General features: G+C 34.4%; 2 protein-coding genes, 2 long non-coding RNA genes and 1 pseudogene across 4 annotated transcripts; all 5 read left to right on the top strand.

Moving 5' to 3' along the window:
* Nucleotides 1-17,192: 17,192 nt before the first annotated feature.
* Nucleotides 17,193-19,274, top strand: LOC114390376 (LRR receptor-like serine/threonine-protein kinase FLS2). Its single transcript, XM_028351100.1, has one exon. The coding sequence runs from the start codon at nucleotides 17,239-17,241 to the stop codon at nucleotides 19,159-19,161; it is 1,923 nt and encodes a 640-aa protein (XP_028206901.1). The 5' UTR covers nucleotides 17,193-17,238; the 3' UTR covers nucleotides 19,162-19,274.
* A 134-nt stretch (nucleotides 19,275-19,408) lies between these two features.
* On the top strand, nucleotides 19,409-26,081 carry LOC114389151. The gene is made up of 6 exons (XR_003661707.1): nucleotides 19,409-20,097; nucleotides 21,440-21,557; nucleotides 22,181-22,465; nucleotides 22,651-22,855; nucleotides 23,087-23,286; nucleotides 25,866-26,081. It is a non-coding gene; the product is annotated as an uncharacterized LOC114389151 (long non-coding RNA).
* Nucleotides 26,082-30,631: 4,550 nt separating this feature from the next.
* Nucleotides 30,632-32,309, top strand: LOC114389218 (annotated as a pseudogene).
* Nucleotides 32,310-35,084: 2,775 nt separating this feature from the next.
* LOC114389500 lies at nucleotides 35,085-35,711 on the top strand. Its single transcript, XR_003661784.1, has 4 exons — nucleotides 35,085-35,153; nucleotides 35,248-35,404; nucleotides 35,485-35,554; nucleotides 35,634-35,711. It is a non-coding gene; the product is annotated as an uncharacterized LOC114389500 (long non-coding RNA).
* A 190-nt stretch (nucleotides 35,712-35,901) lies between these two features.
* Nucleotides 35,902-36,723, top strand: LOC114389935 (pumilio homolog 24-like). Its single transcript, XM_028350635.1, has 5 exons — nucleotides 35,902-35,929; nucleotides 36,022-36,149; nucleotides 36,311-36,364; nucleotides 36,474-36,535; nucleotides 36,657-36,723. The coding sequence occupies exons 1-5, from the start codon at nucleotides 35,902-35,904 to the stop codon at nucleotides 36,721-36,723; spliced, it is 339 nt and encodes a 112-aa protein (XP_028206436.1).
* Nucleotides 36,724-59,493: the final 22,770 nt, after the last annotated feature.

Genomic DNA, 59,493 nt, shown 5'->3' with positions numbered 1-59,493 from the left:
AGGAAAAGAAACTTTGTTCTGAATAATGAGATTGATAAGCTCCAAAAAGCAAAAAGTGAAGCCCTCGATGAAATAGAGTATGCTGATTTAGAAATTGGGAAGTCGAAGTCCAAGTTGATCAATGAAAAGACTGAGTCGATTGTTCAATATGTTGTAGGTTTCAATGCGGCGATTGAACAAGCGAAAATTGTGAGTTTGAGTGATGACTTTAGCTTCATAAGTCCTTTCAAGGAAGTTGTTAATAGCAAAATTGTGGACGTCGAGGATTAATCCTACTTTTGTTGTTTGTTTGTTTTAATCTATTTGGTATATAGTTTTAATAATTTCAAAGTTTCGTTCTATTGTTTGAATTATTTAAGTGTCTGTTGGCTTTTAAATTATATTATCTTGATTTAGTAATTTTTGTAATGTAGATGAAGTATTCTCGTTATAAAACCTTGATAATTCTGTAATTTTTGCAACAAAGTAGTAACTCTAGTCATAAAATGGAGGTAATAACTTAGTAATCTTTTCAATGAAAAGGAATAATTCTCGTCATAGAACCGAGATAATAACTTTGTAATTTTTACAACGTAAAGTCATAATTCTGGTCATAGAATTGAGGTAATAACTTAGTAAGTTTTGCAATGCAAAATAATAATTCTCATTCTCGTCATAGAACCGAGATAATAACTTAGTAATTTTTGCAACGTAAAGTAATAATTCTCATCAAAGAAATGAAGTAATAACTTAGTAATTTTTGCAATGCAAAGGAATAATTCTCATCATAGAACCGAGTTAATAACTTAGTAATATTTGCAACGCAAAGTAATAATTCTTGTCACATAATGATGTAAATAAACAATTATCATCATTTTCTGAGTTGATACCAACCAAGTTAATGTTGGCTTAATAGGAGTTGATTAAAACCAATTTAATGATGACTTAAATGCAAGTCAATACCAAGCAAGTTAATGGTGGTTTAAATTCGAGTTGATATCAACCAAGTTATTGGTGGCTTATATCCGAGTTGATGCCAACTAAGTTAATGGTTGCTTAAATCCGAGTCGATACCAAGCAAGTTAATGGTGCCTTAAATCTGAGTCAATGCCAACCAAGTTAATGGTGGCTTAAACCCAAGTCAATGCCAACCAGATTAATGGTTGCTTAAATCCGAGTGGATACCAAATAATAATTCTACATACCTCATTTTTTTAAATTGTCGATAATGGAAAATGCTATAAAGTAAGTAAGCATAAAGGGCATATTGTATGGTTGGTGATAGACATCCTAACAACGTTGGCACGTGCCAACCCCAACATAAAGTTGACATCCCAACAACGTTGGCACCCCATTTTTGCTGACTGCCTTATTAACATAATGAAATAAGCTTAAAAAACATGAGGTTATGCACTTATACTGATTTGTTCAGTTGTAATTTCAGTTGTAATAAAATGGAAGATTCGCTATATTCCATGTGTGAGGCATGGCCTTCCCATCAATAGTTCTTAATCGGTATGCACCTCTTTTGATGACTTGGCTGATACGATAGTCCAACCCATTTGGGAGAAAGCTTATTGAGGAACTAATTTGGTTGAGCCTTTTTTAAACTAAGTCTCCTTCCACAAATTCATTAGGAATGACTCAGGAATTGTACTGTCTTTTTGCTCAGAGTTTCATTGTTGTCTTACGTACATGAGCTAGATGTCAAATTTCTTCTATCACATCCAAATCTACACATCGGTTTTGACTTCGGCCACTTCAGCATGGATGGCATCCACTTGGAAAGTAGGATGAGCCAGTTCAACAAGAATCATTGAATATGCTCTATAAACCAAAGTCAAAGGAGGTTCATGTGTCAACAAGTGAAGTGTGGGGTGATATGACCACAAAATCCAAGGGAGTTTGTCACGCATGAATTTTGAGTCAATTCTACTCATTTCTTTATTCCCGCTAAAATCACTTTGTTAGTGGCCTTAACTTGTTCGTTTAACATGGGGATGTTCAATGGATGTAAATATCATGCAAATGCCATGGGATTGGAAAAATTCCTCTACACTAGTATTTTCAAATTGAGTTCTGTTGTCGGTGATAAGAATGTGGGGAATATCAAAACAACAAATGACTGACTTCCATAGAAACTTCTAAACTCAATTCGACGAGATGGTGACTACTAGCTCGGCCTCAACCCAATTTGTGAAATAGTCTACTGCTAAAACGAAGAATTTCATCTATATCGCACACCGAGCGGAAATGGGTTGAGAATATCAATGCTCCACTGGTTGAATGGCCATGGTGAAGAGAGTGAATGCAATCACTCACTTGGTGCCCTATATAAGTTTGCATGTTTCATGCAATCAACTTGCATGGTCAGCCAATAATATCCTACCATGATAACTTTATTCCCAAATGATCATCTACCGATTTGACTCCTGCAAACTTCCTCGTGGACTTCTTTCTTTTCTTCTTTGGCCTGTTGGGGGATGAGACATCTAAGGAAAGGTCTCTCTTGTACAACTTGTTAGTGATGACTGTATACCTAACAACAAACTTAATGCATTTTGTTGCCTTCGTCTTGTCAATAAGCAGATCCCCATTCTCCATATAGCAGATGATGGGTCCTATCCAAGACTCCATCTCGGCTTCTATAAACATGACTTTATTGTACATGTAAAGAAATGCTTGGTCAGTCGAGTGTCTCTTGTATGAACATTCGGTTTCCTAGCTTGGATGAGCTCCCTGATCTTGATAAAATGTCTCCCTTGTCTTTTTCTTCTTTAGGGACATGGTCAGGTTCAATCCAAGTGAAGCTTTGAGCAATCTATTTGATACATCACCACTTATGAATCTCCTCGAACAATGAGTTTGTTTATCCCCATTTCTTTCACTAGACGCATGCCGACTAATAGTGCCTCATACTTCGCTTGGTTATGGTTGGGATTGAAGTTGAATTTCAAAGATTGTTCTACTATGGCACCATTGGGACCTTCCAGGCATGTCCCCGCACCACTGCCTGCTTGGTTAATTGGTCCATCAAATGATAGAATTCATGATGAAAAGATAAGGATCTTGATCGGTAGTGGTGGGCGCTCTACGGTGAAGTCCGCTAAGACTCGGGCATTGATGGATCCTCATTTCTCAAATGATATTCCAAATTATATTCAAATAGTTCGACTAACCATTTCATCATCTAAACCGCAATATCTGGTTTCCATAGAATTTGTTTAACAGGTTGATTGTTTTAGATTATGATAGCAGAATGCAAGGAACAACAAGCCAAGAGCCAAGTGCAGAAAGGAATGTAGGGATGCAGTTAGAAGGAAAAGGGTAAGAGAACAATCACAAAATTAGCTTACCCGAGGGACTACGTATGAGGGGCAATAGTGGATGAGCTGGCAGAGTAGGGAATCTTGCTGAGTAGTGTTGGTCTGTTGCTAGGGGACAAACATAATTGAATTTTTTTATTTTTGTAATATCCCCTAGCACATTTTCAATTCTGTTAGTAAGAATTACAATATAAATAGCCATGTAATAATCAGCAAGAAGGGGAATGAATAATACACTTATCTTCCTTCTATCTTTCTCGAGGTTCTGGCCCTCAAAGCCAACTTTTTCGTAGCTTTTCTCTATCATTTTGGTGCTTTCGTTGTCATGGCTGACTCCTCTAGGGCCAAAGGTACCTCAGATAAGCTAGAGGATGTTATCCTTAAGCTCACAAATCATCAAATTTCGCTTGGAGAGTCCATGCAGTTGTTAACCCTCAAATTTGAGGAGCTGCTTCAAGGCATACCACCCGTACCCACTGCCTCCCTTTCGTTACCACCCCTTGCACCTGCTTTGTCTCCAACACCTGCATCCAATCACAGAATAAAATTAGATGTACCAAGATTCGATGGTACTGATCCTCTTGGTTGGATCTTTAAGATCAACCAATTTTTCAGGTATCATGGTACTCCTGAGCATGATCATCTCACAATTGCTTCGTTTTATATGGAGGGCAGAGCCCTTGCCTGGTTTCAGTGGATGAACAAAAATGGTCAATTCACCTCATGGTCGGTGTTTCTCCAGGCTCTCCAGACCAGATTTTTGCCCTCTCAATATGAGGATCCCACTAGGGCTCTTTTCAAACTTACTTAGAAAGGGTTAGTGGCACAATACCTGTCTGATTTTTAGGATTTGGCGAATCGGATCATAGGACTTCCTCCACCATTCCTCTTGAGTTGCTTCATTTCTAGACTCACCCCAGAAATCCGACGAGAGGTCCAGGCACTACAGCTTATGACCCTGGTGCAGGCGGTTGGCCTTGCGCGACTTCAAGAGGAAAAACTCCTGGATGCGCGGCTGATGCCTCGAGGATGGCTTCCACACACCACCCTGGTGCCCCCCTTACATTCAGTTCCATCTCCCGTCGTGCTTCTTCCGCTGCCACCACAACCGCCACCCCCAGCTCTCAAGCCTCTGTCATTGGAGGAGATCGCTTCGTGCCGTGAACGTGGTCTGTGCTTCAGTTGCAACGAGAAATACCATAGAGGCCACCGTTGTGCCCCTAGGGTTTTCCTTTTAGTCCCGGACGAAGAGGACCCTCCACTCATTAATATAGAAGTCCTTGACCCGGGTCCCGAACCCCCTAACTCTACTGACCTGCTCCAGGCCCAAATTATTTTCAACTCTCTGGCAGGTCATTTGGCCCTGAAAATGCTCCAATTGCTAGGCTCCCTTTCTGGCCACCAAGTCGTGGTCCTCGTGGATGGCGGAAGCACCCACAATTTCATTCAGGAGGAGTTAATGACCAAGCTCGGGTTCTCTTCGCGAGAAACAACCCCATTGCGGGTTATGGTTGGTAATGGGCAACAACTAGAATGCACACGATGGTGCGAAGCAATCACCATTGAGATTCAGATGACCAAATTCATCATTGACCTCTACGTGTTACCTATTTCAAGAGCGAATATTGTTTTGGGAGTTCAATGGCTTAAATCTCTCGAGCCTATTCTCACTGATTATAACACCCTGTGTATGAAATTCTTCCATAATGGCTGCTTGGTGGAACTTAAAGGAGATCACGAGTCAACCCTGAGCTCATTGACACCACCGTAGTTTCACAGATTACTCAGGAAATAGAGCACATGTTTTTACTATCACATCGTGGTCCTTGCCAAGGACGCACCACATATCCTAATGGGGAGTCTCCTCCTGACGTCCAAACATTAATTACTAAATTCAGCTCCTTGTTTCAGTCACCATCAACACTTTTGTCAGAAAGAGAAACAAATCATCACATTCACTTACTTCCCCAGGCTACCCCGGTTAATGTGCATCCATATCGGTACCCCCACTACCAGAAGTGTGAAATTGAGCTTCAAGTCGAGAACATGTTGTAGAAGGGGCTCATTCAGTCTAGCACTAGTCCCTTCTCTTCCCCTGTGTTGCTGGTTAAGAAGCATGATGGATCTTGGCGGTTCTACGTTGATTATAAGGCCTAAAATGCGATCATTGTTCGCAATAGGTTTCCAATTTCCACCATCGATGAGCTCTTAGATGAACTGGGTGGAGCTAGGTGGTTCTCGAAATTGGACCTTTTGCAGGGGTATCATCAAATTAGGATGCATTCAGGGGACATAGCTAAGACGGCTTTTCGTACACACCATGGACATTATGAATTCAAGGTTTGGTTTGTGTAATGCTCTGTCATCGTTCCAGGTCACGATGAACATGATTTTCCGTCCATACCTCTGGCGCTTCATTATTGTTTTCTTCGACAACATACTCATCTACAATGACTCCTTCGATGATCACTTGATTCATTTAGAGAAGACATTTCAGATACTCTCCGAAAATCAATTTGTTCTTAAGTTGTCCAAGGCAAAATGGAACTAGTTGCAGCCAAGGTGAGTACCATTCATCAATGGCCCATTCCTCGGTCTAAAAAAAAAACCTACACAATTTTTTGGGCCTCGTAGGTTTTTATAGACGCTTTATCAGGGGATATGCTACGATCGCGACTCCTCTTGTCAATGCAACTACGACAGAGCCATTCCAGTGGACGGACCAAACACAGGTCACTTTGGAGCAACTTAAGCAAGCTCTCTCTGATGCTCTTGTCTTGGGCTTACCGGACTTCCAGTTACCTTTCATGATGGAGACTGATGCCTCCAGTGTGGGAATGGGTGCGGTTCTGTCGCAGCACGGCCACCCCATTGCCTTCTTTAGCAAACCTTTTAGCCCAAAGCTTTTGCACACGTCGACGTATGTCAGGGAGCTATTTCTAATAACGGCAACGGTGAAGAAGTGGCGCCAATATTTGCTTGGACATCGTTTTACCATCCTTACTGATCATAGAAGCCTTAAGGAATTGCTGACATAGGTTATCCAAACCCCAAAACAACACATGTGCCTAGCGCGTTTAATGGGATATGATTATCAAATCTGGTATCGGTCTGGCCCGAACAATCAAGCAGTTGATGCGTTATCTAGACTACCTGAGCATAATGCTTCCGGGCTTTTGATCCTGACAGTACCCTATTTAACCTTCATGGGATTTGTTAAAATATGAGGCTTGGAAAGAAACTCTTTTAGTTGTGCAAAGGTTGTTTCACATTCTTCCAACTAGATGAATTTATGATTTTTCCTTAAATAATGAAACAAAGGGAGGGATTTATCTGCCAACTTTGATAAAAATCTAGAAAGAGAAGTAATCTAACATGAAAATTATTGCATTTGTTTTATTCTACTCGGACTCCACATGTCAATGACAGTCGAGCATTTTTTGGGATTTTCTTTCAATGCCTTGGTTTGTGAGCATGAATCCTAGGAACTTCCCTACCTAGACATCAAACAAACATTTCTCCAAATTCAACTGAACTTGCCTAATGTATCGAAAACTTCTCAGATATTGGTTGTGTGATGAGAAACCTTCTTGATTTTACAATCATGTCATCGATGTAGGATTTTACATTGCACCTTATCAGATTGACAAGGGTTTTATCCATCAATCTCTGGTAACTAGCATTAACATTTTTCATGCCAAACGACATAACCTTATAGCAATAATTAGATTGTCCAGTGATTAAAGCCATTTTTTCCTTGTCAATGGGTAGCATTTTGATTTAGTTATAACAGGAGTAGGCATCCATGAAGCTGAGTAGTTGATAACTCGAGGCATCATCAACCAAGCATATTAATTAGATGTTAAGGGTATCTCATAACAGTTTTTTCTTTATGATCATTATGACCTCATGAGGGGTTACAATTGTGGTATAATGGTCACAATCATAAGCATGTTTAGATATTGACTTAAAATAGATATATGGAGTAAAACGTAGATCGGTCGATGAATGACCATTACTGATTTTGAGGCAATACGACCGACAAATGACTAAAAATGGTATAGTTTCAAACTTAAAAAATATGATCTGGAGTAAATGATTACTAATGTCTAACCATGTAATGGAATTTGTTTGACAACATAACTATGTCAGTGTTAGTTAGTTTAGATTTCACTAAGCATGGACGGCTTTAGGGGGCCAAGGACCTCAAAACTCTTTACGCATATGTATTAGAAAAATGAAAAGGAAATTTCTTAAAAATATTTATAGAAAAAATGAATAACAAAATAAAGTATTGAGGTAATATTTACTTAATTTCTTTCTAGTAATGAATTCTATTTCTAGTTTTACACAAAATTAATAATAAATATTTTTATAAAACTTATTATTTACTAAAAATAGATATTTAAATTATTGTAAAAAATAAAAATTTCAACTCCCTTTTAATACATTTTTGGATCTATCCCTATTTCTAAGTGAAGGTTAGAGGAACCTAAAGTAATGTATAAGATTTTTTTTTCCATTTTGGGTTTATTTTTTCCAAACAATTTTCCCATATTGGTTATTTAGGAGGCGCTAGTCAAAGTGACACCTCGCGTTCAACTTTTTTCATTTTGTAGAAGGAGCCACCTTGGAGTTTGCCTACAAGAGGTGCGAGACAGAGGGTCCCTACACGTTGTCGTTTTGCATGAGGCACCACCCTGATGTTTGACACCACTTTAGTGAAAAAGATCATGAATATATACAAAAAAGGACATGCCTTGTAAGATGAAAGCAAAGCAACAGTCTCACCGCTCCACACCACACCACTAGCAACAACCTCAACAACACAAAAAATGCACCTCAACAACACCCTCACAACAACAACAACAACCTCTCAGCAACAACTATGACAACCACCTCCTTGTTCCCCTGCATTTTATAGGAAAAACACAACATTAACCAACACCTCGATTTAAACAGGAGGAAGTTTGTAGGCTGGTGCAAGCAGTAGGCTACCCCTAACCTGGCGCCTCCTTCACACATGGTTGCCTTGGGAAGATGCAGTCAAACTGCACCCCTGGAGACATTTCTCATCACCTTGGAAAAGGCCTTTGAAAGCCTGGGAAACAACAATGCATTAGAGGAATTGTTCTGACCAACGCCTCCTATACGCAAATTCCAGGGTAGCGCCTCCTTCACTAATACAACACTTGAAGTGGTTAAAACAAAAGAAGACAAGAGGAAAGATATTCAGGGCACTTGGTAATAAAATGTTGTGTCTGTATTGATTTCAGCAATACAATTTATATACACATCTTACCCTAAAGGGATAAGGCCAATAAATCACAACTCATCCTATTCTAGAACCTACTCTAAGATATATTTACAAGAATAAAAGCCTATTGTGCTATACGGGTTTTGGGCCATTGTTCTGTTAGCCTCCCTCAAGCTAGAGGTGTATAAAGATCAATCAACTCCAACTTGGATACATTTGACTTGAAGAGATGTGGTGATAATGCCTTAGTGAACATGTCAGCAAGCTGATGAAAGGATGGAACTGGCAGCAACCGCATTAGACCTGCTTGAACCTTTTCTCGAACAAGATGACAGTCAATTTCCAAGTGTTTTGTTCTTTCCTGAAACACTGGATTTGAGGCAATGTAAAGAGCACTTTGGTTGTCGCAATATAATGCTGCAGGCATGGAACAACATATTCTTAAATCATTGAGAAGATATGTGAGCCACTGCAATTCACATGTACTTGTAGCAAGAGCAGGATACTCTGCTTCCGAAGATGAACGAGACACTGTATTCTGCTTTTTTGTTTTCCAAGACACTAGAGAGTTCCCAATGAAGAAACAATAACCTGTGATTGATCTGCGGGTGTCAACACAAGTCGCCCAATCAGCATCGCTGAAGCCAATTAAATGTATAGGAGTATCCCTCTTGAATTGAAGACCTTTGCTTGGAGAACCCTTCAGGTATCTTAAGACTCTCCTTGCAGCACCTAGATGAGACTTTGTGGGATGAGCAATGAATTGGCTGAGTTGTTGGGTTGCAAAAGCAATGTCAGGGCGAGTTGTGGTGAGATAAATTAGACGACCAACAAGACGCCTATAGGATAAAGGATCATCAAGAAGATCACTAGAATCATCTTGATGCAGCCGCAATGAACTGTCCATAGGTGTTGAACAAGGTTTGCAACCCATCATTCCAGAATCAGCAAGCAACTCAAGACAGTATTTACATTGTGATACATATATACCATCAGCAGAATGATTTATTTCTAAACCCAGAAAGTATTTCAATGCTCCTAAATCCTTAACTCGAAAATTCGAATGAAGAATATTTTTGATTTGGGCCATTTCAGCAGCAGAATTCCCAGTTAAGACAATATCATCCACATAGATCAACAAAGCTGTAAATTTATCTCCATTGTGTTTGATAAATAAACTATGATATGCATGTGACTGTTGGTAACCAGATGAAATGAGAAGATCAAAAAGCATTTCATACCATTTACGGCTTGCTTGCTTGAGGCCATATAAAGATTCTTTGAGTTTGCAACTTTGAGAAGACCCATGGCCTTGCAATCCTTGAGGAATTGTCATATAAACCTCTTCAGACAAGTCACCGTGGAGGAAAGCATTACTCACATCGAGTTGTTGAAGCTGCCATATATTTGCAGATGCAAGAGTGAGGATGACACGAATAGTGGTCATTTTTACCACGGGAGAGAATGTTTCAAAGAAATCAATTCCTTCCACTTGAGAGAAACCCTTCGCAACCAATCGTGCTTTGTACGGTTGTACCGTTCCACGCTTCCATCTGATTTTCTCTTAATTTTGTAGACCCATTTGCATCCTATGGGTTTAGCACCAACTGGAGTATCAACAATTTCCCAAGTGTTGTTGAGTTTTAAAGCCTCAATTTCATCTTTCATGGCTTCAACCCAACAAGGACTCAAAATCGCTTCCTGATAACTTTGAGGTTCAACCCCAAAAGATAAATTCATGATGCAGTGATGCTCAGACTCAGAGATGTTAGAATAAGACAAAACAGATTGGAGGGGATACAAGCATGTTGATGATGATTGATTTGGATGTGTCTCAAAGCTACAGATATAGTCTGCAAGGCAAACATTGGGTTTGATAGGTCGAGAAGAACGTCTTGGGACAAAGGGAGTAGGTGTAGGAGTGGGGTTATGGTCCAAAGGAGTGTCAATGGTGAAAGAAGGGGATCTAGGCGTCCTAGATTGATGAGAGCTTGATTATGGAGATGTTGGGGGAAGTTGTGATTGCGATGGAATAAAGTTGGGCTGTTGGGTGGTGCAAGTAGGAGGTAAATCTTGAGTGGACATTTGTATTGGGTTTTCCTCATGAAGGAATTGGGCATTAGTTGGCATAGGTAGAGGATCATGTTGGGCCTCATTGGGAAACTGATTATTTTGAACAAAAGGAAATATTGTTTCATAAAACATAACATTTCTTGAGACAAAAATTTCTCTTGATTGGAAATCTAAAATGACATATCCTTTTGTTCCAGTTTGAAATCCAAGAAAAACACCTTGCCTAGATCTAGGATCAAATTTTTGATGTGGTCCATTGGTTGAAGAATAACATAAAGACCGAAAAACTTTAAGCATTGAAAAATCTGGTTTATGATTATGCAAAAGTTCATAAAGTGTTTGTTTATTAGTGACCGGGGAAGGTGTTCTGTTAATAAGAAAGACTAAATGTTTTATGGCATAAGACCACAAATATTTAGGTAATTGAGATTGGAACAGAATGGCACGTGCAATGTTAAGAATGTGTTGATGTTTTCTTTCTACACGCCCATTTTGTTGGGGGGTGTAAACACAACTAGTGTGATGAATGATACCCTTTATGGCAAATAAATCTTTAAGGAAAAATTCATGTCCATTATCTGAACGAATACACTTTATTTTGGAATCAAATTGATTTTCTATTAAAGCAATAAAATTTTGGACATGCATTTTAACTTCAGATTTTGACTTTAATAACACTACCCAAGTATATCTACTAAAATCATCTAAAATGGTCAAAAAATACTTTTCTCCGTGAATTGAAGCTTTGGAAAAAGGACCCCAAATATCCATATGGACTAAGTCAAAAATCTTTAAAGCTCTACTAGTACTAAGATTGTAAGATAATTTTCTTTGTTTAGCAAAATGACAAATATCACAATTCTCATTGACATGACTTGGAATAAAAGGAAATTGTTCATGTAACATATTTAAACGGTTTCCCGAAAGGTGCCCTAGTCTAAAATGCCATAGGTTAGAAGAAGAGATGGTGTGGACAGTATTATTGTTTGATGGAGATTGTTTTGGTTGAGGGATTTTGGCTTCTTTGTTGATATTTAAATGGTAAAGACCTTGCTCTAGATTAGCCAAACCAATCATCTGCAACGAATGCTTGTCCTGTATAGTGCAATATAAATCATCAAATATAAGAGTAAATTTACGAGTCTTAAGCAACTTAGATATAGACAAGAGATTGAAATGAAATTCAGGAACAAAAAGGACATTGTGAAGAATGAAATTTGGAGAAAATATAATTGTTCCAGAAATATAAGCAGTGACAATGGATTTATTTGGCAAATTAATTTGAATAGGATTTATTTTAGAATAACTTGAAAAACACTTTAAAGAAGATGCAATGTGATTTGTGGCTCCTGAATCTATGATCCAGGGCACACTATGTTTACATGTGGCTGAAGAAGTATTGTGTGTGAATTGTGTAATGCTGGAAAAAATAAATGATATACCATTAGGGTCAGAATCATTTCTTTCATTAAAAGGAACTTGAATGAGATTGGCGTTGTTGGGCTGGACAAGGATGTTCCCCATTGCATCAGAAGCAGAGATGGGCTGTTGAATCAAGGCCATTAGAGATTGATATTGGGCTTGTGTCAAAGTAATAGGGCCTGAAGAAGCAGTTGGCCTCTCCACTGGGTCGACTGAAGTAGCGCTATTGGCAGAAGAAGAGTTGTTGAACCGTGGGCGGCCAGGGTAGCGAGGATGACCTGGTGGATAGTCGTGCTTCCCCCAACAGACATCAATAGTGTGTCCGGTGCGGTGACAGTAAGAGCACCTTTTATTGGAAGCGTTTTTGTGGGTGGACGACGAACCAGACACACCACGTCCTTTACCAAAGCCATTGGAAGCATTGACAAAGCTATTGGGTTCATCAGAGGAAGGAGGAACGACACTGAGCTGACATTCATGTTGAACCACCATGGAGAAAACTCGATTGACCATCGGAAGGGGGTCCATAAGCAGGATTTGGGAGCGTACAACAGAAAATCGTTCATCCAATCCTTTTAAGAATCTAATGACAAAATCTCGCTGATGGTATTTCTTGGCCTCACAAGAATAAATAACAAAAGGACGATAATTATCTAGTTCCTCCCATAGTATTTTCAAGGCAGTGTAAAAATCAGAAACAGAACGGTTACCTTGAGAAAGACCATATATTTCTTCCTAGAGCTCTGCAATGCGAAGAAGATCTCCCTGTGAAAAACGTTCACGAAGGTCGTTCCAAATGTCGGCAGCACATTCAAGGAAGATGACGCTTTGAGCAATGAAGGGGGAAAGCGAATTCAAAAGCCAGGACATGATGAGAGTGTTGCATCTCTCCCAAGCAGAGTAAAGAGTAGGTTCTGTGATTGAAGGGACTGGGATTGTGCCGAGGAGAAATGCCATCTTGTTTCTGGAGATGAGGGTCATATGGAAAGTACGAGACCAAGACTGGTAGTTGGTTCCGTCAAGGACAGGGGTAATAGATACAGATGAAGGACCATCACTAGGATGGATGAAATAAGGACTTGAAGGGTTGAGCAATGGATCATTGAAACCAGAACCAGAAGGAATGTCTTCCTTTGGATTTGAGGGAGGTGTTGAAGACATGAGAGGGCAACAGGCAGAGCTCTAGGAGAGAGCTCTGATACCATAAAACAAAAGAAGACAAGAGGAAAGATATTCAGGGCACTTGGTAATAAAATGTTGTGTCTGTATTGATTTCAGAATACAATTTATATACACATCTTACCCTAAAGGGATAAGGCCAATAAATCACAGCTCATCCTATTCTAGAACCTACTCTAGGATCCTAACAGAAATATATTCACATAAAGAGATATTTACAAGAATAAAAGCCTATTGGGCTGTACGGGTTTTGGGCCATTGTTCTGTTAGTGGTGTCAAACTTCAAGGTGGCACCTCCTGCAAAACGACAAACATTGAATGCGAGGTGTCACTTTGACCGGCACCTCTTAAATTCTACATGGCAAGAATTACTCATGACAGATAAATCGTTTGTTGAACAACCCATATTGGTAAATTGTTTGGCAAAAAAACTCAAAATGGTAAAAAAAAGTCTAATGTATAGTATAGGTATTTTTAGAAGATGAAACAAGTGTGGGTGCAACAAACTTCTACGAACATTTTTCTAAACGATGGATGTTGTGGAATTTTTATTTTCTACATCCTACATACATGATTTAATCATAAACAAAGTACATTAATTCAATATTGAAGAGGTTAACTTAGTCTAAAAAAAAACTTATCATATTTATTTTAACAACTTTTTATAAACATCATTAAATCAATGATTGAGTTAGGAGTTCTCATCAATAAATAAAAAATATAATATGTTATACAATTTAAACATTTGTTAATAAGTTAATAAATGATTAATTTTAAAGTAAAATATAATTTTGAAAAAGATAACTAAATTGTTAGAGATCCCATATTGTCTAATAATATGAATAATATATATATATATATATATATATATATATATATATATATATAAATGCAAAATAAATCTCATATCTTGAACTAGTTTTTAGGGTTAAGTCCAACTTAAACTAAAATTTTAAAATGATATCAGAATATGTCTTAATGATTGTTGCAGGCTTGCAACTATTGCACTACTTGTTATCAATCTTTATTGAACCAATCGCGTTGGAGATGTCCAATACTCAATGTGAGAGATATGTACTAAAGATCTCACATTGAATAGTGATGTAATTAAAATAGTATATATAAGTGATAACAACTTTCACCTATTAACTTTTAGGGTTAAATTAGACAAACAGACCAAAATTCTAAGATGTATTTTGACATCAAATTACATGTTTATAAATATTTAATATTCTCCAAAAATGTATAATTAGTATTTAGCTCTCAATTAAAAATAGGCTTCCATGCATCCAAACTCCAACCCCACCCGCACGAAGGCACAACCCAAACTAAGGACTAAAGCTATCAAAATAGGTCAATACATTCCATTCATCCCTAGCTACACGCATATGGCCTATGTCCAAATTAAGTTGCTACACGCATGAAGCTATCAAAATGAGTCAATACATTCACTCAACCTTACACACTTATGAGGTTAGATATGAGTTTGTTTTTTTTTTTTTAAACACGAATATGAAAATGAGTACTATAATAACCTATTATGGGTAACTTTTGCTCTAGTCTAAGATACTATTTTTAAAATGAGTAATTCAAAAATAAAATAATAATTTTAATTATTAAAAAAGTTGATCAAGCTGTCCGAAATGATATAATCTCTCAACTTGGGTTCAGAAAGGGTCATATATATGAATGCTAAATACTATTGGGACTGCCTTCCTTGATTGGTAGAAACAAGAAATCAACCTTAAAACATATCAAAGATAGACTATGGAACAAGCTGAACTCATGGAGGGGTAGAGAGGTTCTTCTTAAGGCTTATGCTCAGGCAGTGCCCAACTACTGCTTCAACATTTATCACTTCCCAATCTTTAGCTGATGAATATTCAGAAACTCATGAATTCTTTATGGTGGGGGGCGCAGAGAGAGGATCACAAAGGCTTATTCATTGGCTATCATGAATATTCAGTAACATGTATGGCTTTAACCTTGCTCTACTGGGGAAACAGGGTTGGAATCTGCTCAACAACCTAGATACTATGGTGGGGAGAATTTTCATTTTTCAACAACAAATATTACCCAAGTGGGAAGTTTTTGGACGCTGAGGTTGGTCATAACCCGTCCTATTCATGGCGTAGTATTTGCAGTTCCCGGGTTCTGTTAAGGGAGGGCCATAGATGGAAGAAAGAATGGTGATAGATCTCGCATAAACGTTAGGAATACTCCGTGGTGACATTGGTCGTCGATCCCTGAATTATCCTATCCCAGGTAGTGAACATTTTTTGGTTAGCAATCTCATGAAGGGTCTCAGAATTGGGATGAGAATGTTGTCTAAATGATATTTGATGCGAATGGTGCATCAGAAGAAGTCTTGAGAGCTTCCCTTTTGAGTCTGTGTAGGAGTGGCTATGGGGATGGTTAAAGCGTTAAAGTTGGTTACTGATCTCGGGCTTTTCCAGATTATTTTTGAGTCTGATTGCAAATTGGTTGCAGATAAAAGTCAACAGTTTTTCGTTACATTCCTACTTGTATTTACCAAACTATCATGAATGAAATGCCTTGTAAAGAGGGGCATGAACTTTTTGTAGGTCTTATGCTTACTCTTTTTGAAACATTTTCAGTTGTTTTGGTAGACAGGGACAGAATTGTTAGGGTCGATGTTTCTTTTTGAAGGGCAGAATCTATGTATAGTGTCAAATAAGTAGGTGTAATTGTTAAGTTTTATGGTGGTGAACTTAATGGAATTAGTTATAACGATCCCGCTATGGTAAAAAAATATGCTAGACTTGTTCAAAATTAGGTGAAATTTTTGAATTAGATCATGCTACTTTAAAATCAAATGATGTTTTTTGTAGCAGACTTTGTTCCTCTAAAGAAGTAAAACATGTCATGAAGTTTGTTTTTGTGAAATAATTGGAAACTATAAAATTATGACTCAAACTGATTAAATATAAAGTCAAATTCATAAAACTAAGTGATTTTTAATAATTTTTTTGCCACTAGTGAGAGTTTAAAAAAGTGTGTGATACTATAATCAGTATTCTCTTTTTACAATAAAAAGATATTGAAATATAGGAATAGTGTAGTACGAATTAAGATGAGTGTGAGTGACTTCTGACGAAAAAAATAAAGAAAATATATTATGAAAAGTTAGTGTATGTATATTCTACTAAAAATACTTTCTACTTGTAGCTAAATGTGAATAATCCCAGTCATTTTCCACTAAGGACGCACAGACTTGGAACCATCAATATTGCTTACAGTGATGGAAGATGTAATTATAAAATCATTATTATAAAAAGCTACTGAGCTCCGAGAATCGTAACGGGTCATTCTCTCTTCTTTTTCAGTTTTTGTTGAACTCAATCAACTAGTGTCCAAGGCACTAAGTTAGTGGCTTCCACGAAGTGAAGTCAGGGTAAGGCGAAGTGGCCGTTAGAGGCACATGGCTGTACAAAATGGTGTGTGCATGGATGGCAATTCCATGATACGAGCATCAACAATTTTTGGTTTTCAAATATCTCTAATAGTCTAATGACATTAACTAAAACTTTGATCTTTTTGCTAAGTCGTGTAATTTATATAACCGACTATATCTAGTGGAATAAAATTTTGTTGTTTTTATTGTTGTAATCTTATGACATTAACATACATTCTCTCCATTCATGTCAAATTCATTCCTATAATTAGTTTTTCATGATTCACATTTCAAACTCCATCATTAACCAACCAACACTTTATTTTTTATTTTTAATCTGAGATACCCTTCAGCTGAGAATAAAAAAATAATTCCTAAAGATACTAAAATTCGTTTAAAAAGCTAACCTCTTTCGACATATTTTTTTTTATATGCAAACTCGTATGGAACCCTTAATCACATAATTAAAAGACAAAAATTATATATGAATCATGCCACATGGTCTTGGTAACAACACCTTAAATACTAGTAAGCCATAAGTTGTCTGAGACAAGTACCACTAGTTCTTAATTCTGAAACATCTCCAAATGGCCACATACACACGAAGCGAATCCTTAATGTTCCTTCTCATTTTCTCAACTTTAACCTCAATTTCAGAGCCATGTCACATGGTGGACAAAGAAGCATTACTAGAATTCAAGAGCAGGATCATCTCTGACCCTTCAAAACTGCTGCATTCTTGGACACCTTCCTCTGACTGTTGCCACAATTGGGAAGGCATCGCATGTGGTTCCACCGGCAGGGTCATCAGCCTCACTCGAACTGGTGTAGTGTACGACGTCGATGACATCCCTCTAGAAACATACATGTCAGGAACGTTATCACCTTATCTTGGAAACTTGTCAGGTTTGCAAGTTTTGGACCTTAGCAATCTGAAGCAGTTGCATGGTCCAATGCCTCCAGAACTGGCCAAGTTATCCCACTTGAGAAAACTTTTTCTCTACTCAAACAAGTTCACTGGTGGCATTCCAGCAACATTCCAAAACCTTTCACGGCTTGAAAATTTGTACCTTGACAACAACCAATTATCTGGTAATGTTCCTTCTTCTGTCTTTGCCTCATTGAAATATCTTTCAGAACTTAGTCTATCTGGGAACAAGCTTTCTGGGAGGATTCCTTCTTCCATTGGAAGCATGGTGTTTCTCACTAGGCTTGATATTCACCAAAACAATTTCCATGGCAACATTCCTTTTAGCATTGGCAATCTTGTGAATCTCAAGGGCTTGGATTTCTCATATAATCAGATTAGTGGAAGAATTCCAGAGTCAATTGGGAGGCTCTCGAATTTGGTTTTTCTAGATCTGATGCATAATAGGGTCATTGGGAGCCTCCCTTTTCCTATTGGGGATTTAATTTCTCTAAAGTTTTGCAGGTTATCAGAAAACATGCTAAATGGCATTTTACCTTATTCCATTGGAAAACTCAAGAATGTGCAAAGGCTAATTCTTGAGAACAACAAACTCACTGGGATGTTACCTGCCACCATTGGCCATCTAACCAGCTTAACCGATTTATTTCTTACAAACAATGAATTCAGTGGCGAAATTCCACCTTCCTTTGGCAATTTAATTAACCTTCAAACACTTGATTTGTCAAGGAACCAACTTTCTGGTGAACTTCCTCATCAACTTGCTAAACTAGATAGTTTGCAAACCTTAGACTTGTCATTCAACCCACTAGGACTAGCCAAAGTACCCAAATGGTTTTCCAAATTGAGAGTTTTTCAGTTAAAATTGGCTAACACAGGGATTAAAGGCCAACTTCCACAGTGGCTCTCATATTCATCCGTGGCAACCCTTGATTTGTCAAGCAATGCATTAACGGGGAAATTGCCTTGGTGGATTGGAAACATGACTCACCTTTCCTTCCTGAACCTCTCAAACAACGAGTTTCATTCGTCCATCCCGGTGACATTCAAGAACCTCTCTTCTCTGATGGACCTTGATCTTCACTCCAATAAGCTCACAGGCTCTCTCAGAGTGGTGTTTGAGAAAGAGGTTCAGTTTTCACTAGGCCATTTCAACACCATTGACCTATCCAACAACAAGTTTTGTGGCCCCATCGGTGAGAACATTGGAGAAAAGGCCTCAATGAGTTCAATTAAATTTCTTGCATTGTCACACAACCCTTTGGGAGGATCTATACCACAGTCAATTGGGAAACTGAGAGAATTGGAGGTTCTGGACCTTGAGGACAGTGAGCTCTTGGGGAACATACCTGAAGAACTTGGTTCTGTTGAAACGTTAACAAAGATTAACCTTTCAAAGAACAAGTTAAGTGGCAACATACCGGACAAGGTCATAAATTTGAAGAGGCTTGAAGAGTTTGATGTGTCAAGGAACCGACTCAGAGGGAGGATCCCTCCACATACGGCCATGTTCCCTATATCAGCTTTTGTTGGTAATCTTGGACTGTGTGGGCCACCACTTCCTCCTTGTAAACTTTGCTAAGTGTTATACATTTTTTATTTATTTAGACTAAGGATATTTTCTAATCAATACTCACATTAATTCTTTTTGAATTGCAGAAATTATAGAAGCAAGTTTTATCTCTTCTAATAAAATCTTTTTCATTTACATAGTCAAGAATATATGTTTAAGAAACTCAATTATTTATCAAACTAAATATACTAAATCTTGTTGTCACATTGATGATTTGTTAGTGTTACATATAGAAATGTATAGCGATCTTAACATTTTTTTATTAGTTAATGTTAATTGTTAATTTTTGTTAAAATATTAGTAAAACATGATTTTTTCCTCCTATTCCCTTCAACTCTTAAATCTTTTCTTCCAAGCTAATAAGCCAACCTTATAACTCCCTTCTCATCCACAAGTTACAACAAAATAAAGATTGTTTGTAACAAAACAAGGCAAAGAGGAAACCATGAAAAGTACATTGTGTTCATTTTCACCCAAGACTCTTCTTCACAGTAACGCCACACGAGCTGTCACATTAACTATACTCTACAAACAGCAGATCATATTCCTCCACTCAATGACGTAATATGGCAAATAATAAGATTGAGGAGGTACAATTACTTACCAAAAACTGCATAGATAATGTAGAATCCAGAGTTTGTTACAGGCTTTTCAGTGAAGCAACCCTGATTCTAGAGAGGTGCAATAGTACCCTACCACTGCACCAACCCGGTTTTCCTGTGGTTACAAGAATCCTCCACCCACCACACCCAACCTCTGTTATGTTGTGTTGTGTCGTGTGTGTTTCCGTAAATTAAGATCTGGTTGGCAAATTGATATAGAAGCGTACGAATCTCGTCCATCGAGGCATAGCTTGTTTTTGCTATGGGTTGGAGATACAACGTTGGATTGTTCCTCATAGTCACTGTTGTTATTATTTGGTTCACCTCCGCCGAAGTTACCCAGGTACCTTACGCATTTACTATATTCTTAAACCTTTGTTTTTTGTAATAATTGAATGACGTTAAATAATTAGTCCTAGTCCTATCACTCAATCAAAAACAAGATGCAAGTTAATGTTTGACTTTATGCTCAAACCTCCAAAATCCTACGGATCTATTTTTTTTTTATCATTATTATCACAAAAGTAGATACAAGATCTAGTGTGGGGAAACGAAGGGTAGTTAAAGTATAGGCTTGTATATTTGCCTGCACTTGAGTTACATACAAATGTATTTCAATTTTTATTTTCGATTCCAGGTCAACGATTTTGTTAATTCAGCATTTCAACGTTTATAATTCAATCATGTAATCCTACAGTCGAGAACTATGTCCATTGGTGAAGTGGAACAAACAATTAATTCGTATAGCGAACCTGAAAACATTTGGTCATCTTGGTTTTGACTGAATGAGAACTGCATCCCTGTATCATTTCCAGTTATATCTAATGTTGTTGTATGTTACATATGTCCACTAGAGGACACTATGCTTGTTGTTTTATATTTGCAATTTATTAGCTTCTCTTGAAAGATGTCATTTCCCTTCAATCTTCTTGTAACAAAACCTATGATTCATATTTCATTATCTGCAAAGGGGGAGATCATATTTTCTTCAAACTTCAAACACCCTTGTTGTTTAAATCCTGCTCGAGGGGTATCTTAGTATCTATTTAATATTTATACATTATCGTGCAACAATGTCAGCATCCAAGTTTTATACCTCCTAATAATTTTCTGAACAATTTTTTTTTCTGATTATTGGTGTGTTTAACACTATCATATCTAACTTGACAGTCTTGCATAAATGGGAGTGTTTTTTTTTTTTTTTAATGAAACATTACTTTCAAAATCAACTAATTTCATTATTCGGGTGTGTACGTATGTGACTTTTTAGTTGAATAGTTAAATTAAGTTGTCTTGGCTGTTTGATTGAGTATTCGAAAGCCCCAATATGATATGATACTTGGGCAATTTGCGATTTGCCTTTCAAGAAAAGTATCAAGCTAGTATGGAGATTAAGGACTTGTGTTTTTCTACATTCTCAATTTACAATATAACTGCAAATCGCACTCTCACTGCTTAAATAATCAATTTCTCTCTATTTTTTTTCCTCACTTGTATTCAATAGAATTATAACTATTTTTTTCCTTTTCTAATAGGGATCACTTAACCTTCCTTCATTATTAGGGGTTGCCTACTTGCCTTTAATATATTTCTAACTTCTTCCCAATTTGCTTACTAACTCCGTGTTCTGTATCTAACAAATACCTTATTTTTCTAATAAGGATGGCTTTTTTGCATGTTTGCAGAACCCAAAATTCCTCATCTGTATCTCCATCAACAACAATAAACTCATCAGGGGAGCAAAGAGAAGAAACAGATTGCAGTATCATCACTAAAATCAACGACAATGACATTCCTAATAAGGTAATTATCATGTAAACTCTAGTTCCTTAAACCACAAGCACCACATTTCTAATTGTACAATATCATGCTGTCTTGCACTGATCTACAACAGATGGTAAATTTTAGTGAGCTAGGTGTGAAGGTTTGCATTAAAGAAAAAAATGAAGCCTATGTGGCTGTTGCAGAACTCAGTATCAAACCCTAACCTATTTTGACAAATACATTATCATTTTAGATATTGTATCAGTGCAGGAAAATCCCATCTTGCTTCGACAAAGCTTGTGATTCACTATTGTTCTTTTTCTTTGAAACAACCCAAACGAATTTTATTAACACAAACTTGTTTTTCTTTTCTTTTTTACAGTAACACAAACTTGTTATGCAACAAGGAGTGACCAAATTAAACAACCACAGCTTTTCATAAATATTAAGTTTCTAACTATGCATTAACCAAAATTATACCCACTCAAAGAAGGAGTAATTAAAGATTTTAAGTTTGGAATGCAGCCATGCCCAAGATTTAAGGATGTCAATTTAATTATACCTTCAAAGACTATTGAAGATAATATCATTTCTCACATTCCACAGAGACCATAGTATTTGCCAAACTTTCCCACCATTTTTTCCTTTAATGATCCCTGCAGAGTGCTGTAAGAAATGAAACCAAGGGTCTTGTTTCCTAGTTATTTCCTCCAAATTCCCACAGAATGGGCAATTATAGTTACCATCTTGAAGAGCAATCCCTCTTTTCTTTTATGATTAGAGCTTGTTGGGATTCAGTTCTTGGCTACTCTCCATAGCAGATGCAATACTGAAGGTGGAGCACAAACAAGAATCAAAGGGTAGTGGACTGACTGGACTCAATAGTGTTTAGATCTTGGGTCAAAGCTAGCCTCTGTCAACAGAACTAACTTCTCCTTTTAGGATTGGTAAGTTTTTCCTCTTGTGTGTCATTACGGTTCTTCTTCATGTGTTGCTGTTGTTGTAACTGCTTTTCTTTATTGTGTGTTCATCATGGGACCTTTTTGGCCTTTGTATTTTGTTGGGCTGCTTCCTTTCACATCTTGTGATTTGGAATTAATACCTATTAATATTATATATTCTTATTTGCTAGCTGACGGAAAATGCATTCGTTCCTATGGTGCCAAATGCACCAGCCGAGCTTCAATTTCCTGTAGTGAGTTTTCTTGGTACTGATTTGGTGTTGTTGATCATCAACAATTGCATTGAAGCGGTTTCGGTTTCGGTTTGGGTTTCGGTGAGTGGAGATTATCACCGAACTGGATTCCATTTCTAGCCCCTTAAGAACTGGATGAACGGTTAGTATGAAGACTTTAATTCAATTTATTTCTGGGCTTGCATTTTCGTTTTTGCTTATCTGCCATATTTTGCTTTAGGTGTTTCTGTAGTTAATTAGTTTCAATCATTGACTATGACTGTAAGTTAAGTCTGCATTATAAAAAAAAACTAGAAAGCAACTCTGTCTCTTTGAAAAGGATGAATTAATGAATAGATTGTAATGTTTCAATTCTTTCGTGGACATATTGCAGTAGGGTTCTTCAATAGGCTATGAATATTGCTCAAAGTGGTTTAAGTGAGGATGCATTAATTTGTCATGGGGTTTGTATGTGTTGGACCTGCTGGTTTTTTGTGCTCACTTGGTGTATATGATGTTTCGGTCCTAGGCTTATTTGCTTACTCCAAGTTTCATTCCTTGAAAAGTTGTTGCTACCGCTTCTACACATTACAAGTACGTACTCTTTGGATGGATTGAAAAGTATTGACATATATGGTTGACATATTCTTTCCTTTGTTGTTATCTTAATATTTAAACACAAAATCTACAACAAGATTTTACACAATAGCTGGATTGAGAAATGTGAAATCCCTTAAACAGAGACATTATTAGAAAGTCTTTGTAAAGCATATACAGTCAACTTATACGATACAGTTGCAGTCCAGTTTTTATTTTGGCCCATGTACTTTGTGTTTATACACTTTAATTTGTATATTTGATATCAAAGTTTTTTTTTTTTACCTTCATGAATTTCCCTAGGTACAAATATGAAAGCCAGGCCATGTTACAATTAAGAACATTCTCTTTCTTCGTGTCATGAATAGTGTGTTCGATAATTTTTAAGTCTCTAGCCATCCTTTTAAGCTAAATGACCCATGCATGTTTCATGATCCCTTTTTTCTAAAAAGACTTAATTAAATTTTTCAAACCTGAAATATAGGTCATTTTCATATTATTATTTATTAATTTTTTTTAACCAAGTACTTCAAAAAAAATTCAGTTTCATTCTACTACGTGTTGTTAGTCACCTTACGTTAGATGATGATGTAACAAATGGAGTGTCACGTTATCATGCTCAACCACTGATATTTCATTGTCTCGCCATCACTTTCAATGACGTGTCAATGATTGGGTATAATGATGTGATATTTCGTCTACCACGTCATCACTTAACAAAAGAAGATTAACGACAGGTAATAAATTGAAACATAAAAAAATTTCAAGTAGGTATTTGACAAAAAATGAATTTTTAGATAATAATATTCAAGTATAAAAAAATTATTTAAACCATATATAATTTGTGTTTTGTAGTCTATGATAAATGTACACATATAACATGTTATGTCTCCCCTCACTTTTTCTTCATTATTATCTGGACCCAAAATATATATTTCACCCGTTGATCTTGTTCGTTATCTTTTAACTTTATCCAGATATTAATGTAAGCATCCTAACTCTTTAATTTCATCTTTAATACTATCTTATTAATAATCTAGTTCAATTTATTAAACATGATAAATTGATAGATGAGTTATTGTAAATTTTAAATAGTGTTTTTTTATTCCTACCAATAAAAAATATCTTATTGTTTTAATGTATTTCTTATTTTGAATGAGAAATTACTTTTAAAAAAATGGGATAAAGTTTCTTAAGTCTATATAAAAGTTAATTACATATATGTTCATCAAGTTATTTTAATTAGTTTTTAGTTTTTGACAAGTTTATAAATATTTGATCAAATAAAAGTATTTGATAAACGATTTTTTGTTATTAACTTATAAAATTTGCTTTTAAACAAACTTAAATTTACGATTACCATTTTTATTTTTATTTATTTTGATAAAAAAATTTCTTGTCATTTGTTAACTAAAAAATTATTTTTCAGATTGACTTAATTAAATTTATCATACATGAAAAATAGACTATTTTTATGTTACTACCTAAAAATTTCATTTTTTGTCAAATAACTATCTATAAAAATTTTATGTTTCAACTTACTATCTGTCAATAGTCTTCCTCCATTAAGTGATAATGTGACTGATATATCATTGTCACGTCACCACTCAATGGAAGACGACTAGGAAGTAAAATAAAGCTGAAAATTTTTCAAGTACTTGGTTATATTTATGTATTGAGATTATTGCTTCATGTACTTTCAATGTTTCTTTATTTAATAGTATTTATTCAATAATAATTTGAATATGATATATTGTTTGAATTGATTATGTCTTTAGTTTGCATATTTGGATTTATTTAACAAATAAAAAAAAACAAAAATGACATCCTTTCTAAAATAATTGATGGCATAAGTACCATATAACATCATTTTTGTCAAAACCGATGTTGTATAATACAACATGAGTTATTCCATAATCAATGTCATTTTTTTCTTTTTCTTTTCTATTTATTACTATACCACATCGGTTTCAGAGAGAACTAATACTATATAATGGATTTCAACATTATTTTTTTATAACCAGTGTTAAAATGACTTACTTTTAACGATGGTCATCTCAATATCATGTCAAACTCGATGTTGAATATAAAAAAACCAATATAGAAAAACCAATGTTAAATATTAATTTTATAATAGTGAAATAAGCACAATACCAAAGGGGAATATATGCCATAAGTGACTTTAGCATATATTTGTCGAATGGTTACACTATGATATTGATTGGCTCGAAGATTATGGCTCAAACTTGATTGTGGAATTGTTGTTGTTTCACTATTTTTCCTTAAAAGGAATTTAAAATATATTATTTATGAAAGAATTATTGATGTTATCAACAATTGTTTAAAATTGATAACAATTTTTTAAAAACTGAAACCAATATACTGAAACTAAATTAGTTTTAGTTTTTAAAATTTTAAAACTAGAAAAACACGCCAACTAAAGCCTACGTTATTTATTGTTTTTTATTAATTTCATTAAAAAAGCTTAATTATATTTTAATCCTCAACTATCATTCATAATTATATAAATTTGATCTAGTAGTAACAGTAACCGTGACAATATATGATATATGTAGGTTACATATTTGTTATAATTTTCAAGGAAGCATCAAGAGGATGCATGTGTTTAGGGAAGCCAACTACGTAACAAATTGTCTAGCTAAACATGATTTGCAGGTATCTTCAGAGTGTCATATTTTTTTATGTTAAGAATTTTATTCGTAATAATATGTTAGCAAATTTGGCTTGTTTTCCTTTTCTCATAAGATTTTAGTTTGTCATAGGAAGTTAATTTACCATAAAAAATATATTAGTACATAAATGTGTACTTTTAATCTCTCATTTAAGCTATGAATTTATTATTAATATATATTGTAGAAGTTTAAAGTTTAATGGCCCAGTGGTTATAGTGTTGTTGGTTAACTTTAAGGTTGGGGATTCATACTCTATGTTCAATATTTTGGATAATTTGTTTCCAATTATTGCATGCCACGCCTTGGAACATCTCATCATTTAAGCTATGAATTTATTATTAATATATATTGTAGAAGTTTAAAGTTTAATGGCCCAGTGGTTATAGTGTTGTTGGTTAACTTTAAGGTTGGGGATTCATACTCTATGTTCAATATTTTGGATAATTTGTTTCCAATTATTGCATGCCACGCCTTGGAACATCTCATCATTTTCACATTTACCCGATAGCAACAATTAAAATCTTTTTTTTTTTTGAAAGAAACTCGCTCATATTATTTCCAATACAATCTGTTGGGTAATAAAATCAGGCATACAAGCAAAGAACTAGGGGCCAGCTTGAGAATTAGCCGCTCTTGCTAAACTATGAGCATCTAGATTCGCTTGTCTCCTTACATGACAAACATTAAAGTTTGGTAAATCTTGCAATAACCTGCAACATTGTGCTATAATAACACCAAATTCTAGGGGGAGGTTTCCAACTAGAAATATGGTTTAGATGAGAAACCTGTGTGGTTGAATCCTCACAACTTCTAGCAATGGTCCACTCCTTCAAGTAATCCCAAGCACCCAAGATTAATTCTTGAACTTCCCTAGCTCTATGACCACCCCATATCACCTTGTTCCTGCTACCAGCTCCTGAAACCTCCATACAAAAAGCAAAGCAAAACTGCAAAATGCTTTCACATCCCACCCCAATACTCTCAACCTTATCCCATAGCCTTGATGCAAAACTACACCCCCACATGGATGTGCCAACTGTTTTCCAAGGATTGATCACAAAATGGGCAAAGTCCTTGGCAATATTCAATTCTACGTTATGGTAGGCAATCACGACAGAAACACCAAACGAAAATTTGAACTTTCGGGGGGATGTGAATCTTCCAAATGCTCGTCCAGTCTCCTTGACATCAAGCTGTTGCTATCTACCAAGCTAATGTTCTAGGTTCCTTTCTCAACATCAATAAGATCCCTGACCAATAGATTCGGTTCCAGGATCACTTGCGGCTTCGTGGCATACATACTTTGGGCATTTCGAATCCATGCAACATCCATATCTTAGTAAATATTTATTTTATAATTGAAAATTTATAAAATATATTACTATATTAATTTTTTTTATAAAGTAAAATATTTATTTTATTCTGTTTTGATTTTTTAATGTAATAAGATTTTTTTAAGCTCAGTGGTTAGTTTCAATTATACTTGGTTTGTTGAGATTATGTTTATAAATATCACTTTTTTTTAGCCAAAAGATATTATCTTGGGAGATGAGTAGAATTAGATTGTCCTGCAGGTAAAAAATTATTTTCAAAATTCCCATGAGGGAAGTAACGTACTGGCCCGGAGAATCCTTGCCGCCAAACTACCCGGATTATCCATAATCGACCATCCTTGCATTCCCAAGAGTGACAAATTGAAAGCTTTACTATCATGAAAATCCATCCCTCTTTATCCTTGCTCTGGGTAAGCTTATCCCATCGCAACCAGTTTACAGTCCGACTTGCTTAAAATCTTAGGACATATAATATTTGTGAATGTTTTGTTGTATGAAAGATTATATATATCATAACATTATTGTCAAAATTATCATACACTTAACAATTAATCAAAACTATTTGTAAAAATTTTATAAACATATCTATAAAAGACAAAAAATAATATAAATGAAATTTTTAAAAAATTACCACAACATTTAACACTCTTATCTTTTAGACATATATTTATCACTATGAAATAAACAATATTAATATTATATATACTAGGAGAAAATAGGCACCTCGTGCCTAGCTCATTTCCTTTACATTTTTTTAAATAAAAAAGAAAAATAATAGAAATTAGTGGGTGATTTGAGATAAAATAGGTATAAAAATATGCGCAACAAAACACTCTATTCCTTTATCGTTATAGATTAATAACATTCTAATTAATATTAATAAATAAAAATTTTATGTATTTATTTAAAATTAATAATTTTAACATTAACATTCATTTATTGGATATTAGTAATGTTAAATATATTTATTGGATATAAAAAATTTCATCAATAAATAAAAATTAATTTATCATTATAATTCCTACAGTATTAATATATATATTAATTAATGAACACATTTATTATAGCAACTTTAATATTTATTATAAATCTTTTTTGTTTACAGAAAACTAGAAAAGTAATGTGTGTTGAACATCATAAAGATACCCAGAATCCGCAAGGTTAAAACATATGGGACCATTTTTCTTTCTTAAAATTTGTATAGTTGAGAAATTATTTTTTTCATTCAAATTACACTAGTATATTGTAAAAAAAATATTAATTCTCCACCAATACTTTTCCTAAACTCGTGCATGAAAGTACGAATGAAGAGTCAATGGGTGGGGGGTATTCATTGGCTCAAAAGAATACACTGACTTCAAAAATTGATCAGAACCAATGAAAGTTAATTTGGTTCGAATTATTAGTTAAATCCAGTTCAATTCAATCAAAAGCAACATGATTGATCGAACGAATTATTAGGGGATGATTAATTTTTTTAAAAAATAATCGTTAATTTCTTGATATTTTAATTTGTTTTTTTAAAACATAAAATAATCATTTTCAAATTAAAATTAACTAAACATGTTTCTAGTTATATTAAAAGGAATGTTTGCATTGTTTAGCAATCTGTATTTAACTTTTTTTTTTGTTGAATAATCTGTATTTAACTAAGGATAATTCAAATAGTACTATTATATGACATTTAAGTTCTCAAAAAGAAAAAAATCTCTCTCTGATTTAAATTTGCTTACTACTACTATGAATGAACTTTTACTGTTACGTATTTTACTTCTTATTTATCTTATTTATAAATAGTACTACTACTACTCAAAATAACATAATGCAGCGGGTTGAGACGACAACATAGGTGACACTGATGTAGCACGAAAAGTAAAATTTGGGAGAAATAACATAACATAAACATAACGTTTATTTACTGATTGATTGATTTAATTTAATTTAATTTATTTTTTGGAGTAAAGGAAGAAAGAGGCACATTTTAGCCCTTAATTCAATGCTTTACCAAGGTAAAAATACCAAATGGGATTTCTTTTAAAAATTATTTATTTAAATAGATCCGTTTTGAAATTATTTATCTCGTGGGTCTCTTTTTATACTACACGGCGCTTCTCCGTTGGGCGCATTCTCTGAAATGGCAACACGTGGCATGGGTTAGGAAGTGGTGGTCTGCCAGGCGCAACCACACGTGGTGGCCTGTCAGGCACTTCCTTCCACGCCTCCCTATAAAATCCCTCCTCCTCTTTCGTTCCATTTGCACTACGAATCATTGAAGTGATTTACGCTCAACTGAGTCTCACTCCTTGCTGTTGTATGTATCATTGTTGAAGTGTTTTATACTGATTACAAATTTTGTTCAAAATTAGTAAATGTTTTTATCTTTGAAATATTATAACATTATTTAATATTTATTTTATTGATGATAATAATGATTATATTTTGTAGGTGCATAAACAAATTGACACGAACGATAAATTGATTATAACTTTATTTATATTTTTTGTGTGATAAATAGTAATTTATTGTAACTTAATAATTTAATATTTGGTTATAATTATGTTGTGTTTATATATGTTATATTTGTTTGTTGATGAAAATAATTATTTATTGTAGTAGTTTTTATGTCCACCACATTATTATTATTATTATTATTATTATTATTATTATTATTATTAGTTAAGCTCATAATTATTGATGTTGTTGGTATATTTTTTTAATAGCCAAAATTTACATAGACGTTACAAATAAATGTCGATTCTTTAACACATTTATGTGTCATTCACATTATCGTTATTTATTTTTATTTATTTTAAAAGCATTGCACAATAAGATTGAAACGTTAAAGTGTCTGGAAGGAAGTGTCTGGCAGACCAACACGTGTGGTCGCGCCTGGCAGGCCACCACGTGTGTGGTCGCGCCTGGCAGGCCACCACTTCCTAACCCATGTCACGTGTCACCATTTCGGGGGAACGCGCCTAACGGAGAAGTGCCTTGTAGTATAAAAAGAGACCGACAAGGTAAATAATTTCAAAACAGACCCGTTTAGGTAAATAATTTGTAAAAGGAACCCCATTTGGTATTTTTGCCGCTTTACCAAACTCTTCCAATTCCATCCCTTCACTTCCTCCACCACGCCTGACCTTTCCCCAACCCCATCATTTCTTCCCTCTTTTCTTCTCTGTCAGGTAACTCTTAACCACCCTAACAATTAACAAAAAATGAATTGTGCTTGTGTTAATTTGTTTGTGTTTTTCGTGAAAATTAATAGTAATAAAACATGTCTTGTATTGTTTGTTCCGTTAAATTTTAGGCGGAGAAAGAAATGGAGTGTTTGGAAGCAGCGTTGAAGACCAGTTTCTGGAAAGACATGGCCCTCAAACAAACGTTGTTGCTAGAGGAGTTCTCGTCCGCGTTTAACGTTCAAAACGTCGTCGCTTCCTCTGACGACTTCTTCCTTGACGACCTCCTCAACCTTTCACTCCTCGAAAACAACAACGAAGAACCCGACCAACAACACAAGAACCATGACTCAACCCCTCAGAACAACCAGGAAAATTACAATTATAACCTCTCCTTCAACGACAACAGTTTCAACACCGAACTCACTATTCCGGCACTCTATTGTCTACTCCACCCTTTTCATTTTCGCATTCAATTATTTATTTAATTTAAAGAATGTTGTTATTTTTATAGGTGGAGGAGGAAGTTGCGGACTTGGAATGGTTGTCTCATTTTGTCGAAGATTCTAATTTCTCGAAATACTTTCTTCCCTTCCCCGCAACCTTAGCGGAGAAAGTGAAATCACCGGAACCGGGAAACACCGGTTTCACTTTCAAGACCCCGGTTCCGGCGAAGACAAGGAGCAAGCCAACGCAAACCGGTGTCTGGGTTTGACCGCTCACGTCATCAACAATAACAACAACAACAACCCCGACAACTTCATCCTCGTCCTCATCTTCGCCCTCGAGTCCGCTGCTTGCTTACGCAGCGAACCCGAGGGTGAAGAAACGCGCTGTTATTGACGGCGCCGTGGCGGCGCGACGGTGCAGTCACTGCGGAGTACAGAAAACACCACAGTGGCGCACCGGGCCACTCGGGGCGAAGACCCTGTGCAACGCGTGTGGGGTTCGCTTCAAGTCGGGTCGGTTATTGCCCGAATACAGACCCGCCTGTAGCCCTACTTTCTCCATCAAGTTGCACTCCAACCACCATCGGAAGGTCCTCGAGATGCGGCGGAAGAAGGAGGTCTTGCTGGAACCCGACACCTCTTCGCCATGGTCGATTCCTGGTTTTTGAATTATTATTATTTTTACGGTTAGAGAAGAAAAAAAAAGGAGGTGTAATAATAGGTAGAGAAAAGAGGTTGGACCAAATGAACCCGGTTCAGTGGGGCCCGGAGTTAGGGTGTACATTTTTTTTCCTTTTAATTTTAACCGTCGTTGGTTGCGGTAGGTGTTAAATGTTAATGTTGGTTGTTAGACATTTTACTATAATGTTATTATTAATTAGGACTTAGGAGACTTTAATATTGAAGAACAATTGTACTTTTTATGAAATTTTGATCAAATTTTAATTATGTGCGTGATGTAATGTAGGGTTATGAAGTGAGATGGGGAATGCATGTGTTTGGAACTGTTTTTGGTTTGGGGCGTGTTTGTTGGAAAGCATGTACTTTATGAATGGAAAGAGCAGAACACAAAAGTGGTTAAAGGCGTTGTACTGGAACCGAATCATGAGGAAGTTGCACGCAAAATGCTGAACCTTTCGCCATCGCTTCCAACAAAAGGAAAAATGTGGCTTGGGGGAATTCAAAAGCTTTGATTTGGGACTTTTGTGTTTAACTAGATTTTGGTGCTGCCTGCCATTGGGGCACACCCTCTGATCCGTGTGATTTTTGGTTTTTGATTTTTTTTTTTTATTGTTGGCCTTGGCCCTGTCCTCACGACGACACATCTTTATCATTTCGAAATGTTGAAAAGATATTATCTATCTATTTTACCGTTATTTTACTACTTTTTTTTGTGTGGCCATGGTTGGAAAAGTATATGGGAAAAGAAAATCTAAGGAAAAAAAAAAAACAAAGGTGGTTTGAATATTATTTGAAGTTTCCTTCGCCATGCTTGGGGGGCAATGACAAAAGTGGAAAATTTGAATCTCTAATTCTCGGTGAAGTGGCTAGCTAGTAGTAATATCTTGGGCGTATTTATGACATTATGAAGTCATTTTCTAATTTTAATTAGAGTAAATAGCTAACACTTAGTAAATGATTTTTATACTATCATTTTATTATATTTTGTCATATGTGGTAATTTAATTGATTTGTATATTTTAGTTATCTTTAAAAGTCATACTTATTATAATTTTTATATTAAAAATGTATAGAAATTAAAAAAATTAAATTATTACTATTGTGAAAATTAAAACTACTGAATATAAAGAACATTCCACCTGACATGGATCCCACGTAGCAATCTTAACACCTAACTTGGCAAGGAAAACTATCAAGGGACCTTTTCCCATTTTACAAAATGTGAAGAAGGGCCACAACAATCATAATAGGTATTTGGAAGCTCCTAATAAAAATAGTTTGGTGCAGTTAGACGTATAGATAATGGTAGCTATAATCGGAAATTTTAGCATTGTTGTGGTACTGCTCGGCTTAAGAAGAATATCTAGGTTCCCATGTCTGTGATATGCGTGTCTAAACTTCTTCCAATGATCTTTGAGAGGTGACGTCAACTGAAAAAAGTTTAATTGAGATAGTGGGTTATAATAATTTCGAAACAAACGGGGAATTTCTTGTAGTTAAATTAGATATTACATATGCATAGAAGGAGGGCATATCTTCTAATGAAGCAGTATTTAACAATTGAATTATATAATGATCACTCTATATCGATCTCTTCTTCTTTTTTTTATGCACACCCACGTTTATTTTATTAGTTTTCTCTTTCTGTTATTTTAACAATACATAATTTCCATAGCATGAAGGAGTTGTAGGCTTAATATTTCTTTTTTTAACAACACATTTCGTTATACAGCTTGCGTGACATATTGTAACTTGTAGGCTTTAAGTTCCCTTATTGAGATAGGGTGTTGTTTATATTTTTGTTTTTGAAAAAGGTAAAAAGGTAGATTCCAGACCAGGATTCACACTGCTGCGTTGGAGTTGTTTGGTAGCTAATGTGTCCAGCATATATCGGTGGGTGGATGAGTTAATTAAGATCGAAGAGCATAAGATCTCAATTGAAATCACGGTCAAATAGAGAAATAAAATAAAATAATTAAATGTGAGTATGCATAAAAAATCTAGTATGATCATGTGTATAATTTAAGTGGTATATTAACTATTAAGTTACTTACTACACTAAATATTGTTTCATCACTATAAGAAAAATGTCATATACTTACAGAGGTTTTTACCTACAAACATGAATTATTGTAGGTAAAAGTAAAAAAAATACTTATACCTACAATTGTTTATCATAGGTAAAATTTTAAAATTTATACCTACTATTATTTGATGTTGATAAAACTCAAAATAATGTCTACTTATGAATACAAAGTGTAGGTAAAATCTCATAAAATTTAAAAAATTAAAACTTACAAATACAAAGTGTAGGTAAAATATCATAAAATAAATACATATTAAAATAAATATTTTTGTTTAAATATAAATGTTATCTAACATGTCCCAAATATTTGATTAAACCATTGAAATAGTGCAGCGATATATTTTTTGGCATGAAATCGCACGGTAATAGTAGTAGTATCCACGTTACTATAGGGTATAAGAAGGGCATAAGGAGAAGTGAAGAGTAGTGACTAGTGAGTTCTATAGAATTAGGGTGAGAAGAACAGAACAAAATCGCCAAAAACCCTAATTGATTGATTGATTCATTTTCATTCCAATGGCGTCCCGAAGAGGTGGAGTCTCACTCCCAGACAGACCTAGCAACAACTCAAGCTCCGTCCTCACGAATATCTCATGCTCCTCCATCGTCACCCGCGGCAAGGAAGCCGCCGGCGACGCTGCATTCGTCACCAAGAAGCTCCTCCGCAGCACCAGCAAGGTCGCGTGGATCACCGACACCACCTTCCTCTTCCTCGTTGTTCTTCTCATTGTCAACAGCTCAACGACCTCGAGCTCCAGTAAGCCAGCTTCCTCGACACCCCTACCCCCAAATAAAATTTGAGGTTTTCTCTCTGATCTAATGTTCCCTTTTTGGACACTCTGCTATATGAACTTCTGCTTTTAGGGTTTCCGGTTGCTATAATTTTTTTTATCGTTTCTAGATTTTGATTATAAAAACCTTACTGTGAGGAGGAGTTTTGTGTATTCTTACGATTAATATATGTCATCAGTTGAGCCGACTAATAATATATTTGCAGAATGTACATTATTTTATCATGGAAAATGGAAAAACACAGGATATTAAATTGCCCTTTTAATATAGATGAGATGATACTATCTTTATCAAGATGATGATGCGTTCAAATATGATAACGTTGCAAATTAGAGTTAAAGAATTCAATTATTTATCATTTATCTTTTCTAAGGGGGCCACGCATACCAACAAGGCAGACTTTAATATGAAATGACTGCACAAAGCTAAAAATGGAGTATACAACTATACATAGAGAAGGACTTAATAGTTGAGAGACATCCAATACAAAGCGAATCAGCAGAAAAAGCATATTCAAAGGCCATTTTTCTTTGCTGTTTAATTTCTTAATCTTTCATGATCACTCCAGATCGAGAGAGAGATGTTAGCTTACTCACCCTGGGACGTGTCATAAATGCGCTTGTGGAACATTCTCCTCATGTGCCTTACAGGTTCATGCTAACATCATGTTGAATCATCATTGTTTATTTAGAATTTGAAAGACATGAGCCTTAAGATTCATGCCAATCAGTTGTGTTGTTTCAGAGATAGTAAGCTTACAAGGATTTTGCGAGACTCCTTGGGAGGGAAAACAAAAACATGTATAATTGCTACTATTTCCCTGTCTGCTTATTGTATGGAAGAAACACTTAGTACATTAGACTATGCTAGCCGTGCAAAAAGCATAAAGAATAAGCCTGAGGTCAGTTACCACTGCTATTGTTCCTTACAAGTTACAATTCTTCTAAAAGTAGTTTTAAAGCTTTGTGTGTTTTTTAATAGGCAAACCAAAAGGTTTCGAAGGCTGTTTTGTTGAAGGACTTGTACATGGAAATTGATAGGATGAAAGAAGGTACACTCACCACCACTATTAGTTTTGGAATGTAGAGAAGATTTTGTATCTTATATTTTGTATAATATGAATATTGCAGATATTCGAGCAGCAAGGGAAAAGAATGGTGTATGTATTTCTCATGAAAGATTTGCCAAGGAAGAAGCTGAAAAGAAGGTCATATATTTGTTTTCAATATCTTCATAACGTAACAATAATACAATTAGGAAGTTTGCAAAGGATCACACATTTTTTATTAAGTTTGAAAAATGTTAGATGTACACCCCAATTTTGGGTGTAGAAAGTGGAAGGAAGAGAGAAATAGAAAGAAAAAAGAAAATGAAGAGAGTGGGAGAAAGAAAAATGAAATGAAAGAGAGGTTGAGATACTGTGTAGGTGTTGAATATAATTGCTGGAAATGTTTTGGCTGTTTTTTTTATTTTTCCCTTTCTTGTATTAACTTGCAAGATTTCAACAGTAAAAAATAGACTCCGAAGATCCCAAGGCTTCGAAGCTCGTTGCCTCAAAGAAGCACAAACTAGACTCCGTTGCTAAAGACAACAAGAACAAGAAGACGACTCCTCTTACCGGCCGAGAACGTCGTCTTCATTCCAAGGTTTCTCTCCTTAATAATTAGAATATCTACGATTTCGCTTTGGATCGTTCCAGGATTTTTGCAATTTCTTTTTTTGTTTTATGCCAATTAATTAATTGTTGAGGCATTTGGAGATTATTTGTTTTGATTGATTAGATGAGATTATGATTGTTTTGTATCAGGAACTAGCAGATGCTAGAAAAAAGAAGAGAAAGCGACATTTCACTCTTGAGCAAGTGAGACATTATTTTTTATTTATTGTTTGTTCTTTCATCAGTTGAATAGAGTGTTGTAACCTTGATGGTTGGGAATTCACCAGGTGGTATTTAATTTAATTTTGAATAGGAGCTTGCACGTCTATGGGAAAAGATGAGACATCATGAGATTGCTAAAGAGGACAGAGCTAAGTATGTTCCTACAACAAGACATTAAGGGCTGATATTTCTTTGTTTATGGCATGCTAATCCTTTTTATTTTTCATTTAATTCTTTATACTATGTCTTACTTGGTACTTTTATATAATTGAAGGCTAGTGACTGAAGCTTTGCAAAAGATGAAGGGGAAGATTCCAGAGATTGCAAAAATGAATGTGTGAATTTGTATTACATTTGCTAGTTATATTTAGCCTTATCTCAAGATCGTAAAGTGATACCGTTGTCTTCATTCTGCAGAAGTTCTCTTGATGTTTAAGAGAAAAATGGGGTAACGAAAATGGATTATCATGTTTAAGCACCTCTCCAATACAAAGAAGTTCTCTTTTTTGAAATTATTTTCTGCTCCTTTCTCCATTCTTATCAATGGAACTTCTTGTTGTTTTTCCAAGGTAAGTGTTTTTCTCTCTCTTGTTTTTGGTGTTTGCTCAGTTCTGTTTTTGCTTTTTTTTTAACGGGTATTCCATTTTGCCTTCTGGGAATTCCCAAGTCCTCCTTATGCATAAAAGCTTTTTCTTTTTTATGTTTCTTTGCCACCTTTAAAAGCCTTTTTTTTCTTTTCATCATCTTGTTATGTTCCAGTGTTCCTACATGTTTTGTTATAGATTCAATGAATTGTATGAGCTCAAATTCTGAATTGGGAGATGTTCTGGATAACTTTAAGTAGATTTTTTCATACCTTTGGTTCCTCTGTTTTGAATTTTGATACCCGTTGCAGTACAATGCATGATTAGTTTCTTAATTTTCATGATTGCGGTTTTAGGTGACTAATAGTTTTGTTGATTCCAATGGTTTTGTTCTCATTGGTCATAAATATAAAACCTTACATTTCAAAGCCTCTTGCCTCCGAGAGAGCCATGAACAAATGTTCTAAGGTTCTAAGTAACATACTACAATCGTGAAGCATTCTGAACAACAAGTAGAATACTAGAATTTCCCTCAGAAGTAAGAACAACTGAAAAAGTAAATGTACATAGTCACTTGAGTTCTATAAATCATGCATTCTAAAGATTTTCTAAACTTCAAAGTCTTCAAAACTGTCGTGCCATATCTTGTAATTGTTATGTATTTTTCTCTTTTATCTACCTATAAAGTGAAACTTATTATTGGTCTAAAAAAATAATGATTTTATCTAAGGTGTCAACTAATTCTGTGAAACAGGGATTTTGAGTGTTGTTTTGAACAGTTAAGGGCTGAATCTGTAAACTAGCACTGCAACACAAGGATAAAGGTACTCAAAAGTCAAAACGTTTTCTTATTAATCTTATTAAGAAACTAATTCCTCTAAATAAAATTATTAATCTTATTAATCTTTATAGGCTTATTAGATTATAATTATAATAAGGAAATCGATACCAGGTTATCTTATTTATGACTCATTCACACTAATAGGTGAATTTATTATGTTCTCTTGATGTTTGTGTTCTTTGTTTCTTCCTCCCCCTAAAGCTCTCTCATTTCCAACATATTTTTTATGAAGGTAGTTGTCTCTCTGGCAAATTTCTATTTTCAGCTTGTGATTGTGAGACTTCTCATGTTAAGTGATTAGAATTACATAATTTATAAGATTAAGGATTTATCAGGTCCAAATTTTGCTGCACTCAGTTAGGTGTCAATCTTTCCACAGGTGTGTAAGCCTGTAACCCAATATGAGTGTAACCACATTAGCAAATAGTATATAGTGCCAAAGGAAAGCAAATTGTATTTTTTCTTGACTACGATGGAACTCTCTCTCCAATTGTTGCAGATCCAGATAAGGCTTTCATGACTAGAAAGGTTTTCCTTTTGTTCCCATTTTTCTCTTGTACTCATATCCATTGAATAAAGCTTATGTTTGTGATTAATCCGAGACTTTGTTTTCTCAAATTAGATGAGAACAACACTAAAGGGTATAGCAAGACATTTTCCCACAACAATCGTGATCGGAAGGTGCAGAGACAAGGTACATTTTCTTCAAAGAAAAATAAGTACAAAAAGTGACATGGAAGTGATTAAATGATTCTTTATTTTTCTTCTCTTGAGAGATTTAATTAGAGTTCTTTCTAATTTTTTTTTCAGGTATATAACTTTGTAAAATTGGCAGAACTTGGCATGGACATCACTGGTCCAACAAAAAGTCCAAAAGCAAGTGAGAGAGAGTTTCTGAAACTAATCAGTGTGTTGAAGATTCTATCTTTTGTTTCTTTCTGGTTTTGCCATTTGTTGCTTTCTTTCAGGGTAATAATAATAATAAAGCAGTGTTGTTCCAATCCACGAGTCAATTCCTGCCAATGATCGATGAGGTTCATTTTCTCTTTTTTCTTTTATCTAAATGCAAACCTCTAATTCATTTCCTCCCAAATTGGCCTGTGGCAGCACATCAGATATTAACAGCGTCGTACATTATCAAAAAATAATTTTTCAGGTGTACAAGATCTTGTTAGAAAAAACGAAGACTGTCCCAAGGGCCCTAAGGTTGAGAACAATAAGTTTTATAATACTTAAAAGGATTAATTACTTATATAATTTTCATACTTTAGAGATAATTTAAGAGAGAGAATATTACTTTAGAGAAGAAATTGATGGGTTATTCGATTTAAAATAAAACAGAGAGGAGAGACTAAAATTACTCTTCACAAAATTGAGAGATTTGGAGAGAAGAAAACTTCTACACTAATTGAGCTAAATTATCTTCAATTTTATAATTTTATTTAACCATTCTAAGTATATAATAGTAAATTTATTTACTTTTCCTCTTTTCTTCTTTCCTCTCCTTCTAAACCAAACAAGTGCCCAACCATTAAAATGTTTTTCCTTCTTTCCTTTGTTAAAATTCCCACTTTCCTTTACCTAAAAGTTGGCATTTTTTCTTTATAAAATATTAGGATAACCATATTTTACTTTTTGAGTAAATGATCAATTTTATCTCTAAAAATAAGATGTGTTATTAATTTAATTTCTGAAAGCGGTAAAAATTAAAAAATTCTCAAAAGTCCATATGTTGTCACTTAGTCCCTAAACATAATTATTTATCATCATCTTAGTCATTAAAAGTATGTTAATATCGTGGCTCAAGTCATACAATTCACTACTAAAAAAAGGCTTTTTACATCGCTCTATTAACATCGGTTATTGCGAAAACCGATGTTATCGAAAGCGCGATGACATTTTTGTAATTAAATGGAGTTACTTAACATCGGTTTTAGCAAAACCGATGTTAACTACTTCATGTTAACATCGGTTATTTAAAAATCCGATGTTAACATGATGTTAAGATGAATATGGTAACATCGGTTTTGGCAAAATCGATGTTAACTTCATAGAGTTAACATCGGTTTTGAGAAAGCCGATGTTAAGGAGTTGATTTTAACATCGGTTTGTGAAAAAACCGATGTAATCTATTTGATGTTAACATCGGTTTTTACGAAACCGATGTTAACTATATTCAGTTAACATCGGTTATCCATAAAAAAACCGATGTTGTTATGTTTATCTACACATAACCGATGTTATATACAAAGAACTACACCAAATAAGTGTATGCATCATCAACGTTGACATCGGTTTTCTAGAAAGAAAACCGATGTTAATGTAATATATTAACATCGGGTTTTCTAAAAAACCAATGTCAATATACAATATTAACATCGGTTTTACTACAAAATCGATGTCAACGTTCATCATGCATACACTTTCTTTGTTGTAGTTCATTGTGTTTTACATCGGATATTTAGAAAACCGATGTTATCGTATTTATGTTAACATCGGTTTTCCAAAACCGATGTTAACAATGATACATTCAACATCGGCACTTTCAACATCGATTTTAGAACCAATGTAGAATGCCCTAAATAACCGATGTTGAAAGTGTAATTTCTAATAGTGATTTTTTGAACTGTGAACTGAAATGAGTGATGTTGTCATGGATTAAAGACAGTACATCACATTTATAGGAATAAAATTGGTCATTTATCCTTTAGTAGCTGATTATGAATGACAACATCTATAGCTCTTTCATGGACCGCAAAGAGCTCATGTTACATAAACAAAGACACCCTCTATCAGCATTGGAAGAAGCCAAAGCCCTTCTATAAAAGAAAAAGGATTGACTTACTTTCTTTCCCACTTGTTGATAGGCCAATTCATCAATTGATACTGAACGAGACTTTTGTCCATCTTTTAACTAAGATATCAATTGTACTAAATCCATTCCTTTCGCTGCTAACCATCAGAGTATATACTTTACTTTTTGGATTACTAAAAAAGCAAACTGAAAGCATGGATGGCATTGAAGAGCTAGATCATAGCCGGTATCAGGAAACTCAAAGGGCCAACCCAAGATCAGATGAATAAGATCGCTTCCTCTACTTGGAGGGCTAAGAATGGACATGGACTAATCCATGGGTTTGGGTGGTATGGCAAAAGCAGTGGGAGAGTCCAAATATTATGTGGATTGTAGGATTAGAAGCAGCTAAAGAATCTGTATCTGTTGAAGTAATGTCTGAAATAAGAATGTCATGTGTAGTTGCTCTATCAGTCTCGGGCAACGCATAAAGCCATTTAATGATTCATGAATTGAGGATGCCAAGCCAAGATAGAATCTTCTTAGTCTGGAATACTACAATGATCTAAAGTAGAGTATCTTTATTTAGTAGAGTTTGTCTTAGTAGGTGATCTTTTAAATTGATATTCAATGCAACGAACAGTTTGGTTATACGGTGAATAAAATTCCTACCAGACATTTTAATTTGTTCGGCCATTCAGGCCTTTATGAAAAAGATACCTCCAGGGACATGTAGTGATATAATAGCTTAAAAATGTTAACAAATCACATGATTGATGTTTCATTGTTTTACAAACCAAACAAGAATCAACTTTACTCTTTTTGTTTATTAGTGCTATATTGGCGTTGGCTACTTAGGTTTATTGCTATACAGAATTCAGAACAAACTCATAGCTAGGCCTTATTTTTACCAATAGACCTTGAAATATAAAATAAACAAATGCAATTAAGTTTTGTACAAGTAAAATGAACTTACATTGATCAATTAATCTTATTTGTCAAGGTTATCAAACTCGAGACTCGTGAGAGTTTCATAAACTTGACTCGTGAACTCAACTCGTAGACTCGTAAGAGTCCATTTCATATAAAAATAATAATAAAATATCTATAAATTAAATAACACGTCAATTAAAAATTTCAACAATATAATAAAACAAAATAGAAAATCATAAATTTCACAATACTTAAATAATCAAGTCTAGTAATGCATCACTATTAGATAATAATTTAACATGATAAGGGTTTGATGTTATTAGATGTGAGAATTTTTTTTATTCGGAAACAGTACACTAAATGGAGGATTTGATGTTATTAGATTTGAGAATTTTCCTATTGAGAGTTCGATGTTATTAGAGATGTTATAGTAGTGGTAGAATATTCCTATCGAGAATTCGATGTTATTAGATAACAAGAGTGCTGGCCAGTGGCCACAACTCATTTTTGCTGATCTAAATTTCTTAGCAACAAAAACCAAGCAAAGAAGATATGCCAACTATTTTCTAAACCAAAATCACAGTGAACACAATTAGTTGGACAGTTAATACCTTTGGCTCACAACTTAAGTCGAGTGGGAATACATTCCCTTCTAGCTCATTTACGTGGGTTGCGTTCATTACTATCAAAGCACTATTAAAGTGTTCATTACTATCAAAGCACTTTGTTTTTGTTTAATCGAGTCTAAAAGTTCGGTTATCTTGGGTTGATTTGATTTGTTTAAGCATACGGTTTGGAAACTTCATTTGGGTGTTTTAGTTGGTTGATGTGTTAATTTGCAATTTGAGTTGAGGTCTTTTATGGTTTTGTTGATCAAGTGGCCTCAACAACGTAAGAGGAAGTGAATTAAGTTTCACAATTTTCCCACTAAGAAACTTTAACCCGCCCTTTTAAATGATAGGCTTAAAATGCAGAATAAGAAGCAATCAATTTAACAATGTTCTTTTAAATGCGTAAGATAAAATTGATTGCAATAAAATAAATGAGATAAGGAAAGAGAGAAATACAAACTCGATTTATAATGGTTTGACCACTTCTCGTGCCTACGTCCAATCCTCAAGAAACCTACTTAAGACTTTCACTAACTCTGTAAAAATCATTTTTACAACTTCTGAACACTTGGTGAATCTCTTTTCCTTGTGTTCAGGAAACTTCACAATTCAAGAGACAATCAGTCTCTTGATTACAACTGACTTTCTGAGATGATGAACAGAAAGATTTCTCTCCTTTAGAATGGATGATACAAACTTGAAGTTCCTAGAGGAATTTCTCTTTTAGAGATGATAATACAATTTGAAATTCCTGGATGAACTCTCAATAGAGTTACAAGTGTTTGTCCAAGAGTTGTTGATAGAGTATTTGACAATGAAGTTCTCTTAGAATATCGCTTTCTAGTTTTTTGAAGTCAAACACATATATATAGACTCTTCGTGTCTTTTCAAAATGATTTAAAGAGATGTGTCTTTTCAAAAAGTTTTTTCTGAAATTCTTCACTGTAATCGATTACACAGTTATATTTTGAATGGTCATGACTTTACAAATTGAATTTCAAGAGTTTCGTTGTTGGTAATCGATTACACATCAATGGTAATCAATTATAGCTTTTAAATTCAAATTTCAAAATCCTTTTAAAAGCTATTTTTTCAAAATTGTCTTCTGGTAATCGATTACCACAACCTTGGATGTCTTGGAAACATAACCTTGAAGACAATATTTAACCTTTGAATATTTATTGAAGTAATTTTGAACACAATCTTATTTGATTATTATTTGGCATCATCAAAACCATGTATTCATAAATTCACAGATTTGATTAGAAAATTATCTATGTTTTGACTATTCTTCCATTGCTCTACATATCTGTTTCATTTGTATAATTTTTTAAAAAAATTAATAAAAAATTATAGTAATTAAAAGTCGTTATTATCTTTAAATTAATTTACATAATTATTTTAAAATTCAAAACACCGGTGATATTAACAGAAAATCAACAAAAAAATCCAAATAAAACATTAAAAAACATAAAATAAATTAAAATAAAACATTTAAAATTTAATGAGCCAAAACATAAAGAATCAATTATGACATTTAGTCTTATTTTTAATACATCTATTTTTTGTGTGATCTCTCTCCTACTAAAACTGTTAAATTCTTATTTTTGTTCTTTTGACTTCGAGGAAAGCTAATTAATATTTCATATCATCTTTTTTCAATGTTTTTATTAATCAATTAATATAACTAACTCATTTATTTTTTATTGAAACTTTGTTGATCATACTTTTTTAAAAAAAAAATGATAGCTTCTTTAATAGGGGACTTACTTGTCTCTTAATTATATAAATTTTATTGATTAACTTTTCAATAAATATATTATTAAGCTTTATAATTAAATAATTTAAATCCCTATATTATTATTAATAAAAATGTACAGTAATGTCGCTATAAAAATGTATAGTGATGTTATTATTTTTGGATGTGCAAATATATTTTTTCAATTTGTAGTTCTATGCAAGGTTTCACACCTTTATGTAGGAATTATCCCTCTTGATCCAATTTCGTTAGTAATTAAGCATCTAATACATTACCCCTCCAGAAAACAAAGTATATGATGCATTCTTTTGAATGTTGTAACGATGAATTGAAAACATTAACACCAGAAAAGACGCAGTGCATTGCACCTTAAAAAAGCCAAGCAAAATTCACCTTTTATTATGCAAGTAGCATATAAAATTTTGTATAACATAACACTCACTCCTCACTATATTCATCTTTTCCCCAAATGTAACTAAGTGTATGAAAAATACAGAAATCCAATCACCATCCAACAACCCCGAAAAAATAAATAAAAATAAAGACAATTTATTTTCAAAGCGGGAAACTATATATGTTCAAACCAGGTCATCAGAAATGGTAAATAATAGAGAAAACACAAGAGTGAAGCTATTGAAGCCATGAAAGGAGAACTAACTCCTTTGCTCGTACATGTGTGCATGATTATCCCTTGGAGCTGGAGGGACGAATTCCACTTCTTTTATCTAACTTTTTCTCACATCCCCACACCCAACATTTAACATTGCCACTTCCTCCCCCACTACCTCCACCCCAACCCCAACCCTCACCACTACCGCCACCTCCACCCCCGCCGCCACCACCTCCTCCTCCTCCTCCCCCACTTCCACCACCACCGCCTCCTCCTCCTCCTCCACCTCCACCACTTCCACTCCCTCCTCCCCATCCATGACCTCCACCTCCTCCTCCTCCACCACCACCACCACCTCCACCACCTCCTCCACCACTTCCTCCCCCCCATCCATGACCTTGTCCATTTCCTCCTCCTCCTCCTCCTCCTCCTCCTCCTCCTCCTCCACCACCACCACCACCTCCACCGCCACCTCCCCCTCCTCTTCTTTTTCGCCCTTTATGTTCACCTTTTCCACTCCCACCACCTCCTCCTCCTTTTCCACCATTTCCCCCACTGAACTTCCTTTCACCTAATAACATCCCCGACGAATTTGTCTCACCCAAACCACCACCAGAAACTTCAGCGGTATAGTTGACAATGCCACCCTTTGTCTCATGAAAATCATTTTTCACATCAGCAAAACAAGGACTCGCGATCACAACAACCACAAGAAACACCCCAAACACAAACACAAACACAGTGCTTCTCATATTATCCTCCATGTCTTGGCTTTGCCGGATGATGATGCATTAACACTTACCCGATACCACCCTTTTATACCCTTCGCATTGCAGTGGGAGCACTCGTGTATTCCCATTCAAAAACCTAAATTCCCCACACTAACAAACTCAAAACCACAAAAGCCCATAACCCTTCCATAAGGCTGCAAAAGTTAGGCCACAGCGATGATGAATGAAGACAAGACAACTTTGATTTGCCTTCAAGTGCAATTTTTGTCCCCACCTCTATTGTCCCTGTGCAATGCAATCGAGAGCTTATAATTAAAATATCACACTAGTACGTAAAATCTCGATTTCTGTTCCAGTTCGTGCCTAGGGCACACATATAATTACTCTAACTTCAATTTCTTTATTACTTAGTTGACTTGACTTTATTTGAAAATGTTTTCCTAATGACTTGACCTTATTGGTTTAAGACGGCAATTATCTTAGTGAGAGACAATAAACATTCACGAAGGACCACGGTGATGTCTTTATCTCCACATGCATACCTTTTTATAGCTATATATTAGCATAAACGATAAATTAATGTCATGGAATTTATTTTATTTTAGTCTTGATACCTGTATTATATGTTGATTGTAGTGTGCTTATTTCGTTTGTCCGCTTTATTTTTTTAAAACATTTTGTTTGTCCTATATACGTAACACTTTTGCAACTTGAACGCTTCTAGCAAAGGTTTTAATCACTTGTAATTTATTTTCTAAACATTTAATAAAAATATTGTTAAAAATATTCAACAACTTTAAAAAATATCATCAAATTATGAATAAATATTATAAATATGGTTTTGCAACATCAAAATGTTACATATAACACATATTTAAAACCTAAAAAAGACTTCAGCAACATAGATTATACGTAACATTTGATAAAATATAACAAAAATATATTAATAATATTTATTTATAATTTGATGACATTTTTATTAAATATTAAATAAAAAATATTACTAAAGATCACATATGTAATTGTGAATTAAGTTGAGGTCATACTGTCGTAGTGATGTTGCAATAAATTTGTTGGGATTCTTAATATTGAGAAAAAATTGTGAATAATAAAACCTAATATTGCAGTTGAAATCGCGTCACATACCATTTTTTAAAACAAAGTTGCAAGTCTATAAGCAAAGACATCCACGATGCTCTCTCTCTATATATGCATAAAGCGTAAAGCACATGGGATGGACATGTTGTTGGGTGGGGTGGTGTTGGCTTTTTCTTAACGATTAAAATTTTCGTGCAACCTGTGATAGTGGTGGCGTAATAAAGATTTACATGTGGAGGACATCAACAATATATATTGAATTAGATGAAAGGGAAGATGGTAGTGGAGGTAATGCATGTCAGTGTTGCCTTAGTGAAGTGACTTAGATTTTTCAAGTGCATTATTATACAGAAATGAGTTCCAATCTACGGGTTCGGTTTTGATGCCAATGGGAAGGTGGATTAGATGTCCATGCTATCATTTCTATGTATGGAGGAGATATTCACTTCTTCTCAAGGTATTGCTTATGCTTCGGTGTTCTTGTGGGTCTCAAACAAATAATCTGTTGTGTGTGTGAACCGTCAAATTAATTAATCGAATTATAATCATTGAATTAGCTTTTAAAATTATACATACGAAATTTTAGTTCTTAAATTTAGGAAATAGCCGGCACTTTTTAATTCTGAATGTCAAGGGTTTGTCAAAGAACTAATTACCTGTGTTGTTATTTTATTAATAGAAATTGAATACAGATAAAAAAAATTATAGTAACTCACATACTCTGAAGAATCAAATGAGTTAGATTCCATAATGGAATTGTTATTAGAAAATTAAGGGGGTTAAATATAAGGAAAATTATCACCAATAAACCACCGAGTGAACTATATTTTTTTATTAATAGAAAAATTGAAGACAGATAAAAAAAAAATTATAGCAATTTACACACTCTATGCAATCAAATGAATTAGATTCCTTGATGGATTTGTTATTAGAAAATCAAGGGACGGGGTTAAATATTAGGAAAATTATCACCAATGAACCACTAAATGAACTACATAAATGAATTTGACATCACATTTCAACCCAAAATCTTAAAGCGTTAGGTTAATGGGTTTTTCTACTTATATTTTGCTCAATTTTTTCATTCTTACCGAATGTGAGACTTTACCTTCACACTTGAACTCTGACAATCTTCCTCTCAAGTGTGAGTCTCTTTCACATGATAGCTTTCCCTCAAGCGGAAGTCTTTTATACCATCCACGAGTACTCAATGGTGGCCTTAGAGCCAACAACATCCTCTAGTTGCATGCATCGTCGCTCCACCACTTCACGGTCACAAGACACGTCGTCTAACCTCCACTGTCAAAAAGACTTCTGGTACAAGGGATTCACATGTCTAAATTCGTCGTTAATTCCATTATACTCATTCAAGTCAGTCACCAAGTCGAATCATCAACTTTGAAAACAATTGTTGGAAAATTGAGGGGGGTTAGATATTAGGGAAATTTTCACCAATGGATCACCGAGAAAATCACATAAGTAAATTCGATACCACACTTCAACCTAAAACTTCAATGCATTAGGTTTATAAATCTTTTCACTTATATGTTGCTTAACTTTTCCATTTCTACCAATGTAAGACTTAATCTTCACACTTGAACTCCAACAAGTCTTTCAACCAACATTGGTTTAAGTGAAACTGGACTCGATTCCTTAAAAAAAATCTCATATTTGAGCCTAGTAGAATTTAAAAAAAAAAGTGATTACGAAGAGAGATCCTACTAAAGATGTTCAACTAGACTCTTGTGCAAAGATTAGTCATTGACTAGTCGATGAATATTTTGCTTTGGTTGATAAAAGAAGTGTATTTTTACAAAAAATAAATGCTAAAATATGACACATTTAACATATATTATGGATATGCTTTTTTTTATAAGCTTATATATATGTTTATTTTGACTTGGTCAATAGTCAAGTCACAAGTCAAAGTAGCAAATTTCATGCTACATATATTTTTGTTAAGTCAAAAGATATTTGTGTCTTAAGATAAATCAAGACCTTGAATTATTTTGATTAGATATAAATAAATACAAAGGATAAAAGTTGCATCTTATGCGATATCAGACCATGTTTCATGAATCTGCGTCTGAAGTTCCAGACAGAAGCAAATATACATCATAATCTCATATAACATTAAATAATATATTTAAGACTTCATTTAATATTTTGTGTTTGATATTCATTTACAAGAACTGTGTTACAAGACATTCTCCTAGGATTTGTCCAATTCCATGAAGAATAAATGAAGTCAAAGCGCTTTTTGAGTTTCAAACAGTATCAAAAGATGCACTCTGGTGTGACAGACTTGCCCTGGCATAAAGGAAGTGGTTTCCTGGTAAAGTGTTCCTAAAGGAGGCTAAAGAAAATGGGTTTTCAACATAAAGGAGACATGCCTTTAGTGAAAACATTAAATGCTCCAACGACCACAATTTTTAGATGCAAGCTCACTCAAATGAAGAAATATATATGTTTAAAGACAACAAACACTTAAAGAAGATGACTTATAAATACTAGAAACTTTGAAGAACTGGGTCACAAATTGGCATGTTATCATTCAAATTCTTTCTGTAAAAGTTTTTTTGCATATTGTTGTAAAGTTAAAAAACTCTCAAAACACCTTGAAGATCTTGAAAGAAAAGATTAAGTGTTACACGATTAAGAACTAATTAGTGAGCTTCTAATTTGTTTTAGAGCTAGCAATGACTTAGTAGGACGAAGAATATTGACTTGTTCGAGCTTGGTGATAAGCTTGGTTTGTAAGAGCTAAAAGTGACAGTGAAAAATACTTGAAACTTTGAGAAGTTAGTGAAACTTAGTGGTTTACCCATAACTGAACGTAGTCTTAGTGGTTGAGACAAATTAGTATAAATCCTTGTGTCTTCTGTTTTCAAAGTTATTTAAAATGATAACTTTGTGTTTGCGAAAATGGTTTAAAAAATTTCTTAAAATCACAATTCAACCATCTTGCTTGTGATATTTTCCATTACATTTTTCTTTTTGAAATTGGGTCTAGCTTCCATATGGACCTCGCCAATCAAAGTGACGATTTGTGATTTTGTAAATCTGATTGGTGAGGTTCAATTGTTATGCCACATGGGTACAACGCTTGTTTTTAAAAATAATAGAAACGTGTACAAACCACTAACATTGTCTATGAATTATGAATATTATAGAGAAAAAAAACAACCACCTACCATGTTTCACAAAATGAATGGAGACACATGATAAAAAAAAAAGTGAAATAGCCTCTACTTAGAGTTGTCAAACCGTAGGATCCAACCCACCCACCTCTTGATGAGTCTTAAAAATATTATTGGCCCGACCTAGCTTACCAAATTGGTGGATTAAACCGGTTGACCACTTAAAATAAAAAATCATTTTCTTCCAATCTATAAATTCCATACAAGATCAGTCCCAATTTATTCAAATTTGCCCCAATTTTTCCAAATCTGAAAAATTCAATACGAGAACATGATGTAAAAGTTTGAACTACTAGTAATCAAATATTGTGAGTCATTATTCATATATTGTAAATTTGAAATCAAATCATAAAAATAAACATATAGAATCTATACAAAAGAGAAAAAGTTTCCACTTCCATTGCAAAAATTAAAAACCCCAAAGTGAGTACATAGCTACACATAAAACAAATGTTGAGGGATGGGAAAGTTGGCTCGATGGGAGCAGTGACGCAGTAGGGAATGAAAGAAGAAGAAATAACCAAAAAGGAAAGTTAGTGGGAGTTGTGGCATGGTGGGAACGGTGGGGTTTGAGGCTAAAGAGAATGAAAGAAAGAGAAGAAAGTACCCTAACAGTGAAGAGATGAGGGAGAGAGCAATTTGTGTGCATTATTGTTTCTTTCACTCTTTGTGAGGAGTGAACCAAGTGGTGTATGCCTTAGTGGGCTAGGTTTTAATAAGGGCAAAAAAAATTCAGCCCAACCAGGCTCAAACCCACCATGAGCTGATGACCTGCGAGTTTTGACTCATTTTGAGGACTCTAGCTCTTCTAGTGACAAGATTTAATTAAAAAACTAGATGAATATGAATGCTTTGCACAATGAAAAAAAATGTAGACACCAAGAGAGACAAAGTAAAAAATAAAAAGGTAAAAAAATGGAAGAAAATAAATATGGACCCATAATGTACCACGCATACAAGTCATAAAGAAATAGTACAAAATTTTTTACAAACTACATATGTCAACCAACCATTGATAATGGTGATTTCTCCTTTGTATGCCACACAATACTCTCCACTAAACTAATCAGTCTAATCTTTGAGTTATTGAATGTTTACCACAAGTCACACATGTAGGTTGAACATGTGTCACTAACAATTAAAGTATTATTACCTTCGATCCTTAATATAAAAAACAAATGGTAGTATTTTTTGTTTTAATAATAGGAGTAAGAAACATATGACCATTTTTAAATGTATTAATAGAATATTTTCTTTTATACTCTTAATTTAGAGTGAAGTCTATTAGTGAAATATCACTCACTCTCCTTGAAAGTATATGCATTTAATGAGTTATTAACAATATAGCTCATTCTCGTTGGTTGAAATTAAAACATACTACTTGGATTATAAGTAGTATTATCATGTATAACCATCATTTATATCAATTAATATTAAGGACAATTATGAAATAAAAATTGAATTTTTGTTAGTATTAATTAAAAATAACTAATATACCACTTTCTTTAGTCTTGATGATTTGATTTTATATTTCTTATATATAACTAAGGAGATAATAATTTTTTATCCTATTTATTCTACCCTTCACACCCTATTTACCATCATCTCATCTTCTCTTCTAAATTTCTTACCATCTACTCTTTATTGTTACTTCAGTTTAAAATTTATATTTCTATTTATAATTAGTTAGTATTCATTTTTGTTATCGAAATAATTTATTTTTAAATATATTATTTATTTATATTTTTTAATTATATTTATTATTTGATAATTTATTTATTTAATTTTGATATATCATATAGTTATTGTACATTTATTTATTTTTATTATGTTTTCATGTTATTTGGTTTTTTATATGTTTATATGGTAGTTTGACTTATAGGATTTTTTATCGACAAATGCTAATTTGTTAGTTTTATTAGAAATGTTCGTTAAGAGCAATCAAATCCGCAACCTCTCCTTGTTCGCTTCTCCCTTCATCCTTCCCCAACCACTGGGTCGCTCTTATATCTCCAGTTTGACTTAGAAGCTAGTTTGACTGAAATCAGTTTGTTTGGTACATGAGTTTTATTTTATTAGCTTATAAATTATTTTCATGTTATTTTAAGTAGCTTAAAAAAGTAAACTAGCTAAAAATATATTAGCTTTGAATGGATAAGTGGGTGTTGATGTGCTCGAAGACTAGAGGGCATGAGAATGTGGGGGAGAGGTTGTGGGTGGTGACAACGGCATGGACGAGATTGCTAGTAACGAAGATGGACTGAATCTATAAATTGTAGGAAAGGAAGATATGAACGGGACAAGCCAACCTTCATGAGACAAGGAGAATCAAAGAAATGAAAAATAAAGACAATGTAGTTATAATTACATATGTGCCACCATGTTTTCAATGTACTGTTTTATTTTCCTTTGAAAATGCTGAAAATGATTTTTTTTTCAATTTTAAGCATCTTTTTGAAAAAATCATTTATCTTTGGAAAAAGAAAGAAAGTTTTTTGGTTACATAAAGGACAAGCTTTGGAACTGTATCAACCATTAGACAAGCAAGCAACTCTCAAAGGCAGGTAAAGAAATTATTGTTAAATTTGTTGTTCAAGCTATTCCAACTTATTATATGAGTGCTTTCTTGCTCTCGTACACTTTAGAAGATGACTTGTAGAAAATGATGAATTCCTTATTAACCAACAAAAGAGAGGCATAAATTGGCTAAATTAGGATAAAATGACAATGAAGAAGGACAATGGTCGTATGGGTTTCAAACAATCGCAAGATTTTAATCTTGTCATGCTAGGGAAGCAAGGTTGGAAACTATCAACCAACCAAGATACTATAGTTTATAAAGTTCTCAAAGTCAAATATTTTCCATCAGTGGACTTATTGGATGCTAAACAGGGACATAATCCAAGTTTTGTATGACATAGTATCCACGCTTCATGGGTAGTGATGAAAGAAGGTTTGCAATGGAGGATTGGCAATGGTGAATTCATTCATGTTTGGTCTCAACCTTGGCTCAAAAATGGTATTCATCCCTATGTCTCGCCCAACCCTCACAATGATAATTTTAATCTTAAAGTGGCTGACTTAATTAGGCAAGATCTTGGTGCTTGGAAAGCTTATCTAGTAGAGGAAAATTTTAATCATTCATATGCTCAAAGAATCAAAGCTCTTCCTTTTCTCAACACTTCTAAAAATGACAAGTTAATTTGGAGATTTTCACCAGCAAGTAACTATACAATGCATAGCTCTTATCGTAACTTCATGGAGAACTTTCTGAACAATGATCACTTAAGGGTTTATAGTGACTGTATGCTTATTTAGAAGCTTAATGCACCTTACAAAATTAAACATATTATGTGGAGACTCTTGTGAGGTTTCATTCCAACAATATCAAATCTAAGAATTAAGAACGTTCAATGCCTTCTTCATTGTGAAACAAATATAGAAAATAAATGGCACTTGTTTATTAATTGTGATCGAGCGAAAATCTTTTAGCAAGTGGCAGACTTGTGGGAACTGATTAACAGAAAGAGAGATGTAGTTGAATCCTTCCAAGTTCTTATGCTTAATCTCCTGCGGGACTCTCACATAGACACGGGTTCTCGAATAGCTATTGTCTTGTGGAGTATATGGGAATCCTGAAATAACAAGCTTCAAGATAAAGTTTACAGATTCAACCGTGGCTTACTCTAGCAATGCAGTTCTTGATTCAATGGAAGCGTGCTCAGACCATAACATCAACAAGCCCAACAGTACAGCAATAGACTAGCAATTGAAATACAATAAATCGCACTAGAAGGTGGGTTGAATAATATGTTAGTCAAAATATAAAACCTTTTTGAAATGAAAGATGTTTATAATAAACAAGTTTATAACACCCTCGTCCGGTGACTAAAAGTGAGTTGTCGCCAATGACGTATAAAACTTATTTTTAAGTAAAAATCTTGTGTACAAAATGTATCAATAATGGACTTTGAAATGCTTTGATAAGCTAAGAAAGAGCAGTAAAAATACTTCGCCTTATACTGATTCATTCAACCTAAGCTATGTTCAGTTCTCCTTTACCAACCAATAAAGGGTTCCACTAATCAAACTTGATTACAACAAGTATTCTTTTCTGTCACTTCTGGCTTACAAGTATTCTCAAGGCCATTATTGACACAACCCTTGAACTCTCCTTGAATTTAATAACATCCAAGTATTGTTTTGTCGTTAAGCCACTTATGGCTTTCACAAACAAAAATTTGCTATAGAATCAGAGATTCTTTAAAAAACTCGAAGGGTGGGTTTACAACACCCAAGTATTGTTACTCAAATTATCAATGGATTGCAATATTTATGCCAAAAATAATTTTTTGAAAAGGTAGGACTGAACTTAGAAATAAGCTAGTGTTCATAGCAAAACCCTAAAGTCATTGTTTATTTGTTGGGCATTCTCTTAAAAATGATTCTTCCATTTCATACACATTTTCCTTCCAAATACAAATTAATCCTCCTGCCATCTTTTCAGTCGATTTTAGTAGCCAATTAAAATCATTGCTTGCCCCTTATGTTATAAGATGGGACTCTCATTGACAACCATTACAATCCCCCCATTCCTTTGCTGGACTCTTCAACCCCACTTCATCTCTATCCCTTTACTCCATCTCTACCATGTTTTGAAATACTTCTCTTCCTTACCCAAGAATGTTACACCCACTTGTCTACCAATTACACACAATTGTTTTGCTTCCTTCACATCTTGTTTTTCCTAGAATATATCATTTCATTTCACAATTCATCCTTTTCACAAGGTATTACTCATTACACTATTTATTGACCTACAACCCTTCTTGTTGACTATGTTGTTGTTGACCTTTTCCATTCCATGCCCATCTTCACCTCTTGTTGAGTTATCCAAAATGCTAGTTCTAGCATGAATTGAACCACAAATAACTCCACTTTAAGATTACTCACATACAGGTATATTCTCGTTACCATCCTGTCCATTAGCTTTACTAGATGTTGGGTGTTGGACATGTGGCCTCAGAAATCTTAAGAAGGGGTGAATTAATTTCCCACTAACAAAATTTTAACCCCCTTCTAAAAGAGATAGGCTCAGAATGCAAAAGAAGCAACAATCAATTTAATAATGTTCTTTAAACATGAAAGACAAAATTGATTGCAACAAAATAAATGAGATAAGGAAAGAGAGAATGCAAACACAGTTTTTATACCGGTTCAACAAAGTCCGTGCTTACGTCCAGTACTCAAGTAACCTACTTGAGATTTTCCACTCCCTTTGTAAAAATCCATTTACAAAGTCTAAACCACACAGGGACAACCCATCCCTTGTGTTCATGAATCCTTACAACTTAAGAGACCCTCAGTCCCCTTAATCAATCTCTTTGAATGAGAAGAAAGAAAGAAGAATTCTCTCTTGAAGAAAAGGGTATTACAATTGAAGTCCATGGAGAAACTCTTAATGGATTTGCAAGTGTTTGCCTAAGAGTTTCTTTTGAGAGAGCATTTGGCAATGAAGTTCTCTTGGAATCTCTCTCATTTCCTTTTGAGAGGATAAAACATTTTGAACAAGCAAAACTCTCTCTAAATTTCGTGCCCAAGTCACCTATTTATAGGCCTTTGATGACCATTCACAAATCCAATTAAAAGATGTGACTGTTGGCAGATTTTCTAAAAACTCTCCACTGGTATTCGATTACAATGTTTGTGTAATCGATTACACAATTATAATTTGAAGGGTTATGACTTTTGAATTTGAATTTCCAAAGTTTTGTTGCTGGTAATCAATTATAAACATATGGTAATCGATTACACTTTCAAAATTCAAATTCAAAACCCTTTTCAACAGCTCTTTTTCATTCTTCCCTTCTGGTAATCGATTACACTTCCTGGTAATCGATTACCAAAGCCTTGCATGACTTTGAAACCCTTGGTTTTGAGGCAAGGCTTGATCTTTAGTGAATCTTGAAACAAGGCTTTGTTTGTTGAAGCAATCTTGAATTAATCTTGAAGCAAATGATTATCCTTTGAAGCGGCCTTGTTTGATTCTTCTTTGGCATCATCAAAATTCATGTATCCATACATTCACATTGGGGCCCATATGTATTGATATCCCACTCACACTTTTAACTTTGGTTCTATCTTTAGCCAAGCTTGTGTGAATGTTGGGAAAAAGTGTTAAGACAACTTCAACCACTTTCCTGAATGTGCTTCTCGACCCAAATTGATTTGACTTATCTTTGTATGGGCCTTTCTGGAAAAAGGAAAAAAACAATTAAATGTTTGGACCTCCAAAGGTGAGTCCACCAACTCCACAAATACCATTGCCCACTGGGTAAGACATAGTCGTTTCCTCCTCCTCAAGGTGTTGCTAGGTGCACCCAACAATTTAATTTAATTTTGAAAATTCCCTTTTACTTTCTTCTTCCTTTTAAGTTGCTTTTTTTACACTTACGCATTCATTCCTTCTTCATTTTCTCCATTTCCTCTTGGTTTTTCATTGTTGTGAGGGGTGCACATTGTCACTTCGGTTGAGGTGAAAGAGTTACAGAGGTACGTCAGTGGTGATTGGTTTGGTTGTTAACGAAGATACGTCGGAGGTACGTTGCCATTAATTTTTTTTGTTTGCGTAACATACGGATTAAAGAATCCGTAAGTTACATAAAACTTACGGATTGACTAATCTGTAAGTTTTAATATAACTTTCGGCTTAACTAATCCGTATGACTTATACAGATTACGTAATTCATATAAGTCATACGGATTAGTTAATTCGTGTGATTTATACGGATTTTTAATTTTTTTAAGAAATATTAAATTTTTATTTTTTTTAAATTATAAATATGTTAGTGTGATTGTTAAAAATATTAAATTAATGTGTAAAAAAATATTTGTTTATTTGAAATGTAATTCGTATTATTGTTTTAAATATTTTTAAAGAAGTGTAGATTGATAATTAATTTGTAATTACTTATTTTTATATTTTGAAAATGATATTAATGGTAAGATAATTTATACTTGTAATTTATGGATAATTTATTTGAGTTTTTGTGTCTAAAATTGATTGTTTTGTGTGGTAATAATTTCATGAATTAGAATTAAGTTGAATAAAATAATTTATTTTACTACATATGGTTCGGTTATAATTTTTTATGTATTATATGGTTATGAATTGTAAGTATAAGAAGTTGATCTTATTGGTTTTTAATATATAGGGTTATCAATTTTAATGTTTTATAATATTATATGCATAAAATAATTACGTAGGGTTTTGTGTGATAGTATATGTATGGTGCGGTTAGGGGTTGTTTGTTTGTGATGTTCAAACTTTTGAATGTCTTGTTAAGATGGACGAAGATCAATGAATGTATGACAATATAATGTCTGAAAATGTTAATATGAATGAACAAAATGAAGGTGAAGCTGATGTGAATGAAGAACATGTTGATTGTTCTGATTCGTTCAATACTTTTCACGTATTAATGTGATTTATTGTTATTAAGTTAATAAAATGAATGTCCCTTTGAAGACTACAATTGTGTGGATTGCATTGTAGGTGTTTGCTACCCGAGATGATGTTTTGCAGTGGGCTCAATCTGTTGTTTATGAAATTGGATTTGTGACGGTGATTATGAGGTCTAACACAAACACTGGTATGAGAGGATGAACTTCGTTTGTCATAATTGGTTGTAAATGGAATGGTCAGTATAGGTTTAGGAAAGAGATACTGGCAGTAGGAAATGTGGGTATCCCTTTAAGCTTCATGGGAAACCAATGATTAGAGGTCAAGGATTGATGGTGAAGTTAATGTGTAGGAGTCATAATCATGAAATGACAAAGTCATTAGTTGGACATCCATACGTTGGTCGATTGACTAAGGATGAAAAGACAATTATTGCTTATATGACAAAGTCAATGGTGAAACCAAGAAATATTTTGCTAACGCTGAAGGAGCACAATGCCAATAGTTATACAACAATCAAACAAATATACAATGCAAGAAGTGCATACTATTCTTCCGTAAAAGGCAGTGATACTGAAATGCAACATCTAATTGAGCTTCTTGAACGGAATTAGTATATTCATTGGCATAGATTAAAGGATGAAGATGTTGTATGTGATATCTTATGGTGTCATCCTGATGCAATGAAGTTATGCAATGTCTGTAATTTGGTATTTTTGATAGATAGTACCTATAAAACAAACATGACCAGGCTCCTATTACTTGACTTTGTTGGTGTGACACCAACGGGGATGACATTCTCTGCTAGTTTTGCCTATTTGGAGAGAGAACGTCTAAATAATATGGTCTGGGCTCTAGAACAATTCCAAGGTCTTTTTCTAAGGCGTGATGCCCTCCCTGAAGTTATTGTTACCGACAGAGACCTAGCTTTGATGAATGCAGTGAAAACTGTATTCCATGAGTTTACCAACTTGTTGTGTAGGTTTAACATCGACAAGAATGTCAAGACAAAGTGTAAATCCGTAATTGGTCAAAAAAATGCATGGGATTATGTCATGGATGCCTGGGGGAGTTTGGTTGATTGTCCTTCCGAGCATTAGTTCAATGATTGCCTTAAGATGTTTGAAATTGTTTGTTCTCCATGACCAATGTTTGTTTACTATGTCAACCAAACATGGATAATTCCTCACAAAGAAAAATTTGTTAAAGCCTGGACGAATAAAGTGATGCCCTTGGGAAACACAACAACAAATAGGTATGAAATTTTCATTTTTTATTAGGGTTTAAGAATTAATGGATTTTAATTCTTGTATTTGTTTATTATTTTTTGTGTATTTCAAATGCAGGGTTGAATCTGCTCATTGGGCTTTAAAAAAACTTACATAATAGCCTTGGAAACCTATGTAGTGTTTGGGAAGCCATGAACCACATGATCAGTTGCAACACAATGAAATTAAGGCATCCTTTGAGACAACTACACATGTGGTTGGACATGTTTTTAAAGTTACCTTATACAAGAGATTACTTGGCATGGTATCAAGGTATACTTTAAATCAGATTGCTGCTCAATTTGAGCTTGTACATTATGCTGGCAAAAACCCTTCTCGTTGTGGATGTGTCATGAGAACTACTCACGGTCTTCCATGTGCATGTGAGCTATCTAAATATGTTGTTGGTACCATACCACTTGAGACAATCCATATGTTTTGATGGAGGCTAAGTTTTTCAGACGAAGGATTATCTGAGCCCCAAATGACCATAATCGAAGAGATGGAAACCATATTCAGGTGATTTGAAAAGCTTGATGTTTATGGCAAAGTTACTCTAAAGAGTAAACTCCGGAAAATTTCCTACCCTGATCTAAACTTTATATGTCCTCCTCCAGAAAATGTCAACACCAAAAGTGCTAAGAAGAAACCGATGACCAAACATCAAAGATCAACAAAGCGTGATCCGTCTTACTGGGAGTATGTTGATACCTTACATTCTATGCAAAATAGTAATTCTTCAGTCAAATGTAGTGCGTCATCATCTGACCAGACAATTCCAAGAAGGACTATGTTGATGGTTGATCAATTTCATTCGTTCATTCACGATTCCATTGAAAACATTGTCGATGTCAAAGTTGATGGTAACTGTGGATATCGTGCAATTGCTACCTTATTAGGTATAGGTGAAAATTCATGGTCGTTGGTGCGCAACCATTTGCTGAAAGAACTTGCCAAATGGTCTGATGAGTATATCAAACTCCTTGATGACATAGACATATTTGAGGAATTAAAGAGGTCCTTACTTGTTGATGGATTATCCATGGTATGTAATTTATGTTTTGTTTTTTTTATTTAAAATTTAGTTTAAATAAATGTAATCCATATAATTGGTTCATGCAAGTTACTCTGGATAAATGGATGGATATAACTGATATGGGATATGTCTTTGCATCAAGGTATAATGTTATCCTTGTATCGTTGTCTCTGCAATAAAGCAT

The sequence above is a fragment of the Glycine soja genome, chromosome 16 (assembly GCF_004193775.1).
Source record: "Glycine soja cultivar W05 chromosome 16, ASM419377v2, whole genome shotgun sequence".
Classification (NCBI taxonomy): Eukaryota; Viridiplantae; Streptophyta; class Magnoliopsida; order Fabales; family Fabaceae; genus Glycine; species Glycine soja.
This window is presented reverse-complemented; position numbering and strand designations above follow the sequence as displayed.

What these genes read in the sequence shown, in the direction of transcription:
- LOC114390376 (XM_028351100.1), top strand. Translation starts at nt 17,239, where the DNA reads ATGGCCACATACACACGAAGCGAATCCTTAATGTTCCTTCTCATTTTC.
- LOC114389935 (XM_028350635.1), top strand. Translation starts at nt 35,902, where the DNA reads ATGAAAGAGAGGTTGAGATACTGTGTAG. An exon ending in GAGGTTGAGATACTGTGTAG is followed by an intron (nt 35,930 to 36,021) that starts GTGTTGAATATA and finishes AGTAAAAAATAG; the next exon opens with ACTCCGAAGATCCCAAGGCT. An exon ending in AACGTCGTCTTCATTCCAAG is followed by an intron (nt 36,150 to 36,310) that starts GTTTCTCTCCTT and finishes GTTTTGTATCAG; the next exon opens with GAACTAGCAGATGCTAGAAA.